Source organism: Castor canadensis, chromosome 2 (assembly GCF_047511655.1).
Source record: "Castor canadensis chromosome 2, mCasCan1.hap1v2, whole genome shotgun sequence".
Classification (NCBI taxonomy): Eukaryota; Metazoa; Chordata; class Mammalia; order Rodentia; family Castoridae; genus Castor; species Castor canadensis.
In genome coordinates, this window is record NC_133387.1 from 25,506,374 (window position 1) to 25,560,940 (window position 54,567).

General features: G+C 47.5%; 2 protein-coding genes across 5 annotated transcripts in view; one reads left to right on the top strand and one right to left on the bottom strand.

Annotated features, from left to right (window-relative positions):
* Window positions 1-977, bottom strand: part of Hilpda (hypoxia inducible lipid droplet associated) — a 3,001-nt gene extending 2,024 nt beyond the window's left edge. Inside the window, exon 1 of the mRNA XM_020159990.2 lies at window positions 785-977. The gene's annotated coding sequence lies outside the window, so the exon portion shown is untranslated. The remainder of the gene's footprint in view (window positions 1-784) is intronic.
* Window positions 978-37,278: 36,301 nt separating this feature from the next.
* Impdh1 (inosine monophosphate dehydrogenase 1) lies at window positions 37,279-54,063 on the top strand. Of its 4 annotated transcripts, none has more exons than XM_074063793.1 (15): window positions 37,279-37,535; window positions 41,409-41,510; window positions 43,550-43,598; window positions 46,457-46,558; window positions 46,677-46,751; window positions 46,971-47,177; window positions 47,330-47,417; window positions 48,615-48,814; window positions 49,413-49,503; window positions 49,709-49,804; window positions 51,049-51,192; window positions 51,290-51,434; window positions 51,718-51,861; window positions 51,973-52,056; window positions 53,296-54,063. In XM_074063793.1, the coding sequence occupies exons 1-15, from the start codon at window positions 37,366-37,368 to the stop codon at window positions 53,315-53,317; spliced, it is 1,719 nt and encodes a 572-aa protein (XP_073919894.1). In that variant the 5' UTR covers window positions 37,279-37,365; the 3' UTR covers window positions 53,318-54,063. The 4 variants fall into 4 exon arrangements, with proteins under 4 accessions (XP_073919894.1, XP_073919904.1, XP_020038445.1 ...); XM_074063803.1 differs by having other exon boundaries at window positions 41,412-41,510; XM_020182856.2 differs by lacking the exon at window positions 37,279-37,535 and adding an exon at window positions 37,562-37,970.
* Window positions 54,064-54,567: the final 504 nt, after the last annotated feature.

Sequence of the window (54,567 nt, forward strand, 5' to 3'; positions counted from 1 at the left end):
TTTCTTTGGTACTAAGATTTGAACTCAGGGCCTCACACTTGCTAAGCAGGTGCTCTACCACTTGAGCCACTCCACCAGCCCTGTTTTATGTTGGGTATTTCTTGTGAACTATGGGCCAGGGCTGGCTTCCAGTGGCTGAACTCTGCCTATTGAGTACCTAGGATTACAGTAGTGAGCCCCTAGCACCTGGCTAGGCAAAAACTCTGACGACTGTTCCTGCCGAGTGCAATACACAAACCCTGTACTATAGTACCAGTAGCTGAAGTGGAGACCAAGTCTTTTCATAGGGGACAGAGGGAATATAAGAACAAGCCCTAAAAGGCAACTTGCCTAGAGGTCTCTCCCACAACACAGTCAGATTCCGGTGGACCATAAACTTTCTGAAAGTCAATATAACCGGAGAAAGTTCACTTATTCAACACCTGAATGCTTACAGTATGTTAGGCACCCTAGAAGGTCCTAGGGCCCCGGTAACCCTGTACACACAAGCCCTGCCCTCAAGAGACGTTACACACGACAGGCTAAATGCTGCGGTGGAAAGGGCATAGCAGAGCCGCCTAACCCCTCTCTGGCGAGCTTGGATGGGACCGCCAAGGGATCCTAGTTAGGGCCACTCCAAGAGAAATGGGGCTGGTGCGGTTGCCTAGGTGGGGATAAGAAGGGAGGTTTCCCGCGACGCAGCCCCAGCCTAGGAACGCTAAGCAGGCAGCTCGACACGCAGCGAGGGATGGGGGCGGGGAGCCCGGGAATGGATCCCAGGCCTGCGAAGCCCAGCGCCACTCACCTCAACAGTGGAGAGCTGCAGAGGCACGCTCGCCTCGCTATCGCAGCAGGCAGGACGGGAATCAGGAGGAAGCCAGCAGACTAGCAAAGGCGCGGGAGTTCAACGCACGCAGATTGCACACACCAAACACCGAAGCGCAACCAGCGAAGCCAGAGCAAGGCCGCCTTGGCCCCGCCCCTTATAGTCGTGGCCCGGCCCCCTGGAGAGCATGCGCATGCGCACTCGCGCCCGCACGCACACGCCGGCAAGCACGTCCGCGGCCACGCCCCTGCGCGCGCGTGGGTGGGAGTTGGGGACCAGGCGTAGGTGGTCCGGGGAAGGACTGCTTCTGTCGCATCGTACTGGGCATGAATACCAACTCAGCCTAGAAGAAACTTGTGGAGGAACCCGAATGCGCATTGACCCTACTCCGCATCACCGGAAAACACCTGATGACCCCAATCGAGGGCGCTCAGTGGGCACCTCCATAAAGTGCAAATTGTCAGAGCGCCAAACCCCCATCCCATCCCTGTTCTCTCCATTTCGGGGACTTAAGGGGGAATGTTTGTTTCGCTTCTTAAAGACACGATATTTAGATGCCACCCTTCACCCTCATTCCAGATCCTAAAGTTTAATCTGTCACCGATCTCTCTGGAGTGGTTAAGCCCTACTTTCTAAGAGTTATGTAGTTTAAGAAACGTGAAATTAGCGGGGCGTGGTGGTGCGTGTATGTAATTCCCAGCATTCGAGAAGCGGAGGAGGAGGATCGCGAGTTCCAGGTCAGCCTGGGTTACTAGGGAGACCCTGTCTCAACACCCCCTTCCCCCAAAAAATAAAATATTTATGAGGAGATTCTGAGAGAGGGGAGGCCCCTAGACAACATCTATGCTGTGGAAGGGAGCCTGTGAGGCGCCTTCCTCCCGGGGAGGAGAGGAATGGGCCAAAGCTCGCCTGCAGGGTGACTCAAAGCGGGGTGACTGAAATCGGGGTCCCCTGAGCACCAGAACTGGCCATCGGGCCTGCATAGCAAGTGCCGGGCTGTTTGGGAGGGCACCCGGGAGCTCTCATAGCTCTGCTGAAAGGCACTGAACGAACTGACGGGAAGGAAGCAGCCTGATCCCCACCGCGACCTTTCCCTTACTTTCCAGGCTGTTTGTTCTGCCCGGAAGAAGGGTGGGGAAGCCGGGAGAGGAGAAAGTTGGGGATGAAGACGTGCTGGCGGGCAAACCCTCAGGCACTTAGAAGTCAACTTCCCGGCTCAGCCCACAGCAAGTTTTGGTTCATCATTATCACAGTGCCTGTGCCCTTTAACCCAGAATTCCACGTCTAGGAATTATCCTCCACCTGTGGAGTGCAGAGGTAGTCAGTCGTTAAGCACCGTTCTAATAGCAAAAGACTGGGAAAGTCCAGCAATCAGGAACTGGTTAAATTATGGTGGATTTATACAGTGGAATACCACAGCCTACAAAAAAAGCCAGCTGCAGCGGTGGTGCTGAACAAATACCAACGTGGTCACCACAGCAGGTCATTAAAAGAAAAGAGTATCCTGTCTACAAACTGTAGAGCATGAAAACAAACACACAAAATACACCAGGTGATACTACGTCACACCCATTAGGATGGCTAAAATAAAACAAAAGCAGGCAAGAACAAGTGTTGGTGACCATGTGGAGAAAAATGGCACCTTCATATATTTCTGTGGGAAGTGTAAAATGGTGCAGTTGTTTTAGAAAACAGTTTGACAGTCCTTCAAAAACTTGACCACAGAGTTACCATATGATCCAGCAATTCCACTCCTAAGTGTATACCCAAGAAAATGGAAACCATGTTAACACAAGAATGTGGGGAGAGGGAATGAGGGAGAATGATGGAGGGGGTGAATCTAATTCAGGTACCCCGCTGTGCAACTAAGATATGCTAATGAAAATGTAAAAAAAAAGTACACAAATGTTCAAAGCAACCTTATTCATAGACTCTTTACTTATTTATTTATTTTTTGTGATACTGGGGCTTGAACTCAAGGCCTCGCAGTTGCTAGGCAGGTGCTCTACCACTTGAGCCACTCTGCCAGACCTGACCTTATTCATAATAGCCAAAAAAAAGTAGGAACGATCCAGGTATCTATCAACTTGTGAAAGGATAATCAGAATGTGCTACAATGTAGTATTATTCAGCCATATTAAATGAAGCACTGGTGGAGTGGCGCAAGTGGTGAGGCCCTGAGTTCAAAGCCCAGTGCTGCAAAAAAGAAAGAAAATGAAGTATTGATGTATACCGTCCATGTATGCTGTAACATGGATGGACCTTGAAAACATACACATTGCAAGCATAGTGGCACGTGCTTGTAATTCCACTACTTGAGGGTAGTGAGATCCTATCTCAAAACAATGGGGTAAGGGAGAGAGCATTCTGCACACTGAAAAACCAGACACATAAGGACACACACTGTATGATTCCATTTATGTGACATGAAGCAACTCTATAGAGACAGAAAGAATAAGTGGTTGCCAGAGGCCACGGGAGAGGGGAATAGGGAGTGACTGCTAATAGATACTGGATTCTTTTTTGTTTTGTTTTTTGCAGTGCTGGGAACCACGCCCAGGGCCTGTGCATGGTAGGTTTGTTTTGCTTTGTTTTGTTTTTGAGACAAGGTCTTGCTAATGTAGCCCAGGCTGGTGTTGAACTCTTTTTTTTTCTTTTATTCATATGTGCATACAATGTTTGGGTAGGCTTTGCACTCTTGATTCTCCTACCTCAGTCTAACTAGTGCTAGGAATGCAAATTATAACTGGATTAAGTAATTTTTTTCTTTTGGTGGTATTGAGATTTGAACTCAGGGCCTCATGCTTGTTAGGCAGGTGCTCTGCCACTTGAGCCATACCCTAAAAGAGATCAAAGTAAAAACATATTTAGATGACAAAACAAAGTTTAACTACCACAGGCCCCCAAACTGAACCCAAAAGGAAATAATGAGAATCAAGAAGAAATGAGAAGTAAATATTTATAAAACATATGAGTCTATCTAAACAAATTAGGACTATTCAAAACAAAATATTTTAACAGTAGTGATTAATTTGAGAAAGTAAAAATAAGACAAACTAGGAAAACTGGTCAACATTTAAGATGGGAACAGGAAGCAGAGATAAAATTGAGCCAGTTCTTTTACTGGGGAGGAAAGTAGATTTTATGTCTTCATATTAAAATGCTAAGGGTAGTTCTTCCTAATCCTCCCTTCCTGAACAGTTCAGTCTTAGCCACTAGGTAAAACAGATCAAGGTTTTGGTTAGGCGTAGTGGTGCATGCCTGGAGTCCCAGCTACTTGGGAGAATGAGGCAGGAGCATCACTTGAGCCCAGGAGCTCAAGAGCAGTCTAGGCAATATAGCAAGAACCTGTTTCAAACAAACAAACAAAGCTGGGCACCAATGGCTCATGCCTGTAATCCTAGCAACTCAGGAAGCAGAGATCAGGAGAATTGAGGTTCGAAGCCAGCCCAGGCAAGTAGTTTGAGAGACCCTATCTTGAAAATAGCTATCACAAAAAGGGCTGGTGGAGTGGCTCAAGGTGAAGGCCCTGAGTTCAAGCTCTAGTACAGCAAATAAAACAAAACAAACAAACAAAAAAACAGAGCAAGGTTTCTGCAATGAACAGGAAATTGATGTGAATCAGAATGCAATGACAGAATATCTCCTAGACATTCACTGCCAGGTCCTCAGGGTCTGGGAACACGTTTGACAAATACTTGATGAATGAATGGTGGATGAATGGCTCACTCACTTCCTTCTGAACCCTGATCAAGTGTCATTTCTCAGGGAGGCCTTCCTACACATCTGTAGAAAGCAATGCAGACAGCCTCTCATCTTTCTTTGCTTCATATTTTTCTTCACAGTACTCAGTACCACCAACGCTGGCTTTGTTGATTTTTCAGTCTACCTACCCAACTAAATGTGGCTCCTTGAGAATGAGGACAGTTTGGGGAATTACTGTGTACCTAAATCCAGAACAGTGTCTAGCCTACGGCAGGTTGCTCAACAAATCTGTACTGAGTGGATCTTTTTTTTTTTTTTTCTTTTTGCCATACTGGGGTTTGAACAATTCGGTCTACACCTTGACCCACTCCACCAGTCCCTTTTTATGAAAGGTTTTTTTCAAGATAGGGTCTTGCTCTCTTGAACTATTTGCCCATGCTGGCTTTGGAACTGAAATTCTTCTGAGTAGCTAGGATTATAGGCGTGAACCACCAGTGCCTGAATAAACTTTTGTAAAACTTTTTTTTGAGGGGGGTGCGGTTCTGGGGTTTGAGCCCAGGGTCTCACACTTGCTAGGCAGGTGCTTTACCACTTGAGCCACTCCACCACCCTTTTTCTCAATCTTTCTTGGTTATCTGAGATATTTATTAAGTTTTAGGGAAAGGAACAGAACAGCTGCCAATGACTAATTCTACTTCTGGATGTTAGTTATACAACAACATTTTTACAATGATCACCTCTGGCCAGGCGCTGGTAGTTCACATGTGTAATCCTAGCTACTGAGGAGGCAGAGATCAGGAGGATTTCGGTTCCAAGCCAGCATGGACAAATAGTTTGAGAGAGCGAGACCCTACCTTGAAAAAACCTTTCATAAAAATGGGCTGGTAGAGTGGTTCAAGGTGTAGACCCTGAGTTGTTCAAACACCATTACCTCTGGGTAATGTGATAATGAACTGAGATCAGGAGGATTGAGGTTTAAGGCCACCCCAGCCCCAGGCAAATAGTTTGCAAGACCCCATCTTCAAAATAACCAGGGCAAAATGGACTGCAGGTGTGGCTCAAGTGATAGAGTTCCTGCTTTGCAAGTGCAAAGCCCTGAGTTCAAATCCAACACACACACACACACACACACACACACAAGTGATGGGAGCGGAACTGGAATTTGAACTCAGGGCTTCACGCTTGCTAGGCAAGCACTCTGTTGCCTCAGCCATGCCTCCAGCTTACATCTGTTGCTTTTAAAATCAGAGAAAAATTAAAATTTATTAACATCTTGTAAATTTATTGCTTGAGCAACATGCATGCAATGAAGGAAAAAACACATGAGTTGGGATGGGGAAATTGGGTCAAGAGCTTGGGTCAGGCCTGAAGATGCAGCTCAGTGGAGAGGTTTGCCCAGCATGTACAAGATCCTTCCTGGGTTCAAGCCTGTGGACTGGAAAAAAAGAAAAAAAAAAGTTTCAGGAGGTGGAAGTGGGAGGGCTGTAGCAGTGTGTGGAGGACCAGGGAAGGGCCCCATGGCCTGTGGAACAGTCTTGAAAGATGGACAGAGGGTACCCATTGAAACAGTGACTTCTTCATTCCCCACCTGGGCCAGAGGCCTCAACCCAGAGTCTGGTCCTAGCACACTAACCACTAAGTTGAGGTGAGTCACTCCTCCAGGCCTCAGTTTCCTCATCTGTGAAGTGCTGGGCTGAGGCAGTTGGGCTGTCTCTCAGCCTCTCTGCCTCAGAGGTGTACAGTTCCAGAACCCTCACTAAGAAGTGGGGAGCATGGGCTGGGGAACCCACAGCAGGCCTCTGCCACCAAGTTCCATTGGGAGAAGATTGGCCGAACAAGGCAGACTAGGAAGGATTAAAAAATAAAAACACTGTTCAAACTACACTGGGGGCAGTATTGGGGTGATTAGTCCCAGCACGCAGGAGATTGGAGCAGGAGGAGCTCAAGTTCAAAGCTGGCTCAGGCTACATTTCGAATTTCAGGCCAGCCTGATACAAGCCATAACAAAATCATGTCTGGGTGGGAGCTGGTGGCTACTCTGGAGGTGGGGATCAGGAGGATTGAGATTCAAGGTCAGGAAATAGATCACAAGACCCTATCTCAATAATACCCAACACAGGCGCCTGTGCCTCATGCCTGTAATCCTAGCTACTCCTACTCGGGAGGCAGAGATGTGGAGATCAAAGTTTGAAGCCAGCCCAGTCAAATAGTTTGAGAGACCCTATCTCAAAAATACCCAAAACGCAAAAGAAGGGCTGGTGGAGTGGCTCAAGTGGTAGAGTGCCTGCCTAGCAAGCATGAGGCCTTGAGTTTAAACCCCAGTATGGCCAAAAAAAAAAAAAAGTCTAAAAATTTTTTTTATTATAAAAAACAAAATATATTGATTTCACAATTTTTAAAAAGGCAAAATTCAATAAATATTTGACTGGAGGTGCAACTCAGTGACAGAACGCATGCTTGAGGCCCTGGGCTCAATCCCTAGCACATCCTCTGCCTCTCTACCACAGTAAAAAACATTTAATCAGTGGTCTGCAAAATCTGTCAAGTAGACAGTTGCAACTCAGCACAATAACAACATGGGCTGAGGACATCCTGTGGAGGCCCTATAAGGACTGTGTGAGGTCGTTAAGTGAGAATGGGTGAATGTTGGCAGTTTTATAGTTTACTGAGTTTCACATTTTCTACTAGGATGGGGAATTGGTTCCAGAACCCTCCTTCCCCCATAGCAGACACCAGGATCTGCAGATGCTCGAGTCCCTTATATAAATGTCACAGTATTTGTATGTGACTTCTACAAAACTTCCTGAATGCTTCAATCCTGAAACTTCCTGAATGCTTTGATCCTGTCTGGAATATTTGATACCTTACCTCTAGAGTACTCATGTACCTTGTAATACAATGTAAATGCTACACAAATAGTTGCTATACTGTACTGTTTTTAGGGGATATTGACAAGAAAAATAGTTCACACATGTTTAGCACAGACACAATTTTTTCCCCCCAGTACTAGAGTTTGAACTCAGGACCTGCACCTTGAACCACTCTGCCAGCCCTTTTTTGTGATGGGTTTTTTCAAGATAGGGTCTCTTGAACTGTTTGCCCAATGCTGGCTTTGAACTGTGATTCTCCTGAGTAACTAGCATTACAGCCATGAGCCACCACTGCCTGGCTTCAAATATTTTGTTTTTGAAGACAGAAAAGAGTGATTTATTAGGAAAGCAGAATTACACTGCAAGGGTAAGGGTTAATTGCACTGAAGCTGTCCAAGGTTGGGGTTTTATCAGTAGGGTGGAGTTACTAGGTGGGTTGAAATCGGGGTCCTTCCCTGTGGCCCTCCCCAAACGGCTTGGCCACTACACAGAAGCTACTGGATGTGGAAAGGCACACTCCTGATCTTCTTTGCCCTTCTCATCTGATCCTTTTTGCCATTCCCAATTTAACCTTGATATGGGAGATGCATCCTAAGGATACAGGCCCATCATTTAATCATTGGTCCAAGAAGTGGGCCATCTGGGGATTTTAGAATGGGGCATTTCCTTCTTCCTGCTCATGCGTCCCTGTACGCCAACATTCCCTCCTTAAGAGCGCAGATCCCTGAATTCTTTCAGGGGTATGGCCAGCAAGATCAATATAGCTGCTTTCTGCTGACTGGGTGACAGGGATACTCAGGGTCCAGGGTCTCTGTCAGGACACAGGAAGGTTGATTAGGTTTGGTCAGAGACAGCTGCTGAGAATATGGCCTTGCATTGTTGGAATTGTTACAAAATGAAGCACCATGGTATCCAAGGGCAGAAAGGTACTCTGTAGCCTGAAGTCCATTCTTAAGTTACAGTCTGTCAATCCTATAGCAGTGTCTCAAAACACTGCTCAGGTTGTATTGTTAAGACTGCACTTATAGTAGATCTAAGTCATGGCACCAAAATTACCAGTGGTTGGGGTATTCCCAACTACTGGTTCTTGGGAATAATGCCTAAGATTAAGAGATTCCAGTGGGTACAGCAAAAGAACCAGGAAGAGAGTGAAGAGTGAGTTATTACGAAAGTGGGGTGAGTTGGTGGGCTCTCTACTACTTGATCCACCCCCCTAGCCCCTTAAATATTTTCAATCTGAGGTTGATTGAATCCATGAATACAGAACCCAAGAATGTGGAGGGTTGATGGTATTAGAAGACAAAATTTCAATGTTTTGAAAAAAGCAAGTTAATGCAAAAGCTTTGGAGAGATTTAGTGTAAAGTCCCTATTTCCACATCTCAGTAAAGACTCCTGAACAATCCAATGAGTAGATAAGAATCAAAAGAATCAGCATGCCAAGCGCTGTGGCTCATGCCTATAATTCTAGCTACTCAGGAGGCATTGATCTGGAGGACTGCAATTTGAAGCCAGCCTGGGGAAATAGATTTTTATCAAATCTATCTTGATAAAAACCCATCACAAAAAAAGAGGCTGGTGGGTGGCTCAAGATGTAGGCCCTGAGTTCAAGCCCCAGTACCGCAAGGGAAAAAAAAAAAATCAATGTGGATTTAAGAGATGTTCTCATTGTGAGCTACCTTCCAACTTATGTCCATATAGCAATTTAGGATGAATCAGTGTGTAGATACTTTTCTCTTGTCCTTGCATGGATTTATCAAAGTATTGACAGTTAAAATTTTGAGAGAGCTTCCTCCTTGTCATCTTGTCCTGGCAGTCATGGTGGGTTGAGTTTGGGCAAGTCTAAGGCAGCTGCGAGCGGGCCAGGCCTGGAGTGGGCTTCGTGCTGCTTGGCAAATGGCTGTGGCCTGGAGGAGGCAGGTGTCTTGCTGTTCTAACAAAGAGGTGAAAGTTAAGAGTTGAGGTGTTCGCACAGGAAATCAATGTGAGTCAATGCCCTGTATAGCTATCCTTATCTCAACCAGCAAAACCCCTTGTTCCTTCCTATTATTGCTTATACTCTCTCTACAACAAAATTAGAGATAAGGGCAAAATAGTTTCTGCTGGGTATTGAGGGGGGGAGCGGGAGGGGGTGGAGTGGGTGGTAAGGGAGGGGGTGGGGGCAGGGGGGAGAAATAAACCAAGCCTTGTATGCACATATGAATAATAAAAGAAAAATGAAAAAAAAAAAAAAAAAAAGAGTTGAGGTGTTGTGGCAATATAGTCAGAGGAGAAACCAAGCGACACTCAGAGGAGTGGAGAACTCAGATTTTAATTTTACGCTAGTGGGCTCAGACGTGTACCTGTGTCTGAGCCCTGAACAAAGGATTCACAGGATATTTAAAAGGCAGTGCAGGGCATCAGGTTACAAGGAATGTGCTGTCCCATAAATTAGGGGCTAGTAGTGGGTTAGAGACCTAAGATTTAGATAAGAACAGCAGGGGAGTCCTGCTTTGGAAAGTTTATTTACAAGTGGAGACAAAGAAAGGCAGGAATGGGTGCTTATCTCTGCATGGTGCCTTTCATCTTGGTCCTGAACTTTTGCATGGCTCTAATGGGCAATTCCTCACAGCTCTGTCCGAGGTTACAGCTTTTAATTGACAGTTTACCATGTTTTACAGCCCTGTTTCAAGGCTATCTTCCTCTTCAGAGGCATTAGGATGCAATGGGGTTGCCCTATTTTCTGTGCTGTTTTCATTCGTAAGTACAACTCCTACATCTCCTTCACACACACATGTTTTTCATACACATCCGTTTGCACATGGGCACACACTCCCTCTTCCTAGCCAACTACCACCTCTCTCCCAGACACAGAGGCCCAGACATTTCTGCTGCCAGCTGGCTAACTGTGTGACTCTGCTCTAAGTTGACTTGTGGAGGGCAGAGGGCTGTCTTGCTGCCTTTTGTCCCAGCCAAGAAGGCCAGAAGCTGCTGCTGAGAGAGAGATAAAGCAAGGAAGAGGACACTCCATCCTTGTTTCCGTCTCTTGACTAACACCCCACCCTTTGTTTCTGTTTTTGTGGTACTGGGGTTTGAACTCAGGGCCTATATCTTGAGCCACTCCACCAGCCCTTTTTTTGTGATGGGTTTTTTTGAGATAGGGTCTCTTGAACTATTTGTCTGGGCTGTCTTTGAATGCGATCCTCCTGATCTCTGTCTCCTGAGTAGCCAGGACTACAGGTGTGAGCCACTGGCTCCTGGCTTCCCACCATCTTCCACCACCCTTTGGCTCTAACTAGAAGACTGGAGAGAGGAGCTGCCCATTCCTAAGAGATGGCCTCAGTGAAGGTGGCTCACTCCTCTCTAAGTCATGCTCCCGCCCGCCCTCTCCCCCAGAACCTGAAAGGCAGCCATATTGCTTGGTGTCTCAGGCTTCTAGCTCTTCCATTTGGCCCAGGAAACCTCCCCTCCTTGGTTCTTTAGCATGTCAGGGTATCACTTGCTGATGTCATTGAATGTTTATGTCTCTCAATTGATAAGCATGTTCTGTCTAGAGAACTTTTTTACAGCTCTTAAAAATTATTACAGTGGGCTGGGAATGTAGCTCAGTGGTAGGGTGCTTGCCCAGTATGTTCAAGGACTTGAGTTTGATCCCAAGCACTGCAAAAACAAAACAAAAGAACGTACTTGTTCATTTATCGCCTCCACTCTGAGAGGTGTTTTGTTTTTTTTTTGTGGGGGGGTACTGGGGTTTGAACTGAGAGGTGTAAGTTTTTAAAATACATTACCTTATCCAGGCCCTGATTGCTCATGCCTGTAACCCTAGCTACTGAGGAGGCCGAGATCAGAAGGATCTCAGTTCAAAGCCAGCCGGGGAAATAGTTTGAGACCCTATCTCGAAAAAATCCATCATAAAAAAATCTGGTGGACTGGCTCAAGGTGTAGGCCCTGAGTTCAAACCCCAGTACTGCAAAAAAAAAAAAAAAAAAAAAAAAAAAGATCTTTTTAGTGTGTGCCTTGCACAAATCAGGTTTCTGTTGATCAGTCTCTTATTCACAAGCACTAAAGATCAGTAAGCCCCTGGAGCTTAAAAACCCTTTACCAAGACTGAACCTACCCATCCTACTTAAATCCAAGCTCAGCTACTCCTCAGCCTGGAACACTGGGCAAATCTCTTCCATTCTCTAAGCCTCAAGATCCCGTCATAAAAGCAAACTGGCTGAACTACATAATGGCGCTAACATTCCTCTGGTGGATTAGATTCGGTAACTAAGTGCTTTATTGATGGAGTCCTTGTGACTTCCCTGCCTCCAGAGTCTGGAATGAACTCATCGTTGTTCCCTGCCTCTTCTCTGCACAAAAGAGAGAGATCTAGGGGGAAGAATAGAGGCAAATGTTCTTCTACTGTAAAGAAAACAAGCAGCTTTGGGACTCACTCATAGTGGGGGCCCTTTCCAATCCAATGAGCTCCAATGAGTGAATGGTATATATTCAGCTCAGGAGACTTTGTGTAAGTTAGGACAAGTGTCCTAAGAAACTTTTTACCTGTCACTGACCCCAAGCTGTTGATGTTCTCATTGTCTGGGTGACTCCTGGTGCACAGAATGCCTTGGGTTAGGGCCTGAGGCTTTCACACAGCCTCCTGATACAGGTCACTGAGTCAAGGAGCATGTGACTGTGAGTGGTTGTTTTGTTCCCCAGACTGTGTGTGGTCTTATCACTGTGGGAAGACCAGGTTCTGGGGTAGGAATGTAGCTAAGTGGGATAGTGCTTGCCAAGCATGTGTGAAGCCCTAGCTGCCTCATCTCCCCTACTTTTTCTAAGCCAGAAATCAAGGCAAGTCCCCACCCTTCTCTTCCAAAGGTGAACATATCTTCCTAAAAAGGGGGTGCATTGTGAAAGTCACCCCCTTTGTGTGGTGACTTATCCTGAGGATAAGGCCTCATTTATGAGACCCCCTAAAGGGAAAGGTATAAAGTCAAAGTTATTCCACTTCTAGAGACAGGTCAAGGACCAATAACTATGTATGATAACCAACTCAGGGTTTACCTCGCCTGGTTGACCAAGAAAAAGTAGTTGTAAGGGAAAAAGAGAAAAAAAGAAACAATTGTTATATGTGCCAGACAGGTCTGAGAAGCTGTCTCTGTCATCAGAGCACAAAATTTCCACTTGCCCTGCTCCTGAGGCTAGTCACCTTGGCCTGTCAGGACAGGACAGAAAGCTGGCCCTGCTCTGGAGAGTTTGTTACCCTCTTCATACACGTCCTCATTTTTTTCTGTCTACTTTCCCCACCTTGGGACATCTGACCATCCTGCTGGGCCATGCAGCAATCTCTCTCCTGAAAGAATTTAGTCCTTTCCTGTTGTACTTAGGAAAACATTTCCCTGACTATTGCTTTTAATTTTGTTTGTGATTATTTTCTTCTTCTTTTTTTTACAACTATTTATTCAACAGCTATATATTAACTGTTATATGTCAACTGTGTCAGCTGTGAAAACAATGATGTTTTGAAAAACCCAGTCCTGGTATATAAGAACTGGCAACTAAGATGGTGGCAGTCATGTGAAACCAGATCCTTACAACTGGGCAAGGCATTTTAGAGACTGGACTACTTGCCTTTAGGACTCTTCTTCCTCCCTAGAAACTTGATAGTACCATCATACTCTTAGGCAATAAGACTGAGCCTTATCACTTAAAACATTTAAATTTATATATGACTTATTTATATATAATAAAACTATTTATTTATTTTGGTGGGACTGGGGTTTGAACTCAGGGCTTTGTACTTGCAAAGCAGACACTCCACTGCTTGAACCACACCTCCAGTCCATTTTGCTCTGGTTGTTTTGGAGATAGGGTCTCTCAAATCAGATCCTCCTCATCTCAGCCTCACAAGTAGCTAGAATTACAGGCATGAGCCACTGGCGCCTACCCAGACAAGATCTTGTTATGGTATCCAGGCTGGCCTGAAATTTGCAATGTAACCTAGGCCAGCCTTAAACTTGAGATTTTCCGTCTTCAGTCTCCTGAGCACCTGGCTCTAATAAAACAATTTAAATAAGCTATATTATGTATAGTTATAATAACTCATTAGAAATGTCATATAAATATAATAACTTATTAGGGTTAGAAAAACACAGAAAATTGACATATACACACTTACTAACTTCTGTTTATTAAATTATGGTGACAAATAAACCTGCCAGGTCCTGTGCTGATTGGGCAATGTGTGTTTCCTTTCCTTTTACAAAAGTCCAACTGGGGACACAAAAGATAACAGAAGGTAGCATGGGGCAATAGAGTCAGAGCTGGGCAGCTGGTTAGGAAATTGCAAAGGCAAGTGTCTCCAACCTCCACTGGCCTGCTGTCCTCTCTGTCCCTACATAAAGAGCGTCATTAAGAGGATTGGATTTCTCAGACTGGCATTTCAAGGCATCTGGTTAAGAGTAGTGGCTTCTAAGAAAAACGAACCTGAGTGGAAGCCTAGGGCTGGGTGACCTTGGATAAATTTACTCCTCTTTCTGAAGCTGTTTTCTTGTCAGGTTTCTCTTGATATGGATGTAAAATGGTTTTGAAGATGAAATGAGATTTAGCACAGTGTTTGGCACTCAGTAAGTGTTAGTTATATTTTATTTTTATTACCACCATTATTATTATCCTTATGTTACATGCCAGTGCTGTACTGGGTGCTGGGGATGTGACAATCAACAACATCCAGAGTCCCTGCCCCCCCAACAATCTAATCCCCTAATTTGACTCCCCATACCTACACTTGATCAAATGAGACTGAGTTTTCCAGCACCGAACTCAGCCTCAGCTATACACGTAGCTTATTGTATCACTCATGCTGTCTTTTTGATAAAGTCAGTTCATTTTGGGGTGGTGGTGGCACTGGGGTTTGAACTCAGGGCCTTACTAGGCAGGTGCTCTACCATTGAGCCATTCTGCCAGCCCTCACTTCACTTTTTGAGACAGGTCTTGCTATGTAGCTCAGGTCAGGCTGGTCTCAAACTCTCCATCCTCTTGCCTCAGTCTCCCACATGCTGGCGTCACACATGTGTGCCCTCATGCTAGGCTGAGAACTCCTTTAATTAGTTTTCCTCCATGAATCCATCTTCTGATTTTTTTCCTACTTTTTTTTTCAGTGCTGGGAATCCAACCCAGGGCCACCTGCACACGGGCAAGCATTCTATCTACCACTGAGATACCTACCCAGCCCTCCATGCTCTGACTTTATCTTCAAAAAAATATTTCCCAATCAGAAATTCAGATTGAAACATGAGATGTGTACTCACTTCAGCATATATTGTATGCTGGGGTTGTGCTATAGGTGATAAAGCTTGAAGACTATGTTGGGTTTTTTTTGTTGTTGTTGTTCTTTTGTTCTTCTGGAGACTGAACCCAGGGCCATGCTAGGTAAGTATTCTACCATGGAGCTATATCTCCAGCTTGTCTTTTCTATTCTTAAGCAACCTAAACTTCAGCCTGGTGCTGGTGGGTCACACCTGTTATCCTAGCTATTCAGGAGGCAGAGATCAGAAGGATCACAGTTTGAAGCCAGCCCCTGGGCAAATAGTTTGTGAAACTCTATCTCGAAAAAGCCCATCATAAAAAAGAAGGGCTGGCCTCTGGAGTGGTTCAAGCAGTAAGAGTGCCTGCCTAGAAAGAGTGAGGCCCTGAGTTCAAATCCCAGTGCCTCCCCAAAGTAAATAAATAAATATAAAATTTCTATAAAAAGGAATATTCTAGGCATTTCATACAAATGTATAACATAGGGCTTTGTTTCTTTTTATGTTTGAATACTATTCTGTTGCATGTATGTGCCACAATTTGTTTATTCACTCATCAGCTGATTGACATTTAGGTAGTTTCCAATCTCAGTAATGTTGATAGTAATATTGCATACTAGCTGGGCACCCTTGGCTCACGCCTGTAATCCTAGCTACTCAGGAGACAGAGATCAGGAGGACCACAGTTCAAAGTCAGCCTGGGCAAATAGTTCGAGGGACCCTATCTCAAAAAACACAAAAAAGGGTGGTGGAGTGGCTCAAGGTGTAGGCCCTGAGTTCAAACCCCAGTACCAAAAAAAAATTTATTGTATACAAGTTTTCACGGAGGCATATGTTTCGGTTCTCTGAGGTATATCACTAGAAATAGAATTGCTAGGTTATTAATCCATGTTTAATATTTTGAGAAATTACCAAACTCTCGCAAAGTGACTATATCATTTTACAGTCTACTTGGAATGCACAGGGCTGGTGGAGAGGCTCAAGTGGTAGAGCACCTACCTAACAAACATGAGGTCCTGAGTTCAAGCCCCAGTGCTACCAAAAAAAGAAGGCTACTTGCAATAAACAAGGATTCCAACGTCTCCACATCCTGTCAATACTCACTTTTTAATTTTAGTTACCTTACTGGTAAAATGTATCTCATTGTGATTTTAATTGGCATTTTTCTCCCTATTACCGATAATGTTAAGTGTCTTTTCACCAGCCTATTGGCTATTTGTAAGCCTTCTTGGAAGAAATGTCTATTCAAATTTTTTGCCCATTTAAAAATTGGGTTATTATGCACAGGAAATCAATGTGAGTCAATGCCCTGTATAGCTATCCTTATCTCAACCAGCAAAAACCCTTGTTCCTTCCTATTATTGCTTATACTCTCTCTACAACAAAATTAGAAATAAGGGCAAAATAGTTTCTGCTGGGTATTGAGGGGGGGAGAGGGAGGGGGAGGAGTGGGTGGAAAAAAAATAAAATAAGATAAAAATTGGGTTATTTATCTCTTTACGAGTTATAAGAGTTCTTTGCATATTCTGAATACTAGCCACTTATCAGATATATGATTTGCAAATATTTTATCCCATTTCACAGATGCTCTTATTTTTATATGCTAGTTTGGTTAAAATAAAATTTTAGTTTATTTATTTACTCTTAGACATTAAAAAATATGATTCCTTTGTCATCTAGCTTACAATGACAAGCAAATGTGAGGACTTCATGTCACTCATTGGTTCTGGACACTTCTCAGCCACCATCTCTTACAATGTCATCTCCGTTGTGTTTCTCCTTATAAAACTGCAGCTAAATGATGTTAGTCCTGTTCTTTTGGTCTTCATGTCTCTTATATTTCCCAAGTTTCTGTTCTTTCTGTCACATTATCTATAATTGTTTAGATCTTGAGATTTTTGTTTGTTTGTTTCCTAGTTCAGTCTTCCAGTCTGTCTAGTGTATTGTTTAACTTACCTGTTGAGTTTTTAGTTCTGATTATCATGGATTTCATTTTAGATGATTTATTTATTTTTCAAACTTCCCTCATCTTTTGTGGTAGCACATGTTTTCAGTTTTGTCTTATTTTTCTTGAAACATAAAAAAATTCTCATTTTTAACTCTGTATCTAATAATTCTATATGGAAAGATGGAAAGGATCATAGACTTTAATAAATAAAGATCTATGATCTTTATTTACTCACATAGGCTCAGTTCCATATTTTTATCTGTTGATTGTTTTGTATTCAACCTTTATTTGACCATATTTTTTTTTGTGTTTGTGGTACTGGGGTTTGAATTCAGGGCCTCACACTTGCTTGGCAGGTGCTCTACCATTTGATACACCCTGCCAACTCTTTTTGTATGTGTGTCAGATTTTTTGAGATAGGATCTTGCTTTTGCCTGGGCTGGCCTTGAACCATGATCCTCCTGGTCTCTGCCTCTCAAATGGCTGGGATTACAGGCATGAACCACTAGGCCCAGCAGTTTAGCTGTTTTGTATTGGGAAGATCCTATTATCTAGTTCCTATATTGCCTGAAATGGAACTCCCCTGGGAAACAAATAACAAAAAAAGGACAAAAATGCAAACATGATCGGCAGGGTTCACATCCCCCTGAAGCCTTCTATGAGTTCATGTACTCCATAACATGAGAATCGGATAGTGGAATTCCTGTGCAGTTGGATATCTGATGCATGACCTGACCGGCTAATTTAGAACTTTGACCCAAATAGAATGGTTCATCCTTAGGAGGGGTTTGAAGACAGGAAGTTGGGTAATCAGGAAGAGAGGTATTAGAGACCCTCAAGTCAATCACCCTCTGCCTAATTCTCCCACATGAGGAAGTCCTGAGGAACATGGTTCCTGGTACAGAGTAAGTGCTCAACAAACATGTGCTGAGCAAATGCTGAATGCATAATGAGTCATATGTCATAAGACAACTCCTGATTTTCTGCAGTAAACTTCCCTCTGTGTTGATGTCACCAGTCCCTAAGCAGTGTTGAAGAATAAGTTAATAAAAACTTTGATGCATTGGGGTATGCGTGACACAGAGCCATTGCAGATAACTAAAGAAAACTTCCTGGACAGAGTGGATTTGGCATTGATACTGAAAGAAAGGAGTGGTCTGGTCCAAAGCTGAACACGAATTGGAAAGAGTAATATTTAACACTAAGAGGGGCTGGTGGAGTGGCTCAAGTGGTAGAGCACCTGCCTAGCAAGCATGAAGCCCTGAGTTCAAACCCCAGCACCATCTCTCTACATACATAGAGAGATGTATATAGATCTGTGTGCTACAATATTATACCATACACCCCAGCTTACACCTCTGTTCCTGTACATGCAGGTGCATGTTGCTCTACAGGTGTCTTTGGCCTTGCCTGTGCTGTTCTGAAGACTTGAAATGAATCATTTATCTTGTGAACTCTTAGTCATTGTTTTGGCCTCCACTGAGGTTTTTGGTGCCTTTGGATATTGCCTCTAGGGCGGGTAGAGTGGCTCAAGTGGTAGAGCACCTGCCTAGCAAGTGTGAGTCCCTGACTTCAAACCCCAGTGCTGTCAAAAAAAAAAAAACCCCAAAAACGATAAGATAAAAATTGTTCGCTCGGCACCAGTGGCTCACGCCTGTAATCCTAGCTACTCAGGAGGATCATGGCTCTGAGCCAGCCTGGGCAAATAGTTTGCAAGACCATATCTCTAAAACAAAGAAACAACAACAACAACAAAAAAAGAGCCATTACAAAAAAAAACCCTAGTACTGCAAAAAAAAAAAAAAAAAAACCAGTTGCCTTTAAATTGGACAAGGGCAACAAGGTCAAGGAAGCAGAAAAGGATCTATACTCTATGATTTAAAATAGTCAATAGGCCTTGATTTACAGGTGTTGTGGTCCATGCTTGTAATCCTAAAACTTGGAATTTGAGGCAGGAAGATTGTGAGCTCCAGGCTAGCCTGGGCTAAATAGTGAAGAACCCCCCCACACCCCTGAAAAAAGGCCTGATTATGTAAAGAGAACAAGGAGACTTCCAGAGGGACCAGGATGCAGCCTCCTGTGTGTGTGTGTGTGTGTGTGTGTGTGTGTGTGTGTGTGTGTGTATGTGTGTGCGTGTATCAGTGCACACCGGGGGCAGGAAGAGGGCAGTGGGAGAGATATCAGAAGATTGATTAAATCATGTTTAGGAGTTTAGGAACACTGTCTGCATCCTAGTTCCCAGCTGGTCTTTAATTAGGAATATTTTATTTCGTTGTTTGGGCTTTGCTTTGTTTTTGAGATAGAGTCTCCCTATGCATCCAGGACTGATCTTGCTTACCATCCTCCTGCCTCCAACTCCTGAGGGCTAGGATTACAGTCATGAACCACTGTACCTGTCTTAATTAAGGAGTGGGGTTTGAACTCATGGCTTTGCACTTGCAAAGTAGGTGCTCTACCTCTTGAGTTACACCTCCATTCCATTTGGGAAGCATCACTCCTAATGCAAATGCCTGGTTGGCAATAAGTTTGTCCCAGGAAGATGGGGAGACTTAAGCAGGTGCCCTTACCTGCTGGGGGTCCAGGCATGCTGCAGGCCGCCTGGAGTCAAAAGATGTGAGTGACATGAACATACTGGTCCCCCTGAGCTAGTAGGAGTGGTGTTGGCCACTTGAGCCTGACTCAATGGCAGACTGCCCTGGGCAGTCCATAACTGGTGGGGTCACTCAGGAATCAGAATTCTGCTTGTGGGGCAGGGGTGGGGTGGAAGCATTTGTAGGTGATTTGAGGGTACCTGGCCTTCCCTGTCCCTTGGACAGGGACAGCTTCTCAGATATTTCAGAAGTCACCCTCTTCTCAGGTCCTACAAAGAAGAGGGGTTTGTAGAGTTCTGTTTTTTATTGTCCTGGATGTGGAAGGGCCTCCAGAATGGATAGTCCTAAAATTCAGGTAGACCTGGATTTTAGCTACTCCATCTTCCTGAGGATGATCACATAGCAACCTGTGGCTGCTACTGGGAGCCCTCAGGAGTTCCCAAAGCTAACTCAAATTATAAACTGCTATAGGGTGGTAGAGCCCAGTCTAGTTCCCCCAGGGCCAGCAAGGAGTCAGTTCTTGTGGGACAGGTGTCTACCTGCTGCTTGCAGGTGTCTTACCTGCACATTATAGGGACCTGTGGTCCCCCTCCAGCTTGGCCTCACCCTGCACCCTTGACATCAGCAAACTCAGGCTATGCAGGCAGGGCCACAGTCTTTCCTCAAAGCTGTGAAGGACAGAGGTCCTTCTTGGCTTGGTCACAATCAGTCAAGGATTGAGTAGTCAGGCTTCTCTGAAGTAGTGTCTCTTTGGGGGACAATTTCTATCTTTGCTAATTTTGCTTTTAAACAGTTTTTGAAAAGTGGTGATGTTGATGCTATGTATTAGGAAACTCAGGGTCCTAGAGTGGGGGTGAGGAAGAGGATTGGTGCCAGGACAGGCTTGGGACATCATGTCCTGACGTCATGCCACCATGTGGCATTAGATAGCAAGCAGGTTGAGTCTGGCTTTCTAACACTACCCTCTCTGATCCTGTCTTGTACAACCCAAGACTCCAAAGGTTTCAATAAGATAGCCAAATCCTGTCCTCTGATGTGGTCAGAATTCTGCATGTCAGCCCTCAACTAAAAAGCAAATATCATCCTCCCCATGTAGCCTTACACCAAAGTCTCTGAGGGGAGATGTCCCCAAGTCTCTGAGAGTCAGAATGAGTGCAGAGTCTCCTGGCTATGTGGTCTCACCTCTGACCCACTGTCCTTGGTGGCTGAAGGGCTGATACAGCCTTACCATAGGCGGGGACTTTCTCATCAGCACTGCTGGAATCCAAAGCATATCCATAGTCAGGACACTTTACAATCAAGACTCAAACCAATGCTGCCACCTAGTCTAGGATTGCACAAGTGTTAAGCAGTTGTCTAATGTGTCAAGATCAGAGGGGCTCAGACTGCTCTGGTGTGCATGGGAGCTTACACACACCCCACACAACTTCGAAGGGTCTTTATACATTGGAGTCGCTCAGTAAGTTGTTACATAAAATTTTTTGGCTAAATTTGGACTTAAGAAAAATGGTCATGCCATGGCCCACACTTTGCAGACCCATCAACTTGTGTTTTCATCCCCAAATGCTTCCTGTGCTGTCCTGTTTTCTCCCTGGGGAATGCTCCTCACCTCCTTTCTTTCTCAAGGTTCAGACCAAATGTCACTTCTTCCAGGAAGTCTTGGCTGCCCCTGAGTCTGGGTTGAGAGTCCCTCCTGTGTGCTCCCATAACACCTAGACTTCTTCCTGTGTTAGCACACATCACGTGGGGTTTATAATCGTCCATTTCTTGGCCTGGGCTCTACATTAGACCAGAAGCCTTAAGGGCAGTGATTGAGTCTTACTCATGTACCTCTGCTCAGCACACAGTAGGTGCTCATTCAGTGGTTAGGATATGAATGTGTTAGGGACACTGCTGCTTCTTCCACTTCCTCCTTGATAGCTGACCCAGGGTTCACATCCCCTGTCAGGTGAGATATAAGATTTACCCCTTAGAGGCCAGGCGCCGGTGGCTCACGCCTGTAATCCCAGCTGCTCAGGAGGCAGAGATCAGGAGAATGGCATTCAAACTCAGCCCGGGGAAATAGTTCATAAGATACTATCTCAAAAAAACCCCCATCACAAAAAAGGGCTGGTAGAGTGACTCAAGGTCTAGGCCCTGAGTTCAAACCCTAGCTTCACCAAAAAAAAAAAAAAAAAAAAAAAAGGATTTACCTCTTGCAGAGAAAGGTCTATATTATCAAAGCCTGCCAGCCCAAAGAAAGTTGGGCAATAGCATCTAAAGTGAAAGTTCAAGTGTTGTGGCTGGTTTAAGACTTTACTTACTCCTGCAAATGACACCTGTTATGGGGCTGACACCATTCAGAACCAGTGGCAGAGGTGCATAAGTGTGTCGAGATGGAGCAGAGGACATTTTAGGTTTTGAGTATCCCTTTGGCCTATGGCACAAAGCACAGTGATACGACCAGCAACTGGAACAGGAGGCTAATGTGAACTTACGTAGCTTGTGAGATACAGCGTGCTGTGGACCCTCAGGGGATCTCTCACTAGGAGTAGCTACTGTGGAGGATGTGTGGAGAGCTTACTGTGTTTGCTTCATTGTTCTGTCAGTTTATTTTGTACCAAGTTCACTGGCCAACGTTCTGTGATTTTATGCATGCATTTAAGTATGTAGTTATAAATAATGTGCTGGAGGTGAGGACTGGATATAAACAGATGGTTAGATTGTGTGTGTGTGTTTTTTCACATCTCTGTGGACACTTGTGTGTCCCTGTGTCTTTAGGAGTCTGTCATGAGGAGGAAACAAAGAGAGTAAACAAACAAACTCTCATTGAGTAGTTCTTATACCAAATACCTTATGGTTTTTATCTTGTTTAATCTCCACAACAACCCTGTAGTGTAGAGTTTTCTAGTCGCATTTTACAGATGAGAAACCCAAGTCTGGAGGACATTTTGGAACTTGCCAGAGAACATTGTAATAATTTGCAGCCCTGGGGATTTTTTTTTTTCTATATTGGGGTTTGAACTCAGGGCCTTAGGCTTGCTAGGCAAGGCTCTGTGCACTTGAGCCACTCCACCAGCCCCCCCCCCTTTTTTTTAATTCTTCTTCTTTTTGTGGTACTAGGGCTTGAACTCAGGGCCTACACCTTGAGCCACTCCACCAGCCCTTTTTTGTGAAGGAATTTTTTCGAGATAGGATCTCGCAAACTATTTGCCCGAGCTGGTTTCAAACAGCGATTCTCCTGATCTCTGCCTCCTGAGTAGCTAGGATTACAGGCGTAAACCACCGGTGCCTGGCAAATTTTTTTTTAAATTACCAAGTTATCAAATATCTGAGCCTTTTTGGCACTATGCTCCAACTCTGGAATCAGATTGGACAACGCCACACTTATTTCCTGTTGCACACTAACTTTCTTGCTGAAAAATCCACTTTTACGAAGACATGACGTCATTGGAGGGAACGTAGCGCCATCTACTGTAGAAATGATGAACTGCCGTAAACCCGTAGCTCGCAGGAAGTCGAACAGGTGCTGGATATTGCGGTGTTACCCTGCAATTTTTCAAATATCCTGCAGAAGCCCTTGGAGCGATTTGGTGAATAGTTTGGGAATTGTGGTATTGGGAGCTATCCAAGGTCAGCTGGGAAATTTACTTGGCCTTTGGTTACCTTGGCTTCCCCAACTGTCCAAGGGCATTGATACCTAGCTGATGGGACTGTGATGAGATGGAAGGAGAAGGCGTTTGTAACCGTCTGCGTTAGAATCGCCCCGGGGAGGGATTAACAAAAACACTGCTGACTGTTCCCCTACCCACCGATTCTGATGGGGAGAGCCCAGGAAGGGGAATTACTTTTTTTCTGCGGTGCTAGAGTTTGAACTACACCTTGAGTCACTCAACCAGCTCTTTTTGTAAAGTTTTTTTTTTTTTTTTTTTTTTTTTTCCCGAGGTAAAGTCTCACGAACTATTTGCTTGGCTAGCTCCTGATCTCTGCCTCCTGAGTAGCTAGGATTGCAGGCGTGAGCCACCAGCACCCGGCTAGGGAGTTACTTGTTTAAATACCCTAGGAGATTTTAATGTGTAGTCAGAGGGGAGACTCACTGACTCAGCAAAAGTAAATAAGTTATTAAAAGATAGCAGTAATATTTTTATTATAGTTAGGAAGAACACAAACCTAGGTATCAGAAAGCCCAGATTCTAAACCTCTTTCCCGTTTCCATGTGTAATCTTGGCAGATTTCTTACTGTTTCTAGTACTGGAGGTGTGGCTCAAGTGGCAGAGCACCTGTTTGCAAGCGTGAAGCCCGTAGTTCAAACCCCAGTTCCACAAAAGAAAAAAAAAATCACTTACTGTCTCTAAACCTACATTCTTCCATGTAAAAGGAAGTTAACGACTTGTGTACCCTCTTTTTTTGGTGTGTGGTGTACTGGGGTTTTAACTCAGAGCTTCACACTTGCTAGCAGGCACTACCGGTTGAACTACTCCATCAGCCCTTGTGTGCCATCTTAATTTGCAGTGTTATTATGACAAATGAAATACAGAGTGTGAAACTGTTCTTTAACTGCACAGCTATATATTCAATGTGAGGCATTGTTGGGAAGTAGATGTGGCTCTGATTTGAAAGAATAATATGAAAAGGCTTCCTTAAATCCAGGACACATGAGGACCACAGTCCTCTGCCAGGCTGCACATACCATAGAGAGACTTGCTCATCCACAGCTGTGAAGAGGGTAAGGGATGGCAAGGGTTTGCCAAGAGCCTGCTTGTTGAAGGGGTCACTGCAGTACTGAAAAGTACCAGAAGGAGGCAGCCTTGTGTTAGCCCCAGCCATGTTTAACTACAGCCATTCAAACCAAATGGTTTATTTTTGAAATAAAAATAATTTTTAAAAATATTGTTAACTTTATTTCTCCTTTTAGTTTTGAGTCTAGGTCTCACTATATAGCTCAGGCTGGTCTTGAACTGGCAATCCTTCTGCTTCAGCCTCCTGATGACAGGTACATGCCATCATTCCCAGTTGATATTTATTTATTTATTTTGTGGCTTATTGGGGGTTGAAACCAGGGCCTCACCCATGCTGGGCAAGCACTCTTAACACTAAGCAATTTTATTTCATTTATTTATTTATTTTGGTACTGGGGTTTGAACTCAGGGTCTACACCTTGAACTACTCCACCAGCCCTTTTTTGTGATGGGGTTTTTCAAGACAGCGTTTTGCAAACTATTTGCCCCAGCTGGCTTTGAACCTTGATCCTCCTGAGTAGCTAGGATTACAGGCATGAGCCACCTGAATCTGCTAGCATTTATCATTTCTTTGTGTCAGAAACATTCAAAATCCTCTTTCTAGCTATCTTGAAATGTATGATAAAGTATTATTCACTATTGTCACCCTTTGTGCTATAAAATGCTAGAACTTAATCCTGTGATCCTATATTTGTACCAGCCCTTCTCTATCCCCCCATTTGTTTTGAAAAAGTTTAAGTGAATTTTTATAGATTGAACTTACTTTGATTAGCCATTGTACCATAATGCATAAAATAATTACAACTCAAAAATGAAAACCGTAACAATTATATAAAACATGTAAAAAAGATTAAAAGTAATTTTTAACTTTCATAGATGTTTGGCAGTAGACCTTAGCAAAAAGTTTCTCAAGATTTCTTCTTTTGAATCGCAATTTTGACTTTAAAAATTACAACTATATTCATACTAGGCTTATTTATATTTCATTCATGCAAATTAGTCGAGCACATGTAATGCAAATAAAAGCAATGAAAAGTTACTTTACTAACTAGGAGACAAAGCATTAGTTTTTTGTTTTATTTTGTGATTCTTGGGTTTGAACTCAGGGCCTGCATCTTCAGCCACTCCACCAGCCTTTTTTTGTGATGGTTTTTTTTTTTTTTTGAGGTAGGGTCTTTAAAACTGTTTGCTTGTGCTGGCTTCAAACTGTGATCCTCCTAACCTCTGCCTCCTGAGTAGCTAGGATTATAGTCGTGAGCCAGTAGCACCCAGTGAAAGCACAAGTTTTAAACAATTTAGCAATAATACTTAATCCTATCTCTCTAAACATATCCCAAGGTTAAGAGAAATCAAGTCCAGCCCCCAGAGCTTACTCTCTGCAGTCAATAAGGAAATGTTGAGGCTCTGTTTAGCTTCAGGTATAATGACAACAGCTACTGTTTATTAAGCAACTACTGTGCAGCTGATGCTCCATTTACAAGCAGCTATTCCTCTTAGCATGTCAACAGAGGTCACCACCACCCTTATTTTCCAGAAGAAGAAATGACTTAGAATGCCTGTCCACAGTCACTCAGCTGATAGGGGTGGGGGTGGGGGGAGAAGGCTGAGGGCTTCCACCAGGCCTTGTACCTTCCAAGTTCATGGGCATTCACTGCACTGCTGTTGACTGAGGGAGTCTCTAAGGTTTGGACCAAAGCCTTGGGAAGGACCGTGTGGAAGTGCCTATTCCTGCATCCCTCTGCTCCACCCCCTTCCCACTTGCTTCATGACACTGAGGTGCAGTGGCACCTGTCACCTACTCCCAGAAGCGAAATTAGGGTATGACTAGAAGAAGAATATAAACCCAAGGAATGGAGCGTGGGGCAGAAGGGCTGTTTTCAGTGCGTTGCTGGATGAGTGGGAACCATGTTTACAAGGAACCATGCAGCTCCTTGCGAGTTTAGGGAGAAGGCAGCTGGAAGGTCTGCGCAGTTGCTAGGCCTCTGTTCCCAGCCAAGGCTTTCTGTGGCTGAGTGAAGGAGTTGAGAATCCAGACAGGATTAATTGTGGAAATAATTCAATCCTTTATTATAACCCCTTTTCACTTAGCAGTGTCCTGAGCCCTCTAAATAATCAACAATTATTTGTGTAATGTATGTAGTAAGCACTAAAACTTTCACCAAGCTTTTCCTCCTCTCTGCCTTCTGGCCCATGATAGGATTGCATTCCCTGGTCCTTGGTCCTTTGGGATTAGGTGTAGCCGTGAACTAGTGATGGTCAATGAGATGTAAGTGGAACCATTTTATTATCTTTGGAAGACCTTCAGAACTCTCTTCCCCTGTCACAGCAAGTGGTAAAGTTCTGTCTAGATACTGCTGCTCCATCAGCCTGAGTTTTAGAGTGGCCTCACTTGGCCCAAGGCAGCATTTAGAATAAATGAGAAATCAGCCTTTATTTGAAGCCACTGAGAGTTGGATTTTGTTGTTTTTACAGCAACATAATCTAGGCTGTCTGACTGGTAGCTACCAGCCCTGCACTCTGAATTAAGTTGGAAGATAAAGGAATTGTTTAAGAAGCAGTGTCAGCAGTAGAAAGAGAACACATTTTGGAGACAGACAAATCGTAATTAAATATCAGCTCTGCCACTCACTGTATGTCTGATTTTTAGCAAATTTTAAAACCACCTTCATACACAACTATCAGAACAGCAAAAATCAGATAAGAAAACTGACCACATGAAATGCTGGGAAGGTTACAAGGCACCTGGAACTGGGGGTGCAGAATGGTATGGGGGTACATGCCACTAGAGAGGCTGGGGTAGGAGAATCTACCCTATCTGCAACACAATCTAAAAGAAAAAACTGGGGGCGTGGCTCAAGTCGTAGAGGTCCTGTCTATCAAATTCAAGCAAGGTGTTGTTGAGTTCAATCTCCAGTACTGCCAAAAAAAAAAAAATATATATATATATATATATGGCTACTTTGAGAAACAGTGGAGCAATTTCCTTAATATTAAACATACATTTACCGGATGTTCCATCAATTTCACTCTGGTTTACCCAAGAGAGACGAAAACTTCAGTTTTCATGAAAACCTGTATGTGACTGTAGGTGAGTGTACAGAGTGACTTTATTCATCACTGCCCCAAACTGAAAACACTTCCAATGTCCTTCCGTTGATGAGGGAATAAACAACCTGTGTACATACATCTATTGGACCACTACTCAGTAGTGACAAGGGGACACTACGGAAAGCAAAATGGACAAATTATAAATGCATTATGGTAAGTGAAAGCAGGCTGGGCATAGTGACTGATATCTATAATCCCAGCTACATGGAAGGTGACGATTGGGAAGATTGAGGTTTGAGGCCAGCCTGGGCAAAAAGTTTGTGAGACACCCATCTCAACTAATAAGCTGGGCATGGTGGTGCAGATGTGTTGTCCCAGCTACGCAGGAGGCATAAGTAGGAGAATGGTGGTTCAGGTTGGCTCAAGCAAAAACAAAAGACCCTACCTGAAAAATAAGCAAAGAAAAATTGAAAAGGGGTGGGGGCTGGAGGTGTGGCAGAGTGCCTGCCAACAAGGAAGAGGCTCAGAGTTTGACCTCCAGTACCTCCCAAAAAGTGAAAGAAGTCTGGTTCAGAAAACTACACATTGTAGCCAGGCGTGGTGGTCACATCTGTAATTCCAGCTACTTGGGAGGTCTGCCAGTGTGAGACCAGTCTCAAAGTTAGCAAAACTATCTCAAAAACAAAGCAAAAAGTGAGACTCTGTCTGATAAAATAGACTAAAGTATAAAAGACTGAGGGTGTAGCCCTGATTCAAATCCCAGTAATGAGAGAGAGAGAGATTGAGAGAAAGAGAAAGAGAGACAGAGAGAGAGAGAGAGAGAGAGAGAGAGAGAGAGACAGAGACAGAGACAGAGAATTCCCCAGGATTCCCTCCCTGATGCACGTAGAAAAGGAAAAGTGGACCTGCCGGGTAACTAATGCCTGTGATCCCAGCTAGTCTTAGGTAGGAGGATCACTGGAGACCAGCTTGGGTAAACAGTTAGCCAGACCACTAACTATCTCAACCAACAAGTTAGGTGTGGTAGCACACAGCTATCATCCCAGCTAAGCAGAGGTGTAAATAGAAGAAATACAAAAATGGAATAAACATAGTGTATGAATACTGAATTTGGCTACATTAATGGATAAATGAACAAATGATTTCGTACATTTAAAAAAAGAAAGGAAAGAAAAATAACTGAAGCAAAAAAGATGGGGGCATGGCTCAAGTGACAGATCTCAAAGCCCAGTACCCTCCAAAAGGAAGAAAGAAAAAGGAAAGTCATGTCTGCAGTCAGAAAATGCTGGGGAATGCTGCCCTGTTTGGTTTCCAGCCAAAGGAATCAAGAAGAATTCACCCGAGATCCAGAGCAGATTCAGGAAGTAGTTTGGAAAACTTCCATCACCCCTCACCTGCAGCAGGGTGGGTCTCTGTGACCCCCTGCATCCCAAGCCAGCTAGGGGAGGGGTCTATGACAAGCCCATTGAGACCCTGGTGACCCTGTCCAAGTCCCACTGGGCACTGGCCTGGGGTCAAGGGCCCAGCTCTTGCCCTGGTCTGGGGACAGAGGTTCTGAGCAGACAACGGCTTATGCAGCGATCCAATGCACACATGTTTTGGTTCCCCGGCCCTGCCAAACCTTGGCTTTGGCTCCCTGGTGGTCTATCATCTGTTATTCTGAAGATTGATTGTCATCATGGTAGAATATATTAAATGCTAAATGAGACAACAAATGAAGAAGTTACTTGAAAGTGCTTTGAAAGATGTCAGAAACTGTGGACACAGAAGTCTGGTGTTTTCATAATGGAGGAGCAAGTTCAACTAACCCAAAATGGGCTCTCTCTCTCTCTTTCTCTCTTTCTCTGTTCACTTTTTGCTCCGACTTGGCCTTAAACCTCAATCCTCCTAATCTCAGTCTCCCAAGTAGCCGGGAGTATAAGAGGAAGTCACTGGCACCCAGCTGAGCAGTCTCATTTTGCAGGTGAGAAATGCAAGTCTTGGTGAGACAAAGGAGTTCTCCCAAGGCCAGGCAGAGACGCATGGCCAGATGTGAAATCCCAGGAGGCAGCAGGAATATTAATTTTATTGATGAGGAAAGTGACTAAGGAAGGTTTCCTTAATTCACTTTTTTTCTTTTTTGGTGCTGGGCATCGGACCCAGGCTCTTCTACAGAACCACACCCTCAGCCTTAATTCACTTTTTAATGTTGAACTATAATTCACATGCCATAAAAATTCACCATGAATTGAAGCATGCAATTCAGTGGATTTTAGTATATTGCCAAGGTTATATGATTCTCACCACTAAGTCCAGAACACTTTCATCACCCCAAAAAGAAACCCCACAGCTATTAGCAGTCACTCACCATTCTTCCTTCCCCCCAGCCCTTGGCAATCACCAATCTAATTTCTGTATCTGTGGATTTGCCCATTCTGGACTTTCCATATAAATGGAATCCAACAATATGTGGCTTTTTATGACTACCTTTTAATCCACTTACATTTTTTTCTTTACATACAGTAAAATTCACTCTGTTTTCAAGGCAAACACTTTACCATGTGAGCCATGCCCCCAGCCCACTTTTGCTTCAGCTATTTTTGGAATAGGTTCTCAACATTTATGCCCAGGCTGGCCTGGACCGCAATCCAACTATTTATGCTTCTCAAAAAGCTGGAATGATTGGTGTGTGCCATGGAGCAGAGTTCTTTATTGGTTGAGATGGAGTCTCCCAAATTTTTTCCCCGGCTGGCCGCAAACTACAAGCCTCCTAATCTCTGCCTCCTGAGTAGCTAGAATTACAGGTGTGAGTCACCACTCTGAGCCCCGGTCCTCTTTTCATAAACACAGCAGCCTGCTTGGCCCCTGTGACCTGGCAGGAAGTCCGGCAGGTGCTTAGGCAGACAGGGAGGAAGGGTGGGGCTCTTTCTGAACCTGGGACCCAATTGCATTTCTGAACCTAGACTAGAACCTCTTCCCTTTCCTGTCCTCTGGCACCCCAGGGACTAGAAAGTGCCCACAGCAGCAACTTCCCAGGCTGGGTCATGCAGTGACTGGGGCAGTTTCTGTCCCCGTGCCCCATTGCCTAGTCCCCCAGACAGCCACAGCAAACTGCATCCCTCTGCTTCCAAGCCCTGGGTAAGAGGCAGGAGTGGGCTGGGTGAAGGCCAGGGTTTGTTGTGGCTCTGATAATGCCAGGGCCTCCCAGGCAAGAGAAAATTGCAGTTTGCACATTGCTTACATTTTTCTTATGAGACCAGACTGGGAAATGGCTGGAAATAAAATCAAGGGAGAGTGGACAGACTGTCCTCAAAGTCAGGCTCTTGGTGTCCCCTGTGTCCCTGGGAGTGAGGGGAAGGGCATCTTAGTGGGGATCCACTGCAGAGGAAGCTGCTGCCACCATGGAAGGAAGCAACCATCATGGTCTTGCCTATATATTTCTGGACCAGCGGCCCCATCATTGCACCAGCTCTGCATGACCCAATTTCATTCTCACTGGAGAGGGAAAAGCACGTGCAGCTGGGCAAGCATGGCAGCACTTGGAGACTATTCAAGTCCCGGAGATCAGGGCCGGGATGAGGAGTGGCAAGGGAGAAGAGTCATGCTCAGGTTCTTACTACTCCCATCCACTGTCACTGGATATGGGTGACTGGTAGGGGTGGAACACTCAGGTTTGGGGCTCTGCCTCCTGCCTGGAACTCTGATCTCTGTCCTCTGCCCCCTTCTTCCCTGGCCTTATCAATGTCCTCAAAGCCTGGAACAGGCCGATGACTCCTTACCTCTGAGGGGTCAGGGGAAGGAGGAAGCCCTTGTCAATCAGCCTGTTCCTCTCAATCCCATCCCCCCACGTCATCGCCTCTGGCCTAAAACATTTCTAATTATTCTTTCTTTTCTTCTGTCTACCCTTTTCTGGTGGTGCTCCTGGATGCCTCACCTCAGAGACCCTAAGTATAAAATGGAACAGAATGACACCCATTAGTCAAAATAGACGTTCGGGAACCACAGTTATGTAATAATTCCCCAAGGACCTTGACTGCCCCCTACTTCTCAGATTTGCATCAGTCTTCACTCTAAATCTCAGTGTGTCAGAGCAGGAAGCTCCCCATTCTCCCTTCACTCTACCAGTTGAGTGTCTTTGCCTCACTTTCCCTGCTCTGGCCATACTGAAATACCACTTGCCTGTCCTTGCTGACTTCCTCATTTACTGTGGCCTTGCCCCAGCTGGCCAGAAGATGTTCTGTTCCTATGGTCCAACAGATTCTGATACCAATTGTATATCTGTGCTGTTTAGAATAGGATTCTATTTTCTACAGCCTCTCTGTTTCTTGCTTGAGAAGTGTGTGTGTGTGTGTGTGTGTGCGTGTTTGGGTTTCTACAGGGTATCCTTTCAAATAAAAAGACAGAAATGTTACAGAGTAGGACAGCTGGATTAGGGGCAGAAGAAAGCTTTGGTTTGGGTGATGGCCCTGATCATTCTACTTGGCTCCTGGTGGCAGGTAGCAGCACAGGTGGGGTCATGGGTCAGGGGAAGTAGGTTGGGCTGGGGCAAGGCCAAGGCCTGAGCATTGGTGAGCTGGCTTCTAGCCGCAGCTCAGGTTGACCACAAGATCCTCTCCTGAGCTTTCCAAGCTTCAGATTCCTCACCTGTCACATGGAAACAACACCCACCTGCCTGACCCACCCCTCAGGCCGTGCAGTGCCAGAATGCTCCATCCATAATGGCCTGCTCACTGCTCCCAAACCTGCTAGGTCACTCCGCCTTGGTGCTTATCCATGTTTCCCCCTTGGGGCATCCTGTCCAGGCCCACTCACTTCCAAATCCCAACTCTCCTTCAGCATTCAGTCTAGCCCTTTCATCTGAATGAAACCTTCCCTGATTTCCCCAACTATAGGGTTTGGTCTCTTCTTTCAACTTCTGTAATGCTCTAAGCTGGCATTACCCAATGAGCATGTAGTTCTAATATTGGGATTTCCAAATAGCACTACTGACATTTTGAGCTGGTTAAGCCTTTGATGTGGAGGGTTACCCTGTGCATTTTGGGATGATCTCTAGTATCCTTGGCCTTTACCCAAGATGTCAGCAGCATCCTCAATTGTAGCAACTAAAAATGTCTCCAGATGTGGCCAAGTTAATCTGGAGAGACAAAGTTGCCCCTGGTTGAGAACCACGACTTTTTGTGGTTATTTAGCTTTTTCTTTCTTTTTTTTCTTTTTCTTTTTTTGGTGGCACTGGGGTTTGAACTCAGAGCCTCATGCTTGCTAGGCAGGCGTTCTACTGTTTGAGCCACTCTGCCAGCCTGACTAGATTCTTTTATATGCCTTTGTTTGCCTAATTCACTGTTATACACATCATGTGCCCCCTAATTATCTGTTGAACAAATCAATGCACTCTTTCAAGCATCAAATGTGCAAACCGGAGTTATGATAGCTATCTTTCGGCCCAAGTTACCCTTTTGCAGGGCAGTGATATTTTAATTTGTTCCTGAAAGCTTAATTCACTCTCTTATCACAGTCAGATGGTGAGGAACAATTGTTAGCCAAGGGGTTTTCTATGTCTACTGCAGAATTTTTGTGACATTACATTTAATCTTCAACACAGTCGGGAACTAGTGGCTCACTCTGATAATCCTAGCTACTTGGGAGACTGAGATTGGGAGGATTGAGGTTCGAGGTCAGCCCTGGCAAATAGTTTGGGAGACCCCCCCCATCTCCAAAATAACCAGAGCAAAATGGACTAGAGGTGTGGCTCAAGTGGTAGAGTGTCTGCTTTGCAAGTGTGAAGCCCTAAGTTCAAATTCTAGTCCTACCAAATAATAATAATAATCCACAATATAAAATATTTCCAAGCCTAAGTGCATTTATTTCAAGTAATAGTTACTCAGATCAAAATCTGAATCACAAGGCTAAGGCCATGGTATATCACTTGCCTAGCAATCACAAGACTGTGAGTTCAAAAAAAAAACCTGAATCACAAAATAATCTGAACCATGCTTTGAAGGCCACTGCCATGGGCTGTGACTTGTATTAGGCCCTCGGCTGATGGTGTCAGGCTCTGTAGAAGGGAACACAGGAAGAGAGTTACTAAGAAGATATTTATTTACTTGTTTATTTTATGACAGGGTCTTGTTCTATAGCCCAGGCAAGCCTTGAATTTGAGATCCTTTTGACTCAGCCTACTGATTGCTGGGATTACAGGTATGAATACCACACTGGTTAGGAAGATATTTAGAAGAATGATCAGAGTGTCTACCTTGCCTTAGAACCTCTCTTGTTTGCCCTCTAGGCTGGATTATCTTCTTTGTTTGGTCCTGCCCCTGTTTTGGCACTGTCCAGGCAGTATGAGTCGAGAGAAAAGATTCCAGTGTTGGAATAAACAGGCTATGGCACTTGCCTGGACTCTGACAATCATCTCTCTGACTGCAGAAAAACTGAGTCTTCTGAGCCTCAGTTTTTGTTTTTGTTTTTTTACTGTAGTGCTGGGGATTGAACCAAGGGCCTCATGTATGCTGGGCAAGTGCTACACCTTCAGCCCTCTGAGTTTCTTTGCTTGAGAATAGGCATAAATAATGGAACATGGTGAGGATTAATGAGACAGGTATACAAAGCCTGTTCTTGTGTCTGACTCATAGACATTCAATTTCATGTTGGTCCCTGCTGTTAGTTTCTGTCCCATTACTATAGTCATTCTTGCCCTTTCCTCTCTCTTGCACTGTGGTTACTTCAAGGGCAACAATAATATCAGACTCCTCTTTGCACCCCTCTGACACCCAGCACAGTGCTCTGCCCATAGTAGCAAGAGCAAGGTGCTCCATACAGTTTTGAAGAGTGGACAGAGCACCTGGGTCCAGGAAGTTTGGAAGGTGAGCTCCATTCAGATTAGTAGCTGACCTGACCACCATTCCTGAGTCTGAGAGTCCATGTTAATTGCATATAAATTCCACAAATCTATTCCATTCATATACTACTTTTTTCAAGCTGGAAAGGACTTTCATCATCATCTCATCCAATACTCTCATTTCTCAGATGAGGAAACTGAGGCCCAGTGAGGAGCCCACAGCTCTTTCATGCACAAAAGATGGAAACAGTCATTGTCCAAATGCCTTTGAGAAGATTTAAGTAGTATTGCTTTAGTTACTGGTTTCTTCCCATAGTTCCTCTGGAGCCGGATTTCTCAACCTCAGCACCATTGACATTTGGAACTGATGCTTTTGTGGATTTTGTTGTTGCTGTTGTTATTTGCTTAATGGTACTGAGGTTTGAATTCAGAGCCTTGTGCTTGCCAAGCAAGCACTCTACCACTTGAGCCACGCCCCCCGCCCTTTTCACTGTAGATTATTTTGCAATAGGGTCTTACATTTACATAAGCCAAGGCCAGTCTGGATCTTGATCCTCCTATTTATGCTTTCCATGTAGCTGAGATGACAGGCATGTACCACCACACTCAGCTTTTATAGGTTGAGATGAGGGTCTCTGTAATGGAGAGCTTTTTGAACCGGTTGGCATGGAACTACAATCCTCCCAATCTCTAACTCCTAAGTAGCTAGGATTACAGGTATGAGCCACCCTGCTTGGCCTTAATTGTTTGTAGAAGGGCCATCCTGGGCACTCTAGGATGTTTAGCAGCATTCCTGGCCTCTCTTCACTTGATCCAGTAATATATCCCCTCCTCACTGGTCATGACTATCAAAAATGTCTCCAGACACTGCCAAGTATCTTGCAGAGAACCAGTGATCTTTACTGTAGGTAAAATCCCTTCTTAGGAAATACTGAGGACCTCAGGCTATCCCAACCAATTTGATTGTTTTAATGAATAGTTGGCTAGCTAATTTAATTTGTAGCCAGCAAGCTTTGGAGATAAGACAGAGCCACTCTGCGGTCAGTACTGGCCTCAATCACTACTACTGCCCACTCATTTGTTTATTTATTATATTGTGCTTACTTCCAGGAGTGGTGCTCGACCTCATTTCTTTTTCAGAACACCTGGCTCTCTCTGGATATTGCCCAGGTATCCAGCTATGAAGGGGGTGCCCTTACTTTCAGAGCCCTCTTCACACGCCTCTGATTGCTGGTTTGTCTTTGTCCTACTGGACTTGAGGGGCTTGGTCAGCACAGACAATGACCATTTTGTTGTACTCCCAGCTTCTAGTTGGCACATTCAAGTTTCTCAATACACACTTGTTGAATGAATATATAATGGAATGAATATATAATGGAACAGAATATAAATGTATTCTGTTTAATTGAGGGTCAAAAATATAGAATTTAGTTAAAGCTTACTTCCTTTACAATAATTATCACTTGGGTTTATTTAGAGCCTACAATGCAACCAGGAACTTTACATGTGTTATCTTTATTCATTATTTTTTTTGCAGTACTAGGACTTGAACTCAAGGCCTACACCTTTAGCCACTCCATCAATACTTTTTGTGTTAAGTATTTTCGAGATAGGGTCTCATGTACTATTTGCCCTGGCTGGCTTTGAATTGTGATCTTTCTGATCTCTGCCTCCTGAGTAGCTAGGATTATAGGCATGGAGCCACCGACACCTGGCTTACATGTGTTATCTTTATAATCACAAAGTAAACTTATGAGGCAGATAGTATCAGTCCCTTTTGAAAGATGGGGAAATTGAGGCTCAGAGAGAATTTGTGACTTAGGTGTTTTATACCATATGTAAGAAGTCCAGATTTCAACCTATATCCCAATAAATAACTGCCTCTCCTGTTTACAGTAATAAGCCTGAGTGTTGTCGCTTTTCATGTACTGAATGATCATTTCATAAATTTGGACCAGAAAAATGACTTCATTTTGTACAATTTAGATCAGTTAACCTTTGTCTCTGAGGTATCTGCAGTCATGGAAAAGATCTTGTCTATGAAAGCATTCATGCGGACAAGATTTCACTTGTGGCTGGAAGTCAGAGAAACTGTTTTAATCCTGATTTTTGGGGACTGGGTGCATATGTGTATTGGGAAAAGTACCAAGAAGAATAAAGTTCAAGACCAACCATTGCATAGAGGGAGAAGGGTAGCAACTTGGGAGGCTGAGATCAGGAAGATCGTGGTTCAAGGCCAGCCAGGAGAAATAGCACTCCAGACTTCATCTCCAAAAGTAACCAGACCAAAAATGGACTGGAGGTGTAGCTCAAGTGGTAGAGCACCTACTTTGCAAGGGTGAAGTCCTGAATTCAAACCCCAGTCCTTCCAAGAACAAATTTAATCATTGCATGCATTCAATATCCTTTGTGAAATAGTTACGAAAATGTTTGGCCCATAGTTCTACTTTCTTGAAATGCATCTGAGTACCCCCAGTCCCTTGGTGTTTACCATTTGTTCCCTCAGGTTGTCATTTGTTTGTTTTACGGTACTGAAGTTTGAACTCGGGACTTACACCTTGAGTCACTCCACCATCCCTTTTTTGTGAAGGATTTTTTCAAGATAGGGTCTCACCAACTCTTTGCCCGGGCTGGCTTTGAACCGTGATCCTCCTGATCTCTGCTTCCTGAGTAGCTATGATTACAGAAGTGAGCCACCAGTGCCAAGCTCTCAGATTGTCATTTTTAAAAAAGTATATAGTATAAGAATTGTCAGCTATTCATTTTGTATCTACTCTTTCTTTTCAAATAAATTGCGTGGGGGCAGGAACTCTTGTTTTCCTTTGCCGTCTCTGCAAAGTGGTTTGTCGACGCTGACAGTGGTAACAAAGAGGAGATGGGAAAAGATGTGTTTTTTAGCCAAGAGATGAGTAAGTGTGCGCCCCACTCACTTGTTCTGGGGCACCCCAAGGAGGGCAAGAATAGGGCTTTTTCCTTAAGGAGGCTGCAGCCTGTTTTCCTCAGGTAGTGGCAAGCGATGGGTGTGGAACAACCTCTTTTCCTCCCATGTAAGACAGGGTGTGTTGAGTAGGCAAAAGGAGATGGACAGTGTCCCCGCCTCTTGCTCTAGCGCGGAAGGTCTGTGCACAGCCGCTAGGAGGCGCTCCAGGGGGCCATGCCAGCGTTCATACAAGGCCAAAGAACCCGCACCTGACACGGGAAGAACCCGGGCCTCAGCACGCCTTTCCTCTTCTGGCTTTTCTCAGATGGGGCCAGGAGAAACTGGAAGATCCAGACGGCAGGATCGGTCGGGATCGTTACCAGTTCCATCCTTGGAGAACACACACCCATCCTTTCCGATTTACCCTCGCAGATTCGGGACGGGAGAGACCGAGTAGCCAAGCAGAGGGGCGGGGTGCAGCAGCTTGCCAGGGGCGGAGCCCAATCGACTATCGAACCCCTCCAACCCGCGCCATTCGAACCCCGCCCCCGCCACGCATGCCCCGCCTCCGGAACCCAGAGCCCGCCCCCTCCCGGGCCCCACTGGTGCGCTCGCTGCCCAGCTGGGGCAGGGGAGCCTCCAGGCGGAGAGGCTCCCGCGCCTAGAGTCGCGGCCTCCGCATGGAGGGGCCGCTCGCCCTGCCACCGGACTCGGGGCTGCTCCCGCCGCCGCTGCAGGGAGGCGGAGTCGCCGCTGTTCCGGAGCCCGGAGCCCGGCAACACCCGGGACACGAGACCGCGGCGCAGCGGTACAGCGCTCGCCTGCTGCAGGCCGGCTACGAGCCGGAGAGGTGACGCCCAGAGCAGAGCGCGCGGGGAGCATCCGGGGCGGGTGGCCTAGGAGGGAGCGGCGGCTCCGGGAAACCAGTGGCGCTGTGGGGGAGGGGAGGAACCGGCCCATACACCCTTCCCCCCACGGCCTCCATCCCTAACTTCCCGAGACGCGGTTGAGCAGCCATGCACCCGGTTTTGGCTGAAGGATGCAGGCGGGCACAGTGCAAAGGGTTCGGTGCTGCATTACACCAGAGAGCAGGGGAAAGGTAGCAGATTGTAAAAACGCTCCCTAAAATCCTAGCCTCGGATCGGACCTTGACTGCACATACGACGACACTCGATCCAAGTGGCTCCAACTCCTGGGTACAAACAGTGCTTGTTGGAGTCCTTCTGTCCAACTTTGCTTCCTCCTCAGAAGTTTCCTCCTAGAACTATCTTCAGTACTCTTGCTGGTAAGGTGTGGGTGTCCGCACAGAGCGCTTCCCCAAGACCAGGTGAAAACCTCGCCCCTCCTCACAGTACACTGACGTCTGATGAGGCTGCCAGTCCAGCTCACCGCCTCATTAAGACTCAGGACCCCTTGCTTGGGTCTGGAAGGCAATGAAGGTCCCAGTAACAAGAGTGGAGGTAGCGAACTGGCCCTAGGAGAACTGGCTGAAAAGGAGAGGGCGGCTAATCTCTGGATTTTAGCGCAGTTTGAAATGCAATCCCACTGTCCTTCCGGTCCCGAGGATTTGGACTTCTTTCTCTGCCCAATCTGCTGGTGCTCAGCAGCTTGCGGAGGTGACCTGGCAGCTGGGTCTAGGGGGAGGGTGGTCTAGGGGAATTAGCCAGGTAGCTCTGCCTAGGGGCCTGCTTTCTTATATAATAAGGACTTTTAAAAGCTTAAGAGGCTTCAAAGCCCAGCAGGCTGCCTCTCTAGAATTGACAGGGGCTTAGGTAACCCCTATCCTTCTCCTGAGATTCAAATCCAGCTGTTGGGGTTCAGGGTGCTGAGTGACAGGGAGGAGCCACAGTAGGTGAGGGAGCCGCCTGGAGCACTTGGGTGTTTGATGGACGCAGTGCTTTGGTTAGAGCAGATATTGCAAAAAGTGTCATTACAGAGTTCAGGCTGGGGTCATTCTGCAGCATCCCTTCTCCAGATGTACTGCTACCTTAAGGGGCCATGCCAACCCCGCACACTCCTACCCTTCACTTAGGCTCAAAAGAGCCTGTATAAAACCCCAGCCAGGTGGGGTAATGAGATTCAGAACCTGCTGGCTAGACGCCCATTAACCTGGAGCTGTGGGAAGAGGCCAGGATTCCATGAGAAGTCCAGTGTTACCGTTCTCTGCCTTGAACTTGGTGAGCTGTGTCCCCTGTCCCAACTTAACAGTGCTAATGTGATTACCTTCCTCCCCTAAAAGTGTTTTGAAATCTTGTTACTTCAAACAGCCCAGACCAGATGGAGACATCTAGGTTCCCTGCCTGGACCTCAGTGCCTGCTGGCCCCTATTCCCCATAGTCTCCCTGATGGGTTCAGACTTGCCCCTCCTCCCTTGAAGCTGCTAGGTGGATAGTCTCAGGGGATCAACTACCTTTCCTCAGGCTGAGGAGGTCCACTGGTTGCTTGGGTGTCTCCTCCCCATGGAGGAAGCAGCTGGGGAAGCTCAGGAAGAGGGAGGAGGGACGCCAGCGGGCTGGATTAAGTCTCTGGAAAAGGACAGCCTAACCCAGAACTGAGCCCAGCAGCTTAGAGTAATGAGGAGCTCTGACACAGGTCAAAGCAGGAGGGGGCATGGGGCCATAAAGTCTGTAATCACTGGGAAGGTGACCCTCTCCACAACTTGGCCTCCTCTGGGACCCAGCATCCTAGACTGGGGGAGATGTCACATTAAGGTCACCTGAGAAGGCAGAACCCAGTTGCTGTCTTGGGCCCCAGCTCTGGCTGAACCCTAAATAGTACTCATTCTTGACCCATGCTGTTGCAGACTGTGACCAAAACAGGTCCCTTAGAGACCTGTGGGGGAGACCAGTGGGGCAGCCCGAGCTCTGAGCCTACCATTGGCATGGGGCCCTGTCCTTCTATAGCCAGAAAGGGCAGCTCTGAATGGTCATGCACTTTCTTTGCTGGTCTCACTGCTCTTGCCCAAGGTGACCAGTGAGAGGTCCTAGTGCTGGTCCCCCTTGGGATGCCCACTCCTGGGATGTGTCTCTGAGTGCTGGAGATTTGGGTCCTTCCCAGGCATCCTGGCAAGCGGACTCTAATTCTCACTCAGTTGGGAACCCCAACAACCCCTTTCTCCTTTCTGATGCCTGGGGGCCTTCAGAGGCCCCCATCAGGGGCTCTCCTTTGGGCTCCACTAGAGGGGAAGGAAGCTTGAGGGTCTGTGGTGTCCCCCTTCCCCTCTCCCCAGTAAGAGCTGAGGGGACATCTATGAGTCTCCTGGCTCTTAGCTCTGTGGGAGCTCTTCCTCCCCTCTGCACACAGATGGAACAGTCTATGTTTTCCTGGCAGGGTCCCTGGGGCATCACTGGGGAGGCTGGGCATCCCAGGGAGCCTCCTGGCTTGGAAGCCAAGGTTCCCCTGGGCCTGGCTGTCACCACACTGCTGAGAGGTAAACAAACCCAGCCCCCCAGGGCTGGGGAAGGAGGGAGCGCAAGCCACAGACAACACTCCTGCTGGGGAGAGGACTCTGCCAGTCTCATTCTTTCACCTCACTAGATGTTAGCTGTGGGAACTCCAGGACAGCAAGGGGGAGAGCCTTAGCAGTTCTGGTCAGGCCAGAAGGAAGGCACTGCCACCCCACCTTCTCCCATGTAAGAATCTTACTAACCCCAGGAAGAAATTTGGGTCTTGCTGGGTACTTGGGGCCACCCAACTTCTGCTTTGGGAAATTAAAAAAATTTCCTCGCTTCTGTCCTGATTTGTATGTATACTTACTTGTCTAAACCAGGCCTGCCAGTCTTCCCACCACACTACCCTTCCAAATGGAAACAAATTTTCCTCTTTGGGGGCCAACCCCCCCTGGTTTCTACACCATTTTTTTGAGCAGAGAATTGGGCCACTAGACTGAAGCCTTGGACCTTCTCTTCTCCCTTTTCTGAACTGTAGCTTTTGCGTCTATAAATGGGGGGATTTAATAATTGGCAATTGACAGATTGTGGAATAAATGTGATCATTTAAGAAAAAAATGCTTTGTAGACTGTAGAGGGTTGCAAGGCCGCCCAAAGGTCAAGCAGTGTCATTGTTTAAAATGCCTGCTCCCTAGGAATGATGTAGGAGTTGGGTCGGGGTTAGTGGTCCAACTTCCACCTCCTGTGTGTTAGGGAGCTGTGAGCCCAGACCAGTATCTTGGCCCCTGGTCTTGATCAGGGTCAGGGGATTAGTATTGGAGAAAGCAGAGGTACTCCTGCGGTTAGCAACGGGAGCCTCAGGCGCCCACTGCACCCAGTGAACGGGAGGGCCCAGGTTGGGGGCGAACCCTTGGAAGACAACTGCTGGGGTCCTGGGAAGCGCGCTGAGCGGCGGCGAAGGGGGCGTGTCCCGGCCTGGTTCGGCCCCCTCTTCCCGCAGGTCCCACGTCCCCCTCCCTCGCCGTGGCAGGCAGAGTCACTGTGCTTCTGCAGGCGGTCGGGCGTGTGCGCAACGGCAGCGGTAGCAGCGGCGGCCCAGCAGGGCCTTTGTGCAGCGCGGGGCGGAGGCAGCGGTCCCCGAGGGAGGGGCGGGAGGAGAGGGCGGCGCCCGGGGCTGCCCGCTGCTGCCGCAGCCCCCGCCCCCGGCTCGCCCGGCCCCCGGCTGCAGCGTGGCCGCGGCGTGCGCGTCAGCAGCAGCAGTGGCAGTGGCGGCAGCAGCAGCGGCGGCGGGGTGGCCCGCACGGGTGTTTATGTCGGGTCGCCGTGTCTCCCAGCAGCATGGCGGACTACCTGATCAGCGGCGGCACCGGCTACGTGCCCGAGGATGGGCTCACCGCGCAGCAGCTCTTCGCTAACGCCGATGGCCTCACCTACAAGTAAGTGCGGGGCTCCACTCCGCCTGGGTGCGCGCACCTCTGCACCACGGTCGCCAGTCCCCCGCCCTGCGTGTGTACAAGTTGACGCCCGGCACGCCCTGGCCCAATAAGAGTGACTTGGGGCCAGTGGGGGGCTGGGCAAGGGAAGGGAGGAGGCCCGCGCCCTGAGCAGATGGACGTGGCACAGCGACATCGCGGCCCTTGACCTGTTCCGCTCCTGGTCAGATTCTGGTGCAGCCTGTCCTCATCCTCCTGTCAGGGGCATCTTGGCCGCATGGAGAGGCCTTGAGGCGTGTTGGAAAGAGAGGTGTGGGAGTTCTGAGAAGACTTTAACCAGACCTTGGTCCAGGATGCCCTCTTCCTCCAAGCCTCCTCACAAGAGCAGGAGCTTCCCTGGAACCCAGATCAGGCAGCTACTTGATGTTGCTCCCCACCCTCCAGGGGCCCTGCCGGGGCGAGTAGGATGGCTCTTTTTTTTTCCCCACTGTCCACACAAGTGTGTGCCCCTGCCTGCCCACAGGTTGGCACTGGTGCCCACCTCTTCCCCATGAGTATTCTGTGACTACCACCCACAAGCTCACTCCACATGGAATTTTGGAGAAGGATGAAATTCTATACATCTGCTTCTAGCTTAGTTTGCCTTTTCTGTGGGCCCTAGGCCAATTGTCCTGCCGGCTGCAGGCCTGGCACTAGTTGTGCCTCCTGGCTGCAGGACTGTGTTCCTGCCAAGAAGGAGCATCAGAACTCAGGACTTGGGCAGAGTGGGGATGCTGGCGAGCTAACAGCATCCCTGACCTGTCTTCTGCCATCTCTACCCTGACTCTTAAGCATTCCTTCTTGGCAGGCGCTCTCCCTAAGCACCAGACACTGTGTCACTCCTGGGGAGGGTCCCCTCTTGCCTGCCCAGTGGCAAGGGGTGTATGTAATACTTAGAAAATGCTCACAGGCCCAGACTCTAGCATTTCTTCTTTGGCCTCTATGCAATCTACACAAGGAGGCCTCTGCCCTATACAGAGGGCTTCCAAGTCCTTTGTTGCTTTGGTGGTCTTTGGTGATGAGAGAGGGGGTATATCTTTGATATAGTTTTCACTGGAGTGTCCTTGGGGAACTCCTAGAAGTTTCTATAGGTCTTAGGGGACAAATTAACCACACCACTCCCACTCCGTGCCTTTTCCTTTCTGCACTAGGGGTGCCTCTTGCTTCCCTTAGCCAAGTTTAGAGTGTTCCTGAAGTGTGGAGCATTTTGGGTAAATTTTTCAAGGCCTGTCAAGCCTTCAGGCAGGTGGAGCCAATGGGGTGAGCCCTTGACCTGTGGCATTGCACCTAGATGTACCCTTGCAAGGCCTGCACTCTCCTTTTGGATTTCACTGTGACCCTGGCCACTGTAGTGTGGCCAGCTGCCACTCTGTGGCTGGTTCTAACTGTACGCCCTCCTTGTTCTGCTTTCCTGTCCTAACCATGTTTGTTAGTTGCTCCTGTCCCAGTGCCTGCTTTGTCAGAACATGCCCTACGCTCAACCCCCTGGGGTCCCTCCATGCTGCTTTGAACCTCATGTGACTCAGCACACCCCTGCCCTGGGGTGTGCTGAGGTGTGCAGTTTGTCCTTTGCTGGGTCTCGCTCATGTCTTGTTGCACTACAGAATTTGCTCAGGTTCTATGTATTCTGTGTTGACTTATTGTTTGCTCCTGTCAAGATTGAGAAGTTTTCAAGGACAGACATGTTGTGTGTGGCCATATGGGAACTTCTGTGTCCCTTGACAAACTCTGGAGGCAATGGATATATTTTGGTCCAACCATTTTGGTGGCATCCAGGTCCACAGACCTTCTGCCGTCTTTGACTGTACTACCTGGGGCTGGAGTAGGCAGGACATTAGTAGGGGGGAATGAGGAGGGTTCTTCCCATTGGAACAGCAGAAATGAGAGGGCCCCAGCCTCTCTTCTCTTGCCTTTTCTCCAGCCCTGTGCTGCCTCTTCTGTCATGGCAAGTCATGACTCTTTGGGGCACCCCTGCTTTCCAGTAACAATTTCTGTCTTTGCAGTGACTTTCTGATCCTCCCTGGATTCATAGACTTCATAGCTGATGAGGTGGTGAGTATCTCTTCCTTTGACACTGGGAGGGGACTGGTATATCATGGAGGATGCTGACTTCTTGTTCAAGGCAGGATGTGGGAGAGGCTTTTCTTCGGAATGTGGTGGGTATAGCCTTTATTGTTGAGGGCAAAGGCTTATAGCTGATGGGGCAAGGACAGAGGTAGCAGGGGGTAGAGGTGGTCCTGAGTGAGGGCCTTGCAAAGGGCCAGAGGAAGCCCTGTTACTGATGGAGGCTGGGAGGGAAGAGTCAGAAGGTTCAGAAAAGGCCTTGGGAGAGTAGGGCTCAGTTGTGGCTGCCTTATGAAGACCATAAGGATTGGATGTTGTATGAAATGCTGCGCACAAATGTGATAGAAGCTATAAAATTATGTACACTTTGAATACAGTGTTCAGTGAATGTTCACTGACCCCAGAAGGCACAAAAACTGGCAAGAGGGTTTGGAGGAGTAGGATTTTGGACAAATACAAGGAAACACAGGGCCTTACTTTCCATGAAGGTCTCAGAATGAGCCAAATCAATGAACAATTAGTATATAAAGATGAGAGGGGCAGCGATGATGGTGTAAGTCAGTTCAAGGAAAAGCTTGATGGTTCTATGATGAATTCAGGTGCATTAAAAAAATCATTTCTTTTGTTGCTGCTGTTATTTCTATTTATTCTGATCTGATTCTCATGAAAGACCAGAGGCTCTGTGTATGCCTAGATCATTTATGTGTTAGGGAAGCTCATGCTTAGCCTGTGTGTGCAGAGCTGACCCAAACAGATTTTTAGTGGGAAATTTGGGCTATTCTGGATATTTCTCTTATGACAGCAACCAGGAAGCCTTCTTGGTCCCTGTTTAGTTTAACAAAGTTTACTCAGCACCCTGGCTTTGTGCCAGATCTTGGGCTGGCTGCTAGGAAGAGAAGGGCTGAAAAGATCCCTGTCTGCCTGCTGGCCTCTTGTCAGGAAGGCAGTGGCTCTTTTGTCACATGGTTCATGTGTAGAAGGTGACATTTTCTAGGCCATGGGGCCAGGGCTCTGGTTCAGGGTCTGTGACTTCAAGGGCCTGTGAATCTCAAAAGTGAAATACCAAAATCTGTGTCTGGGTGTTTTGGAGCTAGGGTCAACAGCTGTTGACTTGAATCTCAGAGATCTGACCTTATATACCATTTGTAGACAGATGACTCCCAAATGTATTTAGGTTGGGACATTTGCACACACATAATGAGATATCTTGGGAATGGACTCAAGTCTAAACCAGAGTTCATTTATGTTCCATATACATGCACCTTACATGTATAGCCTGAAAGTAATTTCATACAATATTTAGCACAACTACATTTTGATTGTGACCTGTCACATGAGGTCAGATGAGGCACCAGTGACCAAAAAGTTTTAGATTTTGGAGCATTATTGTCTTGGGAACCTTCAGATTATGAATGCTCACCTGTACTTCAATCCTGACTCTTCTCTTGAGCTCTACACCCTTTGTTACTCACTCTCCTGGATGGCTAATAGATGCTTTCTCCTACCTCCCCATCTTAGCCCTTGTCACCCAAAACACACCTACCACATGCTCCCAATGTTACCTGGCCTCATTGTCTTTTGTGGCCTTCATGTCGACCGAAATCACTTTGTGTGTCTCGTACCTGCCATTTTTGTTGTTGTTGGCAGTTCTGGGGGTTGAACTCAGGGTTTGCACTGTACATTGTACATTGGTTAGATCGCCCCCCTTTCATCTCCCCCAGGCCACCCCCTCCCTGTCCCACTTAGAGTAATTATCAGAGGTTTCATCATTCTATTTCCTTTATGTCTATGAAGCTCCTCACCCCTATTTCTTCATCTCATCTCCTCCATTCACCCTCCTCTCTTCCATCAGTACCCCCCTAAACCGAACCTGTTCTACAGTACTGCCTATGATTATTAATTCCTAAGTCAAGGTTCAAAGAGGTTTCTCCAAAAGCATTTATGTCTTAACCAAGATGACTTATTCACTATTCCCCCAAGTGGTTATTTTTGAGATAGGATCTTGCTTTATGCCTGGGCCAGCCTGGACCATGATCCTATTTGTGCTTCTCTGTGTAGCTGGAATGACAGGTACATGCCACTATGCCCAGCCACTGATTGAGATGGGGTCTTGTGAACTTTTTGCCTGGGCTGGCTTTGAACCATGATCCTCCTGATCCCTGCTTCCTGAGTAGCTAGGATTAGAGGCTTAAGCCATTGCCTCTGGCCACACCTGTCATTTTTCTTTCTATGTGAAACATAGCTCTCTGTGTTGTTCACTTCTATGCCCAAGGGCCTGTCCTGGTGTAGGACACACATAAGCACTGGTGAGTGTTTGTCCAGTGCAGATAAAAACCCTTCAAATGAACATGTAGGATGTGACTACATAGAGATTGGTCAGGACAGAGGGGCAGGGTGAGTAGAGAAGATGTTCTATAAATAAAGCATATTGGGGGAATAGTGAATAAGTCATCTTGGTTAAGACATAAATGCTTTTGGAGAAACCTCTTTGAACCTTGACTTAGGAATTAATAATCATAGACAGTACTGTAGAACAGGTTCGGTTTAGGGGGGTACTGATGGAAGAGAGGAGGGTGAATGGAGGAGATGAGATGAAGAAATAGGGGTGAGGGACTTCATAGACATAAAGGAAATAGAATGATGAAACCTCTGATAATTACTCTAAGTGGGACAGGGAGGGGGTGGCCTGGGGGAGATGAAAAGGGGGGCGATCTAACCAATGTACAATGTAAGGTTATTCAGAACTGTCACAACAAATGAATAATGAACATATGCTAATAAAATGGGGGGAAAGAAAAAACAAAACAAAAAAAAACCCTTCAAATGAACTGTGCTTCCATCTTCAGGACTTGACGTCAGCCCTGACACGAAAGATTACACTGAAGACACCACTGATCTCCTCTCCCATGGACACTGTGACAGAGGCTGATATGGCCATCGCAATGGCTGTGAGTCCCACTCCTGGGTGGGGATCCCCCAGGACCAGGGGGCTGAACAGGGTGGGTTATGCAGAGGGGCAGGACTGAGGAGCCCCTGGCTCTGACTACACTTCCCTTCCATCCCCAGCTTATGGGAGGAATTGGCTTCATTCACCACAACTGCACCCCAGAGTTCCAGGCCAATGAGGTGCGGAAGGTCAAGGCAAGTACCAGGCCCATGCCCAGAAAGATGCCACCTGGCAGGCCCTGCCTTGCAGACCCTGCTGTCCTTCCTCATAGCTCTGAAGCCTGATGCATCTCCTGGTCCATCACTTTGGGGTCTTGGATGCCCTTCCTCACAGTAGTGCACAGGGCTCAGTCCGTATTTTCCCACTGGCCCCATGGCTTTCTTTCACCCTTTCCTTCCGTTTTCTGCCCACAGAAGTTTGAGCAGGGCTTCATCACAGACCCTGTGGTACTGAGCCCCTCGCACACTGTGGGCGATGTGCTGGAGGCCAAGATACGGCATGGTTTCTCTGGCATCCCCATCACTGCAACAGGCACCATGGGCAGCAAGCTGGTGGGCATTGTCACCTCCCGGGACATTGACTTCCTTGCTGAAAAAGACCACACCACCCTCCTCAGTGAGGTACCTACAGGACAGGGAAAATGGGGTTGGGGTGCAAAAAAGTCCCCACACCTTCAGTCCCCAGGCTGGTGTCTGTGACCAAGGACCAGAGGGAGGCCTGGCTCCTTCTCTCTCACCTGCCAACCTGCAGGCAAATGTTCCTGGCCCCACAGGTGATGACGCCACGGATGGAGCTGGTGGTGGCTCCAGCAGGTGTGACATTGAAAGAGGCAAATGAGATCCTGCAGCGCAGCAAAAAAGGTACTGAGGAGTAGACAGCCCATCACACCAGCTCCCTGTTCCAGGTCCCTCCATTCCTTCACAGCCTTTGTCCCAGTACCACTCTGGGCCATAGGGAAAGTTTTGATGACACCAAGCAGGCTGGAGCATGATTTCCAATTTTCCAATGCCATTCTTCTGATTTTGGGAAACCCATTCCTAAGTCAGAATCTTCACACTGTGATTCCCAAAACCAGTCCTATGAGGTGCTTGTCCCCCGAAAAGGGCATTGTGGTCTTAAAAGCCTAGGAAAGGGCTGAGTGGTATGAATATGTACTTAACATGAGCAAGGCCTTGGGTTTGATCCCCAGCACAGCAAAAACTATTAAAAAGTCTGGAATGGACTGGAGGCATGGCTCAAGTTGTAGAGTACCTGCTTTGGAAGCATAAAGCCCTGAGTTCAAAGCCCAGTCCCACCAAAAAAAAAGAAAAACAACTAAAAGTCTGGAAAATCCTGCTTTTTTATGTCTTCCCTTCTGCATAAAAACTTGTATATTAGAGCAGGGTATAGTGGCACACACCTGTTATCCCAGCTCTCCAGAATCTAAGGCAGAAGGATGGTGAATTTGAGGCCACCCTGGGCTATGTAGTGAGCTCAAAAGATAAATAAGTAAAATAAATAAAAAGTAAGGTCTGGTAGAGTACCTGCCTAACACTTCCCCAAGTTAAAAAAAAAAGTCCACTGGCTTACTAAATGCTCTGAAAAGTCCTATAAATTTATTTGACATTAAAGTTGTTTATATATCCTTCACTAAGTCTCTTTGGGCTGTTGTTCTCTGGTCCACAGGGGAGAGATCTGTGGGCTTTGTACTGGGCAAAGCACATGTGCCCCTCCACATAGCTCACATTTGTGGTTTGTCTGGGAGTTTCCAAAACCATAGTGATTTGTGGCCCAGAAAGTGAAAAGCCACCAGTACTCAGAGGCTGCGCCTCTCTCCAGGACAGGCAGCAGGACAGGAAGAGCACTGGAACCTGCTTGTCTGGGAGGTTTCTTTGCTTCCTGTTCCTTGGGAAGAGCACCACATCCTTTGGGGCACTTCCTGGGTGGGTGCTGTCACCTAGTGGCTGCTTTGGGTACTTCAGTGAAATCTGGTGTGGTGCGTTTTCATCTTCACCCCCCAAACACACATCACCCAACCTCCTGGTGTTTCTTCATGTCACCACTGCTTTCATGGTCAGGGAAGCTGCCTATTGTCAATGACCGTGATGAACTGGTGGCCATCATTGCGCGCACGGACCTGAAGAAGAATCGAGACTACCCTCTAGCCTCCAAGGACTCCCACAAGCAGCTGCTGTGCGGGGCAGCTGTGGGCACCCGCGAGGATGACAAATACCGCCTGGACCTGCTCACCCAGGCTGGAGCCGATGCCATAGTACTGGTGAGGAGATGGCGCTTCTCTAAAGTTTAGGCTTAGGAGGCCCCGTGTTCACTGCTAATTTAGCCTGTGACCTTCCCTGTTGCTGTTCCTCCTCTCAGCTTCTGCCTACTCCCCCGTGTCAATATCAGGCACTGTCTTGTAGGCCCCTGAGGATCACCTCATGCATGAGTTGACCATAATAATTATAGCTCACATTTACCGAGAGCCTCCCCCACCGCACACTTACATATATATATTTGCTCATTTAGTCTTTGCAATAGCACCTTAGGAGACAGCAGCCGTACGCAGTTGTAGATAAACGGAGGCTAAGTAATTTCCCTTGGTTAGTGATTGGTGTGAACAGGATGCTAATCTCCTTTCTTTGTGGGTGGACCCCATCGGGGTAGGAAGAGACTCTGTCTGTACCTTAGTGCTTAACGTTCTGGAAAAGCAGGCTGCTTTGAAAATTAGCTTGGAGTTGTCAAGTGACATTCAAGAAAAAGAAAGAGCACTTTCATAAGTTTTCCTATGAGTTCAGGGGTTCATCCACTTAGGGTCCTTCTCCCTCAGTGCCGAGCCGCAGCTGTCTAGTCTAAGCTGTCCTGTCCCCTGCTCACAGGATTCCTCCCAAGGGAACTCGGTGTATCAGATCGCCATGGTGCACTACATCAAGCAGAAGTACCCCCACCTTCAGGTGATTGGGGGGAATGGTGAGTGTGGAATCCTCTCTTCTGTCCTCTTTACTGTCCTTCAGCACCTCTAGGTGATGGCATTGCTCCTGGAATGGGGGACAGTGGGCAGGATGGGTTTTGGACACTTTGGTCGGGGGACTAGACCGAGATCCTAAGAAGCCCCTGGGCAGATTGGGGACATCTATCCTTAAATTGTTCCTCTGTCTACCTCCCCCACCCCCAGTGGTGACAGCAGCCCAAGCCAAGAACCTGATTGACGCTGGTGTGGACGGGCTGCGTGTGGGCATGGGCTGTGGATCCATCTGCATCACCCAGGAAGGTGGGTGACCATAGGAGGTGGAGTGACTGCCATTTAGAGCCACCCAGGTCTATCATTGGCCCTGGTGCCATGCTCTTGTTTTGCATAGCAACTGCTTGTCCTGCCAGGTCCTTCATGGGATGGTAGACTTGGGGTGATCCAGGCATAGGTTCCATCCCATCCAGTTCATAGTCTTGGAGGCGGGTGTAAGTAGATGAAGGCATGAGAGTTTGGGAGTGCGCTAGCTTGCTTCTCAGACTCTGGTCAAGGAAGCTCAGTCTGGAGGCCCAAGGTTGATGTGATGTTTTCCCTGGATGTATGTCAGAAGCCAGCTAAGGGCTTGGATTGGATTGGTAACAAGGCAGATGCCTAAGGCACGAAGACATGTCCCGAAACATATGGGGAGACCGTAAACCCACATTACCTTATGGTGATAGCAGAATAGAGGAGGGTGAGTTCTACTGTGTCACAAAGCCCTCTTGAAGGGTGGGTCCCTCAACATGGAAGGGAGAAGGGGCAACCTGACCTGTGTCCACCTGTGTGCTTGAGAAGAACCTTCTGGGAGGCTGGTGTCTGACTTGTGAGGTGACTGTCTGGACTAGTTGGGTCTGGCTTGGAGAGATGGATCTGGCCCATCTGCCTTCCCTGTCTCAAACCTATCCCCAGTTTGGTCTTCAGAGCCTCCGCCTTTTAACTTCAGCCTTTACCTTAGTTGACTCCCCTGTTGAAACATGGGCCTTTCTCACTTCATGAATATTAACTGAGCACCTACTGTGTGCCAGGCAGTATTCTAAGCTTTGTATCCATCCCTAGCAAAGTGTTGGCTCCTTTGAATTCTCATTTACCCTATACATAAGGGCCTTGGACAACTAAAGAAACGCAAACCAGTATCCCAAAGGAGGCCATAAGTACCTGCCCCTAGTCACAGCTTTTGCAAATGGAAGCTTTGTTGGGGAGCTTGTGCATCCAAAACAGATAATGCTAGGGACCACTAGTCTTAGGGTGCTATACTGTGAAGGCCAGTACAGATTCCCCCATCCAGGTCCCCTGTAGTGGTATTGCAGAGTGTGGCCCAGGTCCCTGGAGTGACATTTCCTCCTAATATTACTTATTGGCACCTATCTTAGGCATCAGAAATACCATCCCACCCCCACCCCATTCCTTCCCCAGAGTGGCCATAGATACAAGGAACTGAAATCACCCTGTGCCTGGCCCCAGTGCTGCTGTTGACTCATCTCTGTCCTGTGTACCCCATTCTCCCGCAGTGATGGCCTGTGGCCGGCCCCAGGGCACTGCCGTATACAAGGTGGCTGAGTACGCCCGACGCTTTGGTGTGCCAGTCATAGCTGATGGTGGCATCCAGACTGTGGGGCATGTGGTCAAAGCCCTGGCCCTTGGAGCCTCCACAGGTGAGGGGAGGGCCTCCAGTTTGGTTGGGTGGAGCTGGTAGTCAGCAAGGGCAGTAGGGAGCTGTGGTTGCAAGCACTGACCCCTTGACCTCTGCAGTGATGATGGGCTCCCTGCTGGCTGCCACTACAGAGGCCCCTGGTGAGTACTTCTTCTCTGATGGGGTGAGGCTCAAGAAGTACCGGGGCATGGGCTCGCTGGATGCCATGGAGAAGAGCAGCAGCAGCCAGAAACGATACTTTAGGTATGTTCTCCAGGCCCCAGCCCTGGCAGATCATATGCTCAGGGGCCTGGACCTCCCCAGATTGCATTCACCCTTGTGTCCCAGTTCTGGAAACTGAGGCACAGCCATATGTAGGGCCTGGGCCTCCTGAGCTGGAGGCCGTGCTTATCTCTGCTGTAGTCTAACACATGGCTACCATGGGGACCCTTCTGGGTGACATCCTCCCTGCCTAGATCCTGGAGAGATGGAGTGGGGTTTTCTGAGCCTCAGGCTGCTGGGCTCAGCCTCCCCACCCTCCACACAGCGAAGGGGATAAGGTGAAGATCGCACAGGGTGTCTCGGGTTCCATCCAGGACAAAGGTTCCATTCAGAAGTTTGTACCCTACCTCATAGCGGGGATCCAGCATGGCTGCCAGGACATCGGGGCCCGGAGCCTGTCTGTTCTGCGGTGAGTGCTGCAACTAGAGGAGTCATTGGTTGGGGATCCTTGGGAGGTTTCCCTCTCTCCTGCTTTCTTTCTGCCTGGGTGCCCCTGACTTGCTCACTTGCCCACCTGCAGGTCCATGATGTACTCAGGAGAGCTCAAGTTCGAGAAGCGGACCATGTCGGCCCAGATTGAGGGTGGTGTGCACGGCCTGCACTCGTAAGTGGGAGGCCTCCTTGCTCTCACTGGCTGGTGCTGGGTTGGACAAGTTGTGCAGTTTCAGAGGCCAGGCTGAGGTTCCAGGGCCCCAGGGACCAGGGGTGGATGCTACTGCAGGATAATCCTGTCACGTGGTCCACAAGGCCCATCCCACCCTGGAACCTTGTCCTGGAGCCCCTATGCAGGCCAGCTGCTTCCCTCCCCTCGGGTATTTACCTGAACAGGGCACAGGAGGTGTGGCCACTGGCTGTACCTGCGCTCCGAGCCCTTGCTTGCTCAGGAAGCTTGGTGGCTGGTGGCAGGGGCTGGTGGTGCTAGGTTCTTGCTGGTGGTGGCCCCAGGCAGGCAGGCAGAAGATGGGGGCATGAGCCCTCTGGTGGGGAGAACGGCAGAGAGACAGATGCCAGGGCCAGCGCTGGGGCAACTGTGGGTGGGGGCAGAGCTAGTTGACAGCAGTAGTTGCAGGCATGCGGCCCGCCCTGGTCAAGAGGGCCCAGCTCCCCACGCATAGGCGGGCATCTAACCTGTGTCTCTTTCTGCCCCACCCTCCCATAGCTATACCTTTCTGCCGTGTAAGTAACTGCGCTGCCCGGGCCAGGCGTAGAGTAGTGCAGGGGCCATCTGGGTGGGACCTGGGCTGGGAGGATGGACATGGGGTTGGGGGCGGCACTGGGGTGTAATCATGGGACACAGACCCCTCCCCCATCCCCAGCACCATGATGGCAGAGGCTAGCTGTGGCCCTTCAGCAGCTGAAACCCACATCCCCTTTTGGAGTGCAGAGAGATGCCTGTGACCACAGGCCTGAGGCCTCATCTTTAATTGGACCCAGTGAGGGGCCAGGGCCACCCTATGTGCAGAAGTGGAGTGGACACAGGGCTGCAGAGGTTGAGCTTCTGGTCAGAGCCTGCTCTGTGAGGATGGCTGTACCTTCCTGAGCCATTTCTCCACCCCAGGCACTGAGGCTAGCCCACTCATATGTGGCCCTGGCCAGGAGCATGGCTGTCTCTGGGCTTGGCATAGTTCTTGAGGGAGCCCTGGCTTGGGGCGGACAGAGGGGCATAGTTCAGAGGGAGCCCTGGCCAGGGCCGCTTTTTGCCTCCTCTCACTGCTATGGCTGAGAGGCGGGCTCTGCAGCTCCCTGCCCTCTCCCAAATCTAAGGGTCCCTGGGTTAGGAGATGTTGAGAGAGAACAGAGTCCACACACCCACTCTTGGTCCCCTCTTGCATTGTCCCCACAGTTACGAGAAGCGGCTGTACTGAGGAGAGCGGTGGAGGCCGAGGCAGTGGAGGGGGCACACCGCAGGGTCCCCTTTCAGGCACAACCTCCCTCCATAACTGAACGGTCCATGGATTTGCACTACGGGTTCCCCAGCTCCTTTCCAGGGAGAGAGGAGGGGAGGCCCTGGGGGGGCTTTGGCCCCTCTCTGGGTAACCCCCGCAGAGTCAGGATGCTCCCTGGGCCAGGTTGCCCTGGGAGCCCCCAGGTTCCCCCTTCCTCAGTCCCATGAGCCTAGCCAGTCCGGGCTCTCAGGCCCTGTGCCTGCCTCAGGTCTTTCTCGCTGCAGCCTGCTCCAGCCAGACTCCCACTCTTAGGGCAGGTGGCCCTTCCTGGCTTCTCCTGTAGGGCACCTCTCTCCTTGCCCCCTCCCCCAGGAAATGGTGCTCTCCTGGCCCTGCCGCTGGCCCCTTCTTGGGCTGCTGCCCTCTCAGCCATGTGGCACTTTGGGCTCCTGACCTAGGCCAGGGGGAGGTCTCTGCCCCCTTCCCCTGGCCTGAGGCTACCCCTGGGCCCTGCTCCTCAGGCCACTCCCCTATCCCTGAACCTGGGAAGGAGGCTGCCCTGATAATAGCCACCTGCCCATCATTCCTGACTCATCATCATCCCCAGGTGTACCATTCCTGCCCTTTCCTCTCAGCTGCAGTTGAAGGCTTTAACTTTGCACACTTTGGGGTCAGAGCTGTGTCATTGTATACTAAATAATCTGAATAAATCAAGCAGGTCTCAATGCCTCCACCATCCTGTCTCTGTCCCTTGCCTATTGGGTGGCTGGTCTCTGTCCTGGTGTTAAACTGGAGCCCCATCAGAGCCAGACCTCCCCCAAGAAGATGAGCAAGGGGTTGCAGTGCTCGAGAGGATACTGGTGCAGGTGAGCTATGGGGCAGGTCTCCAGGCCTGTGCCAGCAGGCCAGCAGCTACTCCAGGTGTAGAAGACCAGGATTGGGGACCTCATGGGTGGTTGTTAAAAAGCCCCCACTTCAGCTTGTAATTCCAAACTTTGCAGCTCAGGCAAAGAAGTACAGCATAGCAGTGGCCCTGACCATCAGGCCAGTACCTGTGACCAAGCACTGCTCAGACACACCGTGGGTATAAGGCAGCGTGGATGAGCTCTCCCCACTCCCATGTCGCTCAGGACTCTTCCTCTTGTGGGGCAGACTGCTCCTTGGGCTACTGAGTACTTCCTAGAGTTGGGGGGGTCTTGGGATGTTCATGTTGCCTTTCTGTGCTGGTG

Bases quoted from the DNA above. Each gene is read 5' to 3' on its own strand.
- Impdh1 (XM_074063793.1), top strand. From the start codon at position 37,366: ATGGAGGGGCCGCTCGCCCTGCCACCGGACTCGGGGCTGCTCCCGCCG. The intron at 49,504-49,708 runs GTGAGTGTGGAA...CCCCACCCCCAG, and splicing joins TCAGGTGATTGGGGGGAATG to TGGTGACAGCAGCCCAAGCC. The intron at 51,193-51,289 runs GTGAGGGGAGGG...TGACCTCTGCAG, and splicing joins GGCCCTTGGAGCCTCCACAG to TGATGATGGGCTCCCTGCTG.